This window comes from Mytilus galloprovincialis, chromosome 5 (assembly GCF_965363235.1).
Source record: "Mytilus galloprovincialis chromosome 5, xbMytGall1.hap1.1, whole genome shotgun sequence".
In the NCBI taxonomy this organism is placed as follows: Eukaryota; Metazoa; Mollusca; class Bivalvia; order Mytilida; family Mytilidae; genus Mytilus; species Mytilus galloprovincialis.
In genome coordinates, this window is record NC_134842.1 from 44,393,176 (window position 1) to 44,465,264 (window position 72,089).

Below are 72,089 nucleotides of genomic sequence, written 5' to 3' on the forward strand. Positions count from 1 at the left end.
AGAAACGACCAATCTAGTTCTGTGCCCAGTAGCATCGTATATTCTTAAAATATTTTCTCGCACAGTGATAGTCTAGACATCGGTGGACATGCAACATTGCAAAACCACACGTTTACAGATGAAAATCAACACTCAGACTATAAAGTCATAAAGTAGGACAATAAATGAACAAAAGACAAACCCGGGACACAGAAGTAAAAACAATAGACCATCAACTCTGAAAATTAAAAGTAAAATAGAAACATGGATCACGAAAAACATGCAGGGGCGACATCAGAGAGTGAAAAGAGCTTGATTCTTGCAAAACACTTTCCGTGAAAACAATTTGATATGAAGACCATCTTTTGTTTCAGTTTTTTTATTGAAATTTTCAACATGAGGCATTTGCCTCAATGTTGTTACGTTCCTGGAATACAATTACGTTAACCATTTCTTGTCAATTAGTAGATTTGTCCTTGGACAGACGTCTATGATGTCTCCAAAGTAATATCGTGAAATGACTTCACATGATAAATCATGCAAAGTATTTCTAAGTAAAAGAACTCACCGAAAGCACGTATAGAGAGGAATACTCTCGACTTAAAGCTTTCATTCAGGAGAATAATTAAGTCCGATACAGATGAAACTTCATCCAAACTAGAGGAGATATGAACACCCACTCTAACCAGCATGGGAGACCGAGAAGTACATGAACTACCTCCATTAGTGTGAGCTGTACAAGATCTACAAAAATATCCCGCCTGCCCTACAGGTGCATTGGGTCGAACACCATCCAGCACTAATGATACAAATTTGACGTGGTAGAAAGGAATTAAAGGCCACTGAAACCGTACAGCATTTAACAATGAGAAACCCTCATATCGTCGGCTATAAAATACCCCGACAATAAAAATGTGAATTTTTTTTAACAAAACTACAATGTATTTATAACAAATAATTTACGAAACAAACTTGACCGCCATGAAACGACAACAACAACTGTATTACATGTTCCTGGCTTGGGAATGGCACATAAAGAATGCGGCGGCCTTAAACTCAACCCTCCTCCAACCCAACCTGTGACAGCATAGCGCAAGAAAAAACTATAAAATATCAATTGCAATTGACTTCACTCAAATGTTAGTACGGTGCACAATTATCACTTACATAAAAACAAAAGACACAAAACACCGAAATAAAAGTAAAAAGTATTCGCCGTTTATAGGCTCTACGGAAAGGTATTTCAAAGCCAGTGAAATTGTAGTCCAGTCGGACTAGTGGACATAGACATAATGGTAAACATGTTAATAGACTGGTGAATATGTAGAAAGACTTGCGGACATATAGACAGACAGTTAAAATTGTAAAAAGACTAGGGGACACATAGAAAAACTGGTGAACAGAAAGACAGACTAGTTGACACATAGACAGACTGATAAATCTGTAGACAGACTTGTGTATATTTAAATGAACAACAAATTTGTATACAAATAAAAATAATTCTAACACTGTTCGGTTTCATTTACAGACTTGCATATAAATATAGTGAAATCTATATTATGGTGGGGGGGATTGGCATGGGGAAAAAGTTACTATATGTATACGTACAATGTATTGTCAACTTTCCGCAGGGGAAGAATGACAATGACCCAACATTTCCCCTGGGGAAACATTGGCTCATGCCAGTCTTTCCCCCCGGGGGGGGGGGGGACTTGCATGGGGAAGAATGGCTATATGACACCGGCCCTGTTAAAAGCGAGGGTTGGCGCCAGCACCAATATGCGCCTGTTCCGAGTCAGGAGCCTGTAATTCAGTGGTTGTCTGTCATATTTGTTTTGCTTAAATTGTTTTGTCATAAATTAGTCCTCTAGTTTTATTCAACTGAATTGGTTCATATTGGTCATGCCAGGGCCTTTTTATAGCCGAATATGTTCGTGTATGGTAAGGGTTTTCCCCACTGTTAAAGGCCGTACATCCACTTCATTTGAATTTTAATGGATAGTTTCACTGGCAATCAAGACACACCTTCTATATTGATATATATAGGTATTTTTCAAAGAAGAGGCACTGTTTGTTTGTTAGTTTATTTAAACCTGTTTAACAACAAGCGGACTATTTAGCACTAACATGACATGCTGCATACCTCGAATCTTAAAACGGTCCACATAAAGTCATTACGTATACAACACGAAATAATTTTCCAAATGATAACCAGAAGGCGAGACGCAGTCTTCAGTAAATGCAAAATGATAATGATTTTTTTTAAATACCACCCATGTATGAACTGTTTGTTATCAAAACATTGATTCAATTACAATTTTAAAATGTTGGATATCGGACAATTAAAAACTTCAAAAAATTCGTCCATGAAAATAGGATTTGTATTTTTTTGCTGTTCGCCTACACCTATGTCATGGGTTAGCGATATGTTTGTGCGCTCTCAAACAAGTTCAATCTTCAGATTTTGCATGTGCCTGTCCATGGTCAGGCTGCTGCAAATCAGTGGTTGTCGAATAAAAGTGTCATGACTTGTTACATGCACACTAAGAATGAGGCGGGGTTACATGTATCATGTGTGTGTGTACCAGTCAACCCATCCCTAATTTGGGAAATTTGTGAAAGAGTACAACATAAGGACACAGTATAAAATGCAGTTGAAAATGGATCGACACGAAGCAAAAAAAAAAATAAACCTCCCAAAAACCTAACAAATAACAATAAAAAAAAAAAGACACAAAAGACAATGTATGATTACTTGCAGTTACTGAAAGCTAGTTCAAGATCAATTATAGCTGATAAATATATCATGATGAATTATGTACACGAATTAACATATGTATGACGCGCAAGCTAGACGATTTCTAGGTTATCCTAGATCATTTCGGGGTTACATGTACCAAAGGAAACAATTCGATCCCCAAACATGCAATATGATTTTAGAAAAGAATTTCAGACCATTTGTTTCGAATATTAAACGAGGTTGCACATCGACGTTTACTTAATGTTCTGCTATTATCATCTTTTAAATGAACATTATTTGCTTACCGTCTTTTGTTTGTTGAAGAAAAAGAAAGATGACATCATACATTTATTGACGGGTTTTGAGAACTACGGCTATTGTGTCATTCACTCAAAACTTGAAGTGTTATCCGAAGTTAAAAAAATGAGGACAGCAGTTTAGTCGTATAGACAATAGCAGCTGTTGAACGAGTAACCAGTCTTCACAAAAATAAGAAGATGTAGTATGATTGCCAATGGGACCATGGAGCAGATAACAGCCGAAGACATCCAATGAGTCTTTATTGCATCGAGAAAATCCCGCAACCAGAGGTTGGCCTTAGCTGGCCCCTAAATGTATACTAGTTCAGTGAAAATTAAGTGGCTTCTAAACTTTAAAACATATGAATAAACTAAAATTAAAAAAAACCACCAAACATACAAGACTAACAAAGACGTAAAAATGCGGTGAGCTTTATAACCTTCAGCGTGTTATGATTGACACCAAGGCTGCATTTGGATACAGATCGTTTGATCATCGGATGTATTTATCATGAGGGAAGTTCGTCCTTCGTTATTCAAAAGTGAAGAAAAAAAAAACTTTCCGGCGTTCGCTGAATAGAATATTACTCAAGGAAACTTGAATCAAATTATATTAAAAAAAGAAATTGTGTTTTTAATTTGGGTTTAACAAGATTTGTAAATAAATAAAACATCAGACAAAAACACTAGTCGTGACTGACCAGTGAAATTCGATTTTATAATCTGCATAATATGAAAATAAGAAGAAATATGATGATTGCCAATGAGACATTTCTCTATCAGAGATTACACTTGGTTTATTCCCCTTTATGTCACTGAATAGCCAAAACAATGAACAAAGCTCGTACCGCATATATAGCAGGCTTTACAAAACCCTTACATGATAAGATATTTTTATTCCAATTAAAGGGCCCATGAAGAGCAAAGTAATTTATTACAATGATTTTTATAATTGTTACAATAATGATTTCAATTCTTAGATGTTAATCCACATTCAGATCAATGTAAAACACCAGAATCGAAAAGAAATCTAAATATTAATGTATGTAAAAACACAGGAAACGAAAATCAAATATGCCCATTTCCATTCTCAATTTTATGATACAAACTGAAAGCGACAACCAGGCTGTTGAATTTTGAAACAAACATAGTGAATGTGGCAAGGTAAAATATGTAAAAAGACGCGCAACCTCTGCCTAACCTTGACTAGTACTTCAACAGCAAAACAGAAAAGATAAGTATACAAAACAATAAAGGGAAACACATATATAATACAAAGCAACGAACGACAACCACCATGCTACAGGCTTCTCACAATGGGATATGTACATATATGATGCATAGAGTAGAGAAAATGTTATAATCAAATGTTCGATTTTGCACTTCTTCAGACATGTCAGATTAACACAAATAGGTAAAATATACAATAAGATGTATACTACTCAATTAAAAGATGTCACTGTATAAAATTTATTTGTTCACCAAAAGATCGTATAATTATAAATTGGTGTACATTGTAACTTAAGACATGTCTTGCTGTTTGACTGTTTTGTTTATTATTGCTATTTTATTTTGTAGTTTAACAACTTGTGTCTTAGAATGAGGGGTGTGCATATTACATTGGTATAGCACACCACGTTTTGTATCTTACATATCTGTACTTTGTGTCTTTTGATGTTGGGATGTACAAGTACCCGGCCACGTCCATTTATATTTGCAGAATTTGTAATTTTATCTGATGAGTAAAGCCTTTTTCAACTGATTTTTATAGTTCGTTCTTATGTTGTTCTCTTACACCACTGTCCCAGGTTAGGGGAGGGTTGGGATCCCGCTAACATGTTTAACACCGCCACATTCTATATGTGTGTGCCTGTAATTCAGTGGTTGTCGTTTGTTTATGTGTTACATATTCGTTTTTTCGTTTATTTTTTGTAAATTTATAAGGCCGTCTGTTTTTTCGTTTGAATTGTTTTACATTGTTATTTCGGGGTCTTTTATAGCTGACTGTGCGTTATGGGCTTTGTTCATTATTAAGACCGTACGGTGACATATACTTGTTAATTTCTGTGACATTTTGGTCTTTTTTGGAGAGTTGTCTCATTGGCAATCATACCACATCCTCATTTTTATATTATAGGCTATTTGCAGACATGCTTAATTTCAATATTACTATGACATGCATGGCAATTCCGAATTTCTTGCTGGATACCTTAAAAAGAAATGTCATTGCTTTTAAAATGTCTGTACCGTAATTTTTTAGACGTCGTTATCACAAAACTGTGTTTCTAGAGTATTTTTTCTCTTTGACAAAGAATCAAACTATAAAAAATACATTTGGCATTAAGAAATGCCCAATTATATGTACTACTATGATTTAAAAGTCACACGAAAATTCAACAGTTCATGATCAGTTACTGATCTTCAACACAAAACATGAGCCAACAGCGTTAAAGCATCACTCATGTTTTCTGACAGTATGTTCATTTCAATGTAGGTAATCCAATTATAAAGAGAATCGTGATCATCAGATTATAATAAGTTTTAAAAAAGGTGTAAAAATAAGAGTCATTTTACACTGATTCCGTTCCTCGCACAGCTAATTAACTTTATTAACTTTTGCTAAGACTAGTGGTCTTCTGTAACATGTGTAAATTTATGTTTTAATCTAATGAAATGATGTAGATTCGTTTGGTTTGAGATGCGAAAATAATTTCGACGGCTCTTGTATTGATTTTTTATTTTTGTCCAGAGTTTGAATTTTAAAAAAACAACCTTGCCATACCAGTTACAATTACTTCTATATACATGCCCTTACTGCATAGTATTACCTCTCCTACAGTTGCAGTCCCCATTTCAATCCATGAATTAAAGTGTTTTTTTTTTCTTTTTTTTTAATCAAATGTTTTTAATTGAGTGTTGTCTCGTCTTAAACATGGTGAACAACCGTGAACATCCGCAAATGAAAGTTGATCAGCCAATATGAATTTCCCATATTTTACTATATTGTGTGCTATTGTTTGTCTGTTCGTCTTTTTCATTTTTTGTCCATGGCATTGTCATTTTTTTTTACCTATGAATTTGAATGTCTTTCTGGTATCTTTCGCCTCTTTTTAATGTTGCTTTGCTTTCTCTGTCTGATTAACTAAAAACATGTATCTAACCATGCTCACATATGCATGCCACGTCAAAAAATGCTTTAAAACATTCAAAGTGACACTCTTCTACTTATGTTTTTAAATAATTTTCATCTTATGAACAAACAAAAAAATTCTCATGAATAATCATTTGTTAAAATTGTCAAGATCATGATAAAATCATTTAAGCGACCTTTGAGGGTAAAAAGAAAATTTTAAAATTTAGAGTTATTTAAAATAAGCTTCTTTTTATGAAAAAGAGTTTGTATTTCAATATGTATTCTTATATATTAAGGTCTACACAAAAACATAATTCAGTCGTACTAATTTGAACTATCATTTATATTATAAAAATGGAGTGGTACAGCAATGTTGTCTTGTTTATTTTAGGGGTGACTAACGGAACACTAAAATTCCCAGTCAATTAAAAAATAAATGTAGATGAGACAATATCTGAAAATGTCTAATGTTTGTCAATAGGAAAAACCAAAAAAAGAGAATGTCTTTAGAACCGGCGTTTAAATAGCTCAAATCGAAGAACTAACATTGAGGATTCAGGAACTGTTGTCTGTAATTCAAACAATTGTTAAATGTGGTAACAATGGCAATTATAAAATGCTACCACAAATTCCAGTTCTTTCCTGTTACCAAAGTGAACCAAATTGAACAAGTTTCAAATGGGAACAAAGAATAAGTTAAAGATACTATTATATGGTTTACTATTATATCCTACAATATTTTATCAAATGCCACTTATTTATTTTTAGCCATTTACTATACAAAAGGTTATGAAATATACTAAACTATTGTCCGATATGTCGGTAACATAGAAGAATCTTGAGTAACAAGTTGGTAACAGAAGGGAATTATTTTTTCAAAACAATTCCTTTATTTCATGGTTCATGAAAAATACATCATTACAAATTGGTCACATTTGAAAGATATCAACAAACAATGCCTTTTTTCTTTAAAAAGGTATTTGTGAGATGAAAAATCTGCCTAAGTAATGAAAATTCAAAAATATATTCCTTTCTGTTACCATCTACTATAATACAAGAATTGCACAATGTGCTTTGCTGTAATCAAAAGTCAAAAACCTGTCTTTTCATTTCAAATACTGTATACTGTATTGAGATTTATTTAATACGATAATAATAACTTATATTAAATGCAATGGTTGGCATATAATAGATTACCTTTGTGTTTCATCAGTGAAATTGTCCTTTAACATACTTCTTGTTACTGAGAATAGTTATGTTGTTACATGGGACAACTTGATTTTTGGGTGATTGAACATTCAAATTATAATATGTTCTTGGAAGAAATTTAAGAAGGAGTATTTAATCAGCTTCGAATTCGTTTGTTTAAATATGATAATGAGTAAGAACCATGTTATATATAGTACATAGTTGGTGCAATATATACTCTTGTTAATACTGAAACTTAAAAATTTTACAAAAATATGGTTGAATAAAAACATGATTGCCGTTGAAAGATGGAACCAGGAAATTATACTTTTTCAGATATTGTCTCAGATAGATCCTTGGCACCATGCTTCACAAGAAACAGTTAAAAACTCAAACTACATCATTGTCATTAAGAAGAAGTCATACAAGTTTCTTGTAATTCTGTCAAAACCTTCTTAACTTTTAAAAACAAATTTCAGTAAACTTTTGTAACAAATTTTAGATGCCTTAAATTTTTTGCGAAAATAGTTCAATTTAGAAAAAAAATAGCCGACACTTAATCGTTGTATTCATGCGCGTTAAATTTAGTAACAAAACTTAGTAACAAATTATTTTCTTAAAACATTCGCATTAAACGTAAATATGCGATCACCAGACAACCAGTATTTTAGAAACGCTGCATTGATATAGTTTAATAGCACAAAAGAGATGAAACAAAAAAAGAAGTGTGTTTAACAATTCCTTGTTTATCAAGTGTCAAATCAAATATCACCAGAAGACTTGAAACAGAATTAATGTTATTAATCATTACTGCTCTACATAAACGTGTGAATATATACTGACGCAAACACAGCCAACACGTTCCTAATTGATAGTGTATACATAAACATCAAGTAGTTAGAGTATAGCTTTTCATAGATAAGTTATCATCAGACTACCATCACATTAAAATATTGTGAAATTTTTTTCTCTTTTCCCTTTTCGAAACGTAGTGTAAAGAATTTATCTATTTCAATTGACTGAATACATGATAGTGAACAGATATATATATCATGTTAAGGAGGGCTATTTGCGAAAAATACCAGTCTAGAGAATGTTAAATATCGCGAGCCGTAAGGCGAGGGAAATTCATTCTCAAGACTGGTATTTTTCGCAAATACCCCTCAAGGACATGCTATATCTGTTTAAGAGGCTGTCCAAGTAAATATCAGGCAAATCCTATGATATGGGTGGCACAACATAATTTTTGTCCCACTGAATTTTTGGTTCCAATGCAATGTTCATATCATGCAAAGGATATATATGTCAAAAATATTTTTGAATCAACAGTGGATGGCTCAGAAAATGACTTTAAAGTTCACTAACAAAGCAACAAAATTTTGTACAAAATGAGGAGTTATCTCCCCTTTTCAATGAATTTTCAGTGCTTTCTATGTATTTTTTTTTCTCTTTATTTGTTGCAGTTAATAAAAAAACAAAATTTAACTTTGAGAAAGAATGAATTTATGATATGATATAGATGAAAAAAATTTGAAAACAAAATATGTCATGTGCCATCCACTGCCTGGTTTTTCCATGGACACCCTCTTAATTACACCGAATGTCTAAAACGCATTGAGGATCGTGACGTAACAAGCGTCCAGTCGGATAGAGTATTTTTTGGCATATACCCCGGCAACGTTAAAAATGAACGATATGCATTTGATAGCAGTAAATTGGTGAAAAATACACCTGCTATCAACCAATCAAAACCCAGGATTCTTACATAAGGTGTAATTATTCTGTTAATCACATACAAAATAAAAATCAATACAAGGAAACATATTGGTCCAACCGACAAACCCTATATATTTTATGTTTATAAAGTGTAGGAACAATTTGTTACGACTGATTTCACGTTTTATCAAAATCTGATTCAGAATATAAATGGCTAATTGTTTTTGGTTCGTTAAACTATGAAAAAGAAAAATCTAAACAATAATGATCTCCGAGGAAAGTCCCGAATCAAATGGTAAAATCAAACGAATGGATTATAACTGTCATAATCCTAAATGGTAAGTACAAAATGATGGATTTCACATTGTTTATAGCTAGCTAAATCTCTCACTTGTATGACAGTCGCATAACATTCAATTTTGGAGTTTAGTGTGGCGTTCATTATCACTGAACAATGCTGAACTAGTATAAATATTTGTTTAGGGGCCAGCTGAAGGACGCCTCCGGCTGCGGGAATTTCTCGCTGCATTGAAGACCTGTTGGTGACCTTCTGCTGTTGTCTGTTCTATGGTCGGGTTCTTGTCTCTGTGACACATTCCCCATTTCAATTCTCAATTTTAATTATATTGACTACGATGTTTGAACAAAACAAAAGACATAATATTATTTGTTTACCAATTTATTTTAGAAAAGTGAGTTGAAAGATACCAAAGGGATAATACAGTGTATAAATTGATGACAAACTGACAACGCCATTGTAACAATAAAAACCGGAAACAGCTGAAATACAAACAGTTTCTTATTGAGATTGGATGGATGCACGTGATTGCTTTAAACACTTGGAACGTTGTTGCTGAATGAATATTCATGAGCAATTTTAAATAATCAAATGAAATACAAAATAACCCACACCGTTTATTCTTCCGCACTATGAAGCATATCAATAGCGTCTTCATACATGTACATCGTGTTGTACTCCTATTTGAAAAATATGAACAGAATACATTCGTGCGTCCGAAGTTCTATTTTCAATTTTATCAATATAAGGTTTGGGCAATTTCTAATTGTAATGCTCTTAACTTTGTTAAAGAACTTAATTTCCGTGCGTCTGGCGTGAATATAATTTTTTTTATCCTGGTATATTGATTTGTTTTTAGCGCCACTAAAAAGTATTAAGTAGAAAAAATTCGTTACTTAAGTACAAAATGATTTATAGCTTGGTATCTTCGGTGAATTTTCTTTTTGAATATTCAAACAACAATTTATTTCAAAAAAGTATCTTGCAATCCAATTCATGAACAAAACAATTGCCACAGGATAAAAGAATAAAAGCCACAAAAAATCAACACCGATTAAAATAAGACAAACATAACAGTAGACAATCTAAACAATGGCCAAAAATAACATGATTTTTTCATAAAGTGATATTCTAGTGATGCTTTGTATTTTTACAGACGTTTTGTTTCAGCTTTTGAAGATTTATTGTACCATACGATCTGTGTGATTTTGGGGTTGTTTCAGGATCACTTGCTGTTGAGAATGATATTGGGATACGTTTTCTTTTTTGAAGGCTTTGCAAATTTAATTTACAATCAATTTATTGTTCTCGGTGTTATTTTGGTGTCCAACAAATATGCTTATCATTTTTGTCAAAAGAACGTGTCATTTAAACTACATTTAGTTCAATCATATGTATAAAGTTTTTGTCATTGGTAACGTGTTTAAATTAGAAACTAATCACATGTATCTCCTCGTGGTAAGTATCATATCATGTATGTAGCAGTTTTTACACATATCAATTTGACAGCTGTTTTGGATTCACGTGCAGTCACTATGCTATACGAGATACATTCCTGGGTACATTAAATGTTAAAATCTGTTCTGTTGATGACAAAGTGATAAGGCATTAGCTGATATTTCCGCCAATTAAAAATGTTAAAATTGTCGAAATCATAACGTGTTTAGTTTTCTTTTGACTATTGTAATGTACGTACAAATTTAGATTGCACATTGTAAACAACAAATAGAAAAACTTAGTTTAAAAAAAAGAAAATAATGTTACCTATAACAAAAAAAGTAAAATAAAAAGACAACTAAACTAAAAAAACATGTAAAAAGTAAAATCACAAAAATACGGAACTCCGAGGAAAATTCCAAACGAAAAGTCCCTCATAAAATGGCAAAATTAAATGATAAAACACATCAAACGAATGGACAAAAACTGTCATATTCCTGACTTGGTACAAGCATTTTCAAATGTGGAGAATGGTGGATTAAACCTGATTTTATAGCGCTAAACCTCTCTTTTGTACGACAGTCTTGCTAAATTCCATTATATTCACAATGATGCATGAACAAAATGTCACAAATAGGGGTACACGAAGAACACGAACCTCATCAAAAACTGGGGGTGATTTCTGGAGCTCCAGAAGGCTAAGCAGTTCATGCTTCACATGTAGCACCTGTCGTGTATCTTATTTTATTACAAAGCCACTAAATAGTCTAATTCGATAAATCACATTTTTGAAAAAAGGAATAGGATTATAGTTACGCCAAGAGAACATATCCGATACCATCTGTGTAACGGATATTCCATAACGATCAATCAACTCGTGATGGCGTCCGTAAAATTTTCGAAGCATTGCTTACACAAAACAACAACTATGATTTATTGAAATAAAAACAATTAACTAAGTATAAATAAAATAGACAGGGACCAACTACAACAACAACAATACAGGCTCCGATCTCCGATCCTGGGAAAGTCAATCTTCACCTTACATTAAACGATAGTGTATCAGTGCAATATAAAAATTATAAATACTAACATATAAAATACAAAAAAGATGATGATGCTTGACTCAACGAATTGTTTCCCGATACAAAAACCACAAGTAGACCAAAGACAAAGTAACGATGTAAAATAATCATAGCTACTGACAGCTTATTGAAAACCTATTGTAGGTATCACATGCATCATGTTTTATGGATATATAAATCCATACACATTTATAGACTTTAGTGTAAAGATCGGAGAAAACGTGACCTTGTAAAATATGTTAAAGATGAGAGCAATATTCCAACTGAATATGGTAGTAAGCAGTTTAATCAACTGACCGGTTAAAATGCTTGGAGTATTAGACTTTTAATGATAAAAAAAGTGAGATTAATTGATACACGCCTGCTAAACCTAAACATTAGCAGGATATCGTTTTCATTTACACTACCATATGTTCATGTAGGTAGGTATTAGAGTTAACACGTTTACAATACACATCAGTACCATATTATTCTTGCAATCTGATTGGTGAAATAAGCACACAGTGTACTATAAATATAACTGATAGTTATGGACAAACATTATAATCAACAGCCTTTGTTGAAGTTAACAGTATCAAAGTGGTTGCTTAAAATGAATCTTTCAGCTGGAATTGCAATGTTGTTTAAAAACCACGAAAGATTCTCCTGTGACAAACGTTTACAAAAAGATTGGATGGAAATTTTCAATTCAATTTTGAAAGCTGATTCCGTGAAAACGAAGCTTCTACTAGAGAAACAGTTGGATGTTGATATTAAAACCAATCTCAAAACTACGATATTAATGTTAATATGTAAAACATTTCCCGCCAAAAAAGAAGATGACGTATATTCGTTAGCTGTGTATTTGCTTAATAGAGGAGTTAATGTGGACGAAGTTGATGTCTTTGGAAAGACGGCTATACACTATGCAGAAAGCAATGGATTTTCAAAAACTACAAAATTACTTCTGTCGTGTGCATTGATTGACAAATTCAACCTCTGTTGAACACAATCAAATACCATATCATATACACATTTCAAGAGATGCCACAACATGCTGACACATATTCGTATGGCGATTTTCATTATTTCATTGCTTATAGGAAAACGGGTTGACCTTTTAGAGACTAGGATTCATATATTTCTCAATTATATAGATAGGTGATATATCAATTTTTTAACAGCATCTAGCGAAAGTTTTTTAAATCATTGTTCGAACCCATAAAAAGTCAATAATTGTATAATATTATATTCCTTTTTCATATCTTTATGTGCATATGTCTATTTGAACAATACATTGTATATTTATCATCATTTTCAAATCAAAGTATTTACATTGTATATCTAAATATTCAAATAAAAGTTTATATTGATTCTGGAGTGGTTTTGTTGAACATACAAAAAGAGATGCACACAAACTTCATGATATATCATGTTGACTGCTGAGAAAACAAGGAATTATACATTTTGCAATAATGAACGTCACCCACATTGCGCATGCATTTTAATGTCTATCTATGTTTTGATTAAGAAATAATTCATGGAAGCCATAGATTATTGGAAATTTACACATGGCCTGGGCCGTGATATTCGAGTTTTATCCTGAGCGTTAGCGAGGGATAAAATTAACGAATATCACGGCCCAGGCCATGTGTAAATTTCCAATAATCTATGACTTCCATGAATTATTACGATTCTAATAGGACAAATACGATCATTAAAAATATTGAAGCGAGGGTAGGTAAAGCTGTGTGTGTGGCTGTTCTTTTTTACTCCCTGTTAGATAAAGCTCAAACATTCTTATAGATCTGTAGCTTGCATGGATTATTTCGTGAACAACCGCTGAAAAAAAATCTGTTTCATTCTCAAAACCAACAATTGTCATTTTGATTTACATGTTTTTCTCGTGAGCTACCGTCAAATCCAAAGATGACATTTCGTCACTAAGGAGCCGATATGTTGACTTGCAGAAATCAGTAAATATGCGAATAATGCAATGGAATAGAAAATCAAACAAAACCTACCTTGATAATCAATTTTATACAATAGTAAACGACATTTCAATAGTTCACGTAACAGAAAACTTTCAACTCTAGCGTTTTGATTTGTATGACGTCATGTTTTGAAATGACTTAAATGCGCCAAAAACATTAATAGACTTTCGCGGAATTTTATTTTATTTTTATTTTGTTGGTTTCTCCGAGCTCTTGTGCATTACTTCTTTTTATTATGCATCCGAATAAGAATAAAAGTGATTTTGTCTTTTTTTAATTGCAATTTTTGAAACAATAAAATCGATAAAGGGTTTGCAAATAGGTTTCAATACATGTGGATTTACGTGGGAAGTATATTGTAACAGCTATTATTATGTACACCACGAAGTCTGCGCTAAGTATAGATATATCGAGAATTTTATCGCAATGTTGTTTACAAAGCAAAAGAAGCACGTCATATTAGAATGATATACTATTATTTCAGGTAAAGGTAAAGGTTGGTACCTATTAAAACATTTTAACCCACTGAATTTGTTCGTACCTGTTCTTATTTAGTAAGCTGATGTTCAGTGGTTGTCGTTTTTTGATGTGGTTTATAAGTGTTTCAAGTTTAAGCTCACATAGCCCTAAGGGCTTTTCTCATCACTTGGCGTCCGTCGTTCGTCGTCCGTTCGTCGTCATCGTTAACTTTTTCTTTTAAACTACTCGACCAAATTTTACCAAAATTGGCTACAATCATCAATGGGGTATTTAGTTTAAAAAATATGTCCGATGACCCGGCCAACCAACAAAGATGGCTGCCATGGCAGCCATGGCTAAAATAGAGATAGGGGTAAAATCTAGATTGTGGCTTTTATCTCTGAAACAAAAGCATTTAGAGCAAATCTCAAACTGGATGTAATTGTTAATTAGGTCAAGAAATTTTCAGACGAATCAGACAACCCGTTGTTGTTGTTTAGAAGGAAAAAAATAGCCGACACTTAATCGTTGTATAAACTTAGTAATAAACTTAGTAACAAATTATTTTCTTAAAATATTCTTATTAAATCTTAATAGATACTGACGCAAACACAACCAACACGTTTCTAATTGATAGTGTGTACATCGTGTAGTCAGAGTAACTTTTCATGGGTTAGTTATCATCAGACTACCATCACATTAAAACATTGTGAAATTTGTTTCTCTTTTCCCTCTGGTTTAACTCTATTTTTCTAAACGTAGTATGAAGAATTTATCTTAAAGTATTTCAATTGACGGAAAACTTGATAGTTCTGTTAATCACACACAAAATGAAAATCAATACAAGACAACATATTGTTCCAACCGACAAATCCTATTTTATGTTTGTTTAGTGTAGTACTTACTTGATACGACTGATTATATGTTTTATCAAGACCTGAATATAAATAGCTAATTACTTTTGGTTCGTTAAACTATGAAAAAATATAATCACAACATACGGAACTTCGGGGAAAGTCCCGAATCAAGTGGCAAAATCAAACGCTCAGAGGAATGGATAGCAACTGTCATAATCCTAAATGGTATTACTAAGTAATTTTCTGAAGTACAAAATGATGGATTAAACCTTGTTTATAGCTAGCTAAATCTCTCACTTGCAAGACAGTCGTATAAAATTCCCTTATATTGACTACGATATGTGAAAAAAAGACATAATATTATCTGTTTTTACAAAGGAGTAGGTCCCGTAAGACCCCTTTTTGGCCCCAAAATATAGCAGTTTTACAAAATTGTTTAAAAGTGAATTTGTAGTTTTTCATTGGACAGTAGGAATGCTTCTGCTACATAAATTTTGGCTGATTTTGACAATACAATGCACATATATCGGGTACTAGCACCATCAAGTCATGCTAAATTACTGAAATCTTCACAATGCTAGCATTTTAGTTAAATTTTAGACGGTTTTCGTGTAAAACGAAAGTGGCCGCATTCGTGTTCATCCTTAATATTGAAATGTGAGTTGTATTTTTTGATAATACATAACATATATAAAGGTTGAGGATGAACACGGATGCGGCCACTTTCATTTTTGACAAAAACCATCTGAAAAATGACATTTTTCGGCATATTTGGTAGATTTTTCATATTTCAGCTTGAATTGGTGCGTTTTTTATGACTAAATCAGTTAAAATCTTTCACATAAACTAATTGATTCAAATAAAACAGACACTTAAGTGTTTAAAAAATGTTCAAAATCTTTCGTCAGATGAACCTGAAATTTGAGGCCAAAATTGGCCCTTACCGGACCTATACTCCTTTATTTTAAAAAGGAGAGGTGAAAGACACCAAAGGGATAATAGAGTTTATAAAACGATGACAAACTGGCAACGCCATTGTATCAATAAAAACCTAAAACAGCTGAAATACAAACAGTTTCTTATTGCCATTTGATTGGTGCACGTGATTGCTTTTAATATTTGGAACGTTGTTGCTGAATGATTATTCATGAGCAATTTTGAATATTCAAATGAAAAACAAATAACCCATATCGTTTATTCTCCCGCACATCGTTTTGTACAACACATTCATGCGTCCGAAGCTTTATTTTCAATTTTATAAGGTTTAGGCATTTTCTAATTGTAATGCTTCTGAACTTTGTTTCAGAACTAACTTTCCAATTTGATTTGTTTTAGAGCCACAAAAAATATTAAGTAGAAAGGAGCCCTACTTAAGTACACAATGATGTATAGCTTGATATCTTCGGTGAATTTTCTTTTTAAATATTCAAACAACAATTTATTTCTAAATAGTATCATCCAATCCAATTCATGAATGAAACAAATGCAACAGATAATAGAATAAAAACCACAACAAATCAACACCGATTGAAAGAGGACAAACATCATGAACATAACAGTAGACAATCTAAACAATGGCCAAAAATTATTTGATTTGTCCATCACATGATATTCTAGTGGGTTTTTCTTTTTTACAGACGTTTTGTTTCTGCTTTCGAATATTTATTGTACCATACGATCTGTGTGATTTAGTGGTTGTTTCGGGAACGTTGTTCAGAATGATATTTAGATTACGTTTTCTATTTCTAATACTTCGCAAATTTAATTTTACAATCAGTGTATTGTTCTTGGTGTTATTTTGGTGTTAAACGAACATCCTACCATTTTTGTTAAAAGCATGTGTCATTTAAACTAGTTCAATTATATGCATACAGTTTCTGTCATTGGTGCACGTTCGTGTACATGTGTTTGATTTAGAAACTAATCACACATATTTCCCTCATGTCTGGTATCAATATCATGTATCAGGCAGTTTAAAACATATCAATTGGACAGGTGTTTTGGAAAAACGTGCAGTCACTATACTATACGAGATACATTACGGGGTTCGTCAAATGTTAAACTGATAACAGTGATCTGTTGGCGACATATGGATAAGGCACTAGCTGATATTACCGCCAATTATAAGTATTAAAATTGTCGTAATCATAAAATGTTCCTTCGACTGTTGTTACATGTGTAATGTACGTACAAATTAAGATTGCACATTGTAAACAACCAAAAGAAAAAAACTTAGTTTAGAAAAAAATTAAAATTATGCTGTCTATAACAAACCAAAACAAGCAAAATTAAAGGACAACTAAACTAAAACATGTAAAGCATTGTTAACGATATACGAAATACAAATGAAATAGACAGGGACCAACTACGACAACTACATTACAGGCTCCGGTCTTGGGAAAGGCAAACATCACCTAACGTTGAACGATAGTGTAACAGCTCAAAATAACTATCATTTATCCTAAAATATAATAAATAGATAAGATTATAATGCTTTACTCAACAAATAGTTACCCAATACAAAAACATATCCCATAAAACGATTTCAGACATACAGTGACGATGTAAAACACTCACAGCTACTGACAACTTACTGAAAATCAATCGTAGGTATTACATTCATCATGTTTCATGGATATAATGAATCAATACACCTCTATGGACTAGTACTTTAGTGTATAAATCGGAGGAAAAACGTGATCTTGAAACATATGTAAACGATGATAGAAATGGTCCAACTGTATATGAAGGTAAACCACACACAAGAAATTTAATCAACTTATCGTTAAATTGCTTAAAGCATTAGATTTGCAATCATAGTAAAAATCAGATTAATTGATTAACGCCTGCTTAACTTAAATATTAGCAGGGTATCGTTTTCATTTACACTACCATATGTTCATGTAGGTAGGTATTAAAGTTAACACGTTTACAAAAACACAACAGTACAAATTTATTCTCGCAATCTGATTGGTGTAATAAGCATAGAATGTACTATAAATTTAACTAATAGTTGAAGACAAACAGTATAAGTTGAAATTGTTAGGAGCATCAAAAGTTGCTTAAAAATGGATCTTTCAGCTGGAATTGCAATGATGTTTAAAAACTACGAAAGATTCTCCTGTGACAAACATTTACAAAAAGATTGGATGGAAATTTTCAATTCAATTGTGAAAGCTGATTCCGTGAAAACGAAGCTTCTACTAGAGAAACAGTTGGATGTTGATATTAAAACTAATCTCAAAACTACGATATTAATGTTAATATGTAAAACATTTCCCGCCAAAAAAGAAGATGACGTATATTCGTTAGCTGTGTATTTGCTTAATAGAGGAGTCAATGTGGACGAAGTTGATGTCTTTGGAAAGACGGCTGTACACTATGCAGAAAGCAATGGATTTTCAAAAACTACAAAATTACTTCTGTCGTGTACATTGATGGATCAATTCAACCTCTGTTGAACACAATCAAATACAATATCATATTACACATTTCTAGAGATGCCACAACATGCTGACACATATTCATATGGCGATTTTCATTATCTCATTGCTTATAGGAAACGGGTTGACGTTTTAGAGACTAGGATTCATAAATTTCTTAATTATATAGATAGGTGATATATCAATTTTTAACAACTTCTATCGAAAGTATTTTAAATATTGTTCGAACTCAATAATTGTATAATATTATATTCCTTTTTTATATCTTTATGCGCATAATACATTGTATATTTATCATCATTTTCAAATCAAAGTATTTGCATTGTATATCTAAATATTCAAATAAAAGTGTATATTGATTCTGGAGTGGTTTTGTTCAACATACAACAAGAGATGCACACAAACTTCATGATAAAGCATGTTGACTGCTGAGAAAAACAAGGAATTATACATTCTGCAATAATGAACGTCACCCACATTGCGCATGCTCATTTATTTTAATGTCTTGCGTTGTTTTGATGATATACTATTAATTCAGGTAAAGGTAAAAGTTGCTACCTATTAAAACGTTTTAACCCACTGAATTTGTTCGTATCTGTTCTTATTTAGTAAGCTGATGGTCGGTGGTTGTCGTTTGTTGATTTGGTTTATAAGTGTTTCAAGTTTTGGCTCACATAGCCCTAAGGGCTTTTCTTATCACTTGGCGTCCGTCGTTCGTCGTCGTCCGCCGTCGTCATTGTTATCTTTTACTCTGAAACTACTCGACCAAATTTTACCACAATTGGCTACAATCATAACAAAATGTTTCCGATGACCCGGCTAACCAACCACGATGGCTGCCATGGCAGCCATGACTAAAAAAATATGAGTAACATGTAGATCAGACAACCTGTTGTTGTTGTTTAAAAGAAAAAGATAGCCGGTACTGAATCGTTGTATTCATTGTAAAACATGTTAAACCAAGTAATAAACTTAGAAACAAATTATTTTCTTATTAACCGTAAATATGCGATCACCAGAAAACCAGGATTTTAGAAACGCTGCATTGATATAGTCTAATAGTACAAAAGAGATGAAACAAAAAAAAAGTGTGATTAAAAATTCCTTGTATATCAAGTGTCATATCAAATAGCACCAGAAGATTTGACACATAATAAATATTATTTACTGCTCTACATAAACGTGTGAACAGATACTGACGCAAACACAGCCATCACGTTTCTAATTGATAGTGTGTACATCTTGTAGTCAGAGTAACTTTTTCATGGGTTTGTTATCATCAGACTACCATCACATTAAAACATTGTGAAATTCGTTTCTCTTTTCCCTCTGGTTTATCTCTATTTTACTAAACGTAGTATGAAGAATTTATCTTTAAGTATTTAAATTGACGGATAGTTCTGTTAATCACATACGAAATCAAAATCAAAATTAAAATCAATACAAGACAATATATTGTTTTAACCGACAAATCCTATTGTATGTTTGTTTAGTGTAGTACTTACTTGTTACGACTGATTATGTGTTTTATCAAGACCTGAATATATATAGCTATTGACTATGCGGTATGGGTTTTACTCATTGTTGAAGGCCGTACGGTGACATATAGTTGTTAATGTCTGTGTCATTTTGGTCTTTTGTGGATAGTTGTCTCATTGGCAATCATACCACATCTTCTTTTTTAAATTTAATTTTGGTTAGTTAAACTGTGAAAAAGTAAAATCGAAACAATACTGAACTCTGAGGAAAGTCCCAAATCAAATGGCAAAATCAAACGCTCATACGAACGGATAACAACTGTCATAATCCTAAATGGTAAGTAATTTTGTTAAGTACAAAATGATGGATTAAACCTTGTTTATAGCTAGCTTAATTTCTCACTTGTATGACAGTCGCATAGAATTCAATTATATTGACTTCGATGTGTCAGCAAAACAAAAGACATAATATTATCTGTTTTTACAAAGGAGTAGGTCCGGTAAGGGCCGATTGTGGCCTCAAATTTCAGGTTCATCTAACGAAAGTTTTTTGACACTTTTTAAACACTTAAGTGTCTATTTCAATTGTATCGATTAGTTTATGTGAAAGATTTTAACTGATTTAGTCATTAAAAACGCTCTGAGTCAAGCTTAAATATGAAAAATCTATCAAATATGCCAAAAAACGTCACTTTTCAGATGGTTTTTGTCAAAAATGAAAGTGGCCGCATCCGTGTTCATCCTCAACCTTTATATAACAGACTCTATTTTAAAAGAGTAAAATCCATTTTATTCCTCTTTATAATCATTTTCAATGTTTACCATAAATTGAATGAAGATTTCATAAAGAAACACACATTTTTTACAACATTCCATGTTTTTATTCTTATAATTGATAAAATTTACATTTAGTGTTCGGGAAATTTCCCAAAATATATGAAAGTTTCAAAATATTTGTGGTAAAAATGTATATATGACAACTATTTATTCGGGAAATGTCCCGAAATCATTTTCAACATTAAATTTTATGACATATATATTGGCAAAGTGTTTGAACAAACAGATCTGAAACACATTTCGGGAAATATCCCGACAAAAATAAACTAATTACAAAATGTATAACACAGATGTCTTTAAATATTTTCGGGATTTATCCCGAAAAATCAAATGTATATGCTAGGTCTCATGACTAATAATTTCTTTCAACATTTCGGGAAAAATCCCGAAATCATTTTCAACATTAAATTTTATGACATATATGTTGGCAAAGCGTTTGAACAAACAGATCTGAAATACATTTCTGGAAATATCCTGACATAAATAAACTAATTACAAAATGCATAACACAGATGTCGTCAAATATTTTCGGGATTTACCCCGAAAAATCAAATGTATATGCTAGGTCTCATGACTAATAATTTCTTTTCACATTTCGGGAAAAATCCCGAAATATAAATCTAATGTCAGGCACACACTTGGTGCATAGATTTTTTTTACCCATTTCGGGAAAAATCCCGAAATAAAATCTACAAGCAAAAATTACGCATTTTGATTTATTAAACATATTGAGAAAAATCCCGAAAAAAAAAATCTTTTTACAACACAGAATTTTGATACATAAGAAATTTATTATGTAAACTTGTTTCTAACATTTATTGAAATATTCATAAAACATATGTCTCACTTAAAATTTTTTTTTTGGATATTATGTATAACCATACTTTTCATTACAGTTCAGAAAAAGCATTTTCTAAGAAATATAAAGGTTGCTCTCTATTGCATCACATTTGCAACATGCTAAATTTGACAAAGTGCATATAACAGGTTAAACATACAAAATAAAATTCCATTAGTCTGATTAGAATAACTTGTTTTAAAAATTATTTCTGAATTAAAAAGACTAAGATTGCATATATATGCAATTACTATGCTCTAGTTAACTAATAAGCTCACATATAGAACAACAATCATGACAATGTTTACTAAATAGTGGTTGCATTTAAGGAGCTAAAAGGCACCAACAAGATTTACAGGATGTATACCTATACAAATAAAATGATATTGCAATATTACATTTATACCATGTATACCAAAAGAACAGTTTGAAAGATATCAGGAAGTCTGCAGTCCTTTAAACTATGTTTGTCATTCTTTTTCTTTCATTTATCTTCAAATCTGTGCCTTTTAAGACTCGCACCAATTTGTCCTCCAAGATTTCTTTGTATCCTACAAAGAAAAGTCAATTCAAGTTCAATATTCTAAAGTCCTTCAGGCATATTAATATTCATGATCCCCCCCCCCTGACATATTTTGTTCTGTCTTATAATCATGATAATAGATGAATTTGTTATCACAGGTCCTTTCATAGCTTACTGTATGTCATTTGTTTTCTTCAATAATTGAAGCCTTAATACTCTGATGATGTTTAAATTTTGTTCTTATAATTATTATGGCAGTTGTTTCCTTAGCAATCATACTGCATCTTTTTTTTCTAATCTGGTGTTTTCATTTTTTGATATATATATGTGTGTGGGTTACTTTACCAATTCTTACCTACAAACAAATGGGGCATTAATCGGCTCTGACAACCAAAAAATTAAAAAATTGATGTTTAACAAAAAATTAAATGGGGAATGTATCAATGGATCACAGATGATGCCCACGCTTGCATATCATATAAAGTTATAAAAGGACATAACTGAAGAACAGTGAAAGTGACTCTACCGAAAACACTTGATCTGATTAAGTGGTAATAGGTATTGTGTATAAGTTTCATAAAATTTAGTTTATGCAAACTTAATTTAGAGAAAGGAAACACAAATCCAGCAATTTTTCCATTTTCAAAGGGACATAACTCTAAAAAATTTAGTGACAACCTCAAAAGTCAAACTTGATCTGTATTTTGTGGTAATAAATATTGTGTACAATTATTCATACATGTCATAGCATTTGGTTGAGGTAAGCTAATTAAAGTAAGTGAATGGAAATTAAAATTTCAGCAATCATTCAATTTGTGAAGGGGCATAATTCTAAAACGGTTAAAGTGACCCCTTTAAAATTCAAACTTGATCTGTATTTTGTGGTAACAAGCATTGTGTACAAGTTTAATTGCATTTAGTTGAGGCAAATCAAAGTAAGAGAACGGAAACTATAAATATAAGCATATTTTTCATTTGTAAAGGGGCATAACTACAGAACAGTTAATTGACACCACCCCCTTAATACATACTTGATCTGTATTCTGTGGTAATAAGCATTGCTGTGTATTGATTTCATAGCATTTGATTCAGAGGCAAACTTATAAAAGTAAGAAAATGGAAACAAAATTCAGCACTTTTGTTTGTTTGTAAAGGGGCATTACTCTAGAACAGTTAAAGTACATGGTGCCACCAAATCATCTTATTATTGCACAAATGTAGTTATTTGTGAACATGGATGCTTATAAACAATTGGCCAGCTAATGAGTGATTGCAATACGTATATAATATATATATATAAATGCAACATTCAAATGTCATATAAAAAAGATGTGGTATAATTCATTATTGCCAATGAGACATTTACCCTCCACAAGAGCCCAAATGACACATAAATTAACAACTAAGCCTGCTTTACTTATGATTGAAAATTTGTCGCTTTTTTTTTAATAATATCACATAAACTTGATCCATGAAAATGAAGGCATGGTCAGTTTAACCAGTCAAGCAAATACAGCTTACAATCATTTCATATTACCAATATAGTGGCCTTATTGCTACATAAGTGTCTAAGAGACAGAGGATTTTATTTGTGAAACAGCACATTTTGTTAAAAATAACATATTTTTGCACAATTACAAACTTTCAAACTTACCGTTCACATCTTCCCATTATAATTTAGACTAAAAAAGACCTTGAACTTCACAGAGAACTCAGAATCAAAGACCTTTCTCTTCCTATTTGTCTAGGCTAACTGCATGTCCTACAGATATGTCAATCTGAAATAAGAACAGAATGGCATAAACCTTCATGCTGAAAATGTTCAATGTGGATTCATTATTATTCATGGGATACCAATTTTCATAGTTTTCATTGAAACAGCTGAATCACAAATTTAAATGTTAAACGAATTATAAATTTGCCATCGGGTTGTAAACAGACTATGAAAAAACCAAACAAAACAAATACAAATTTTTTTTAATCCACGAAAATTGATACATGTGACCACAAAATTTAAATGAATCCACAGCATTATCCTTAGCATTTTTTTTTACACATGAACTACTTGAAGGCACATTTATTTAATTTAAAATTGTGATATGCACTAATGGATAGATAGATATTAGATTAATTTCTATAATTCTGTTTATGAAATCAGGACAGAGTTAGGATTTTCACCTAAATAGGTGGATATTGGATCAATTTCTATGAATTTATGTCTAGAAAAAGAACAAAGTTGAAAATAGATAAAATATATCATTCATTACCAATAATCAATCGAATTCTTAAGCAGAAAACTTCAAACAATATTCAGGAAATACTGGAATCTTATCAAAATAGATTCTACAATAGGTGACAAATTCAATAAAAACCTATCAATAGGATTCAAAAGAAATAGAAACATTGGTGAATTAGTTTTAAAACAGCTATAAAAGAATTTATGTGAACTAAAGAGTTCCTTCTAACATTTAACTGTGCAGAACTAATTAATGTAAACAACACATGTAAACTGTAATTCTGATGAAGACACTTCTTTACTATGAAAAACTTAAATTAGCAGGGGCCCAATCGCCAATGGCCCCTATAATTGGTGTAAGCTACTTAAATTTCTACTTTTCTATATTCGACCATTGGAAGAAAAATCAAATATAATACTTCCATAAAAAAAAAATAAAAAAAAAAAACCGAAGAAAAAAATATTTGGTAATATATTCTTTCATGGGTAATAACAGCTTTGAAGGATCAATTAGAAATTTATATAATACAAGTCCTATTCCCAGATCTTACTTTGCTGAACATATTTATCACTTAAAAAAAAATTAAAATTCCTTCTTTCTATTATTATCTGCAAAAAAACATAACTTTTGGTAAAATAATTTCTTAAGGACAAAAAATCCTATAAAGGATCAATTAACTATTTTGGTCATGATGTAAGCTTATTCGCAGATCTTTAACTTAGCTGAACATAAATATTTGTCTCTACATCTATCATACTTCCTGCATGAAACTTGAAATTCTGCTAAAACTTTGTCTTTCAAGGGCAATAACTCATATAAGGATCCACACTACTATTTTGCTGTTTTAAATTTATCTTTATGATATCTACAATTGTTTTCAATATGACAATCATTGTTAACAAGAACATATATATAACATGTATAAATTGTGGGAACTTGCTATTGCAGGAGCAATAACTTCAAATAGCCAAGGGTTTTCAAGATTGGTCTTAATTTTAAAGGCAGATTAATCTTGAAATGCTACGTTAAATATTAAAGTTATTGTTTTTTTTACCAAACTATGCAGTGTTTCTTAATTAAAGGACAAGATAACAAGAGGCTCTCAAGAGCCTGAATCGCTCATCTGTATTTCAGAGAAGATTTTTAAATGTTATATATAATTAGCAAACTTGATCAACAAATTGTGTAAAATTAACTTTAAAGGGCAATAACTCCTTAAGGGGCCAATTAACAAAACTGCATTTGACCAGTATGTTCTATCTTTAGCCATGGCATCCATGTTTGTCAATGGATCAAAACTTCGGATACAATTTATAAACTAGATACCCTTAGGAACATTTAGTTAAAGTTTGAAGGTACATGTATTTGGCCCAGTAGTTTCAGAGGAGAAGATTTTTTAAATAGTTTACGACGACAGACGACATAGGACGCCAAGTGATGGTGTAAGCTCACTGAGCTAAAAATTACAAAAATATATACTAGATACCCTAAGGATCATTTAGCCAAAGTTTGGTTAAAATTAATTAATTACAGTAGTTTCAGAAGAGAAGATCTATGAAAAAGTGTACACCAGACATTAATGGATGATTCAACAATTAATGCCAGCTCACATGGCCTCTTAGGTCAGGTGAGCTAAATAGAAAATAAAACTTTTGACAAACAAACAAAAAATCATATAAGTCAGGGGCATTATTTAAACAAGTAACATTTAAAACTGCCTATATAAGTTATGTTGAAAACCAGGCTATTTTCAATACTACTTATATATTAGGTAACTTTTCTAAATATTATTTTTATAGGTGTCCAAAAATGCAGATTTTACTAGCTTTAACAAATTTTCACAGTCATCTGGTTATTTTCCCCATGAAATATAAATTTCTTCTGAAACACTAATTAACTTGCTGATGCACTTAATTATCACTTATCTTTCATATGGATACTTCTGGGTAACTTTAGATTGGTCTCTTCAGGGACTATTAAATTATCATTTTCCTCCAAAATCTTGAAGGTAGCTAGACTGGTATAAATAGAAAGTTAATATACTTGTGAATTAATTAAGATTTCAAGTTATTTATAAAGTTCTGCTAACCCAAATCAACTACATGTGTTTCTTAAATAAGTGTTATTACTAAAAAAAATTAAAATGTATAAAATAACTTATTTAAGTAATGTTTTGTCATTATAAACCTTTATCTCCATACTCCTCTCCAATCTAATAAATTCTTTATTTTATCATATAAAATTATATAAAAACTCATTCAAACTACATTTAATCTATGCTTCTATTCAAAGGAGTAGGAGCAATAAGGCCCTTATTTGGCCCAAAAATTACTGCAAATTTAAAAGTTTTCATACATATTTTAAAATTACTGAAAAGTATCTCAGGTAGAAGGTATTCAGAAAAACAAAATAATTTTGGACATTAAACAAGTTACCATGGCAACAAATCATGCCTTAATTTGCATATTTTGTAAAATTTTGTGATTTTCCTTGTTTTTCATCAAATTGTTAAGTATATTAACATGATTAAGTAATCTTATTATTTTCAAAAACAAAAAATACTTATATATATATATATAAATAACGTGAAAAAAGTACTTGTTTAAGTAACGCCCCTGACTGTTTATAATTTTTCAATTTCAGGTTCTAAGTTTTGTATTTTATGTATGAATCATAGATATATAATGTCTTTCTCAGTTTTTCTCTTGATTATCTAAGTTTTTAATTTTGTAAATTATTTGGCCTTTCATTTTTTTTTTATTGGAGATCGAGTTACTTATGAGTCTTTCGCAGACAAACTCCTGTCTGACCTAATCACAATTATCAGAGTATTTGTCATTTATGTGTTTATATGGCTTGATTTATTAAGGTCGATATGGGTTCTGTATACATGTATCTTTATTCTTTAAGACATGTATATTAAATTGTTTTTCTTTAATCTCTATTTTTATATTTCATTTCAGCACCCTGTTAAATTTTCTAATATTTATTTAGTTTTAGTTTTCTTTATTTCCCTATTATTTTTGTTTTACCTTTATTCTGTACATTTTGCCTGAACATTATTCTCTAATTTGTAAACCCCATCTAAACTCTCATCGGATCATGTCAAATATACTTTCAAGTGGTACATACTTGTACAAAATTCTTGAATTTTAAATTGTAGGGAATTATCAACTGGTGAAATTCAGAAACTTATTCTTAATACTTTGCATTTAAATCAATAACAATAATGTGTCCATAGTGAACAGATGACCCACTAACACTATCATTTTTATATGTTTAGAGGACCATGAAATTGGGGGCAAAACTCTAATTGGATAATAAAATAAGAAAGATCGTATCATAGGGAACATGTACTATTAGTTTCAAGTTGATTGGACTTCAACTTCATCAAAAACTTGAAGCCGGACAGACAGATGGAGGAACAGACTCATACTCATGACTCATTAGAAAGCATAATGCCCAAAGGTGGGACATAACACATCTATAGGCAAATATCCTTAGGTGACACGATTATTAAATTTATCACTAATTGCATATATATATATATATTTTAATTGATATATATTAGAATTTCTTAAAATTATAAAACATCCTTAATTTCTGTATGCCTGTGGCAAATCCAGAATTTTTTTAAAGGGACCCGTACAAATCATGCTTCAGTGATTTGATCCCTAAATAGATTAATCAAACAAAATTTTATCAAAAAGGGAATGCCCGGGCCCATTTGCCCCATCCCTCTTAATCCTCCTCAAAATAAAACTTTAAGGAGACCATACACAAAACAAAAAAAATATACAATTATCATAATTATAATTCGCACAAAGTATGAAATTATTACTTACAATAAAATTTTCAAAATTCTATTCCTGTATGTCATCATGGTCATTGTGAAATACAATACTAACATCCTTCTAATTATTTCACTTTTATTTACACTAATAGACCTATTCCCATTATACTTAATTAAGTCCATTGAATCAATGACATTGAATGAGGTGAGAGTATATACATGATATATATGTATAACATTTACTGGTGTTTTTATATTTAAGTACAATACACACAACATGTACAAGTAAATGTGGCCTGTTTTTATCCAAAGATCTAGGTAGACATAAAATGAATTTCTCTTTTATTTCATTGGTTACTATATGGATTCATATTGATGTCATGACCTCATTACTTGGACATCATAAAATGTGTAGAGCAAAATAAAATGTAGTTTGAAATTCATCAAGAATACACATCTTATAACTATCTTCAATTTATTACAATATTGTTTTTGTGGTGATTTTGTGAAGAACCATGCAGTGAAAGAAAACAGTTCAAAGAAGAAAATGGCAAGTTATTTTAAAAATTACACTTTGAAGTTTAGATACAGTAATATAATATAAAAGGATAATGTCAACAATTCTCTATCATATATTTCTTTGAAAGTTCAACAACAGTGGGTTTGAAGTTTAACAGTAACACATCATTCCCTAATTAATGCATATTATGACTATATACAAATGTATTTAATGTCTTGAAATAACTGGCTCAGGATAGATTGAAGTGAACATTTTGACATATATGTACATATACAAATCTAAATTAAAAACTACGTTCAAACCTATGATTGCGTTGGATTAAAACAGCAATTTATACGTGTGCATGTAAAACAAATTTCGTTGAAGAAGGGTCTAAATACAGCACAAACAACGTTTTCCAAAAGACCAAAAAAGTGAAAAAGTATATTTTAACAAAACACATTTGACTAATAGGTCGTATATATATATATACATTCCATGTTCATGCCTTATATATCATGTACTGTATTACAACGTTAAATAAAAACTCAGGAGGAAAGGTAACAGGGAGACCCAGCCACCGAAAGCTTTATTTTTGTGAAGCCCAGGTGGTCAAGTGATGTAGCCCGTCCGATAAAGTGCAGGCGATTTGGTGTTACAATACAATGTATCTCAGTAGCATGAGTTTGAATTTCTCTGAGAGCTAAAAAAAAAAACAATTTGCGAAAGCAAATTAACAGATCTAACATTGTTGGGTTGATGTTTAGAAAAGTTTATATATATATACACGTGCTTGATTTATATATATATATATACATGTGCATGATTTAAATTATATTGTGTATGTTTTTTTAATACATCGTGTTCTTTACTAAAAAAAAAATTGTATCGTACGTAACTATATTGCTGATCAATGAAGTCTGTTTAGTTTCTCTCTATCGTTATGATCTTACTTAGCTCTTGCTTCAAGTTCACACACAAAAGAGTATTTTTCTGATCATTTTTGCATTTCAAAGTTTCTCTCTATCTTTTATTATAGTTTTCAAGATAATAAGCAAAATTGGACGAAAAAAAAAAACCTTTATTGCCCCTACTCCTTTGAATCTATTTCATATATATTCCATGTACATGTATTTGGACCAGTAGTTTCAGATTACAAAAATTTATGAAAAATTCTTTAAATAAAATATAACACCTTCAGGGGTCAATTGACCATTTTGGTCATGTTGCCCTACTTGTAGATCTTACTTTGCTGAACCTTATTGCTGTTTATAATTTATCTCTATCCATAATAATATTCAAGGTAATCAATGTTATTTTAGTAAATCAGCAGATTATGTGCTTACCAGCTGCACATGGTCAATCAATTAAAAGCAATAAATTTCTTCAGTTTAAGTGACCACAAATAATTGCTCCCAATCAAGCATTAAATTTCTCTGACCCTAAAATGTTGTGGAACAGTATCATTATATTAATCACAGCTTTATTTTGTTAAGCTTCTGTACATTTAGCATGTCAGTTAATACATCAGATTGAATTATGCTGGCTGAAATTGAAGTTATCAGAATAAACATAATGTTGGAAGATATATTTTAGAATATTTAGGAACTTTTCTTCAAAATCTCCACAGATCGATACATGACAAAAACTATAAAAAAAATCCCTTGAAAACACATAGAGAAAATATAATAAAAATGAGTACAAAACTAGTGCAAAGAAAAATAAGGTAGCTTTGTAACTCTAATAATAGTTGTTTCCAGATTATTAGGGTTGGTGATATGATGATACATTTCACTCCATTCATCTAATTTTCATAATATTAATTTTAAATGTTTGTATATATATTCAATAACAGATTTTGATACATGTTTGTCAAAAATTAACCCCTAGGGTCGAAATACATATAGGGGCCAGTTAGTCATAACTAGACTGTATTAGTATACTCATATATATTGGTCTGACCGTACACATATGGTCCCACCACACGAATATAGGTGTACGGTTCAAATACTCATATGGTCTGGAACATATATACAAGAAAGTTTGGATGGGGTTAAATGATTAAAGAATAATGCCCTTAAAAAATTAAGATTAGAGAATAAAGGGCAAAAAAAATGAAGATTAGAGAAAAAAGGGGTTAATTTTTTGAAGATTAGAGAAAAAGGGGGTGAAAATTAAATGTTTACAGAATAACAGCCCCCCCCCCCCTCAACCAGACCCTCATACAATATGAAGTTTTTGATATAGACTGAGGTTTTAGTAATAATAACATTATGCAACTACATGTAGACTATAATATGAAAAAAATCAGGTTTTGGAGAATTAACAAAAATGATTAAAATAGGGGATGAGACACTTTGCCAAAAAAAAGGCAGGATGACTATTAAGATCTATTTATATGTATGTACAAAAGGGCAGGATAAACTAATTAACTAGACAGTTCACTAGTACACTCTTCTGGTAGGGTTGCTGTCTTTTTTACACATTCCCCATTTCCATTCTCAATTTTAATACAAAAAAGGCAGAGTGAAAAATACATAACAACTAATAGAATGCAGGACAAAAATGTTCATCCTACCCCACCTTCCCCCCCCCTTAAAAACTAAATGGTAGGTCCGTTATCTATACCTTTCACCTTGCAACCTGTGTTATTATTTTACTTTCAACATGTTTTAACTTTTTAATTTGACGTTTAGCGGTGGCGAATCTAGAAATTTTCATAAGAGGGGGTCCACTGTCTGCCTAAGGGGGGTTGGGACCCCCCCCCCCCTAAATCCGCCTCTGTTCAGTCTTACAAGACTCAGGTGCCTCGTGCAATATATTCTGCTAATTTAAATTTATGTGCATCGTGATTTTCAAATGCCTGTTTTGCGTGCTCAGTATTTTTCAAATAAAATTCAAACACTGAAATTGGCAGGGATACTTTTTTAAAAGCTGTAAACCAATTATATCATAAATGTGTATACTAAATCGGGAATATCAAGTACACAATGTAAAACATAAAGTTAATATATACAAAAAGCAGGGGCGGATCCAGCCATTTTGAAAAGGGGGGGGGGGGGGTCCCAACCCAGGACATAGGTGAGAGGATGTTCCAACTATATGTCCCCATTAAAATGCATTGATCTTCAAAAAAAATGGGGGTTCCAACCCCTGGAATAGGATCCGCCAATGAGAAGACTGTGACTCAGTCAGAAAAAGGTTCACAACAAAGTATTTATTTTTTGTGCAACGTTCATGAAATAATGTCTTATTTCACGTTTTTTTACGTGCAAGCACCCCCCTTACCACCGGTATCGGGATCGTTCGCCCTGATTACATGTTCGCCCTAGGTTCGTTCGCACTGAGTTTGTTCGCCCTGATAGTCCGTTCGCCCTGGGTTCGTTCGCCCTATATTCATCTATGATATGTATATGTTACATCAATGAACGAAATATATATATATTAAAATTTATTAAAATTTATGTATATCTATTAAAAGTTAAATACAGAATATTTGCCAAATTTATATTAATTAAATAAAAGTCTTGGCTGCATTGTTACACTTTATTTTATAATTACTTTTAATATTACTGTTGATGGAATTTGATTGCTGAGTAGGTGTCATTTGAAACCATTGATATCACTGATTGTTATATAAATTGTCTTTGATGGATTAATAATGAGAATAACATTTTTCTCAAATAAAATAGTCAGCTTGGATGGGTAAAATTCAGTTTGAAATAAAAAAATAAATAAAAAAAAGGATGGGTAAAAACACTGATGACAAGTGATCAATGTACAGCAGTTTGACTGTGTTTTTGGTATTTGTTTCACTAATAGTAATTCTATATAGTGCTTTTAAATATTTGTTTAGGAAATAAATGTGTGCGACGTACAGTTCAGAATTGATCTTGTTATAACTGTTACTGAATATTTTTAAATTGTTAAAATGTATCAATAAAGTTAAATATATAAATAACTTAGTCATGTTAGTCTTTAGTTGTTTTATGTCAGGTATAAGTCAGAAACTTATCCTCGTAGAAGCAAGACAACAACTTAGTCTTCAGTTGTTTCACATTTAAAAATACAATGTAGTGCTGAAATTCCGAGAAACTTATTTCCTAATAGCAGTACCACAGAACACATCATAAATAAATATTCGGTGAATGTAAACTTCAACATATTCAATTACATACAAATAATTTAGTCTTCAGTTGTTTTACATTTAAAAATACAATGTGGTGCTGAAATTTACAGAAACTTATATTTCCTTGTAACGTAATTACATACAGATACAAACTTAGTCCTCAAAAACTTATAGTCATGAAATGTACTGAAACTTATAACCTAGTATAGCATGTCAAGCAGCTAGCTTTAGACAATTTAACATGATACATCGTCATCGTAAATATTCGGCGAAATTGTAGACCGACTTCAACACATTCAATTATATACACACAACGCAACACTATACTTAAAAATAAAATCAGGGCGAACGGACTCAGGGCAAACAGGTATTAGGGCGAACAGAAACTAGGGCGAACCAGAATCAGGGCGGACGGACCTGGATTCCTTACCACCCACTGCACACGGCTAAATAATTTTTTGTCTGCGTCAAAGAAAAAAATTATGATAGCCTTTCAGTCAGGCGTCAAAGAAAAAAAGTATAATAGCCTTTCACGACGTCATAATTATTTGGACTACCCTTATCTTATCCCATCCCATCCCATTCCCCCCCCCCCCCCCAAAAAAAAAAGAAGGACAAAACGAAACACCCAGTCCTTCTTTAAACGTAAATAATCCTCTCACACTTGTTTTAACTAAATGTTTACCATGTAGGACCATATATATTGAAATCACTTCAACAACAGGCTGCTGTCGTACCGACAAGCAAAGCTCTGCATCTTCAAGTTCAAGGTCTTACCTGAACTGGTTCCCAGATTGCATAGCTACATTGGATAACAGACGTTCTTCTGTCTGGACTGTTTCTCTGCGAAGAGCAAGCAGGCTTTAGAAAGCATTATGGTACTACTGATCACATTTTTAATATGAACTGTCTGATTGATCTTTACTTGCGATGTAACAAACCTTTATTTTGTGCTTTTGTTGACTACCGGAAAGCCTTTGACTCGGTGGATAGATGTGCATTATGGCACAAGTTACTACAACAATGTATTGATGGTAAAATGTTTAAAGTTATTCACAGTATGTATAAAAATGCCAAATCTTGTGTACGATTAGGTTGTAACACCTCAAGTTTCTTTTTTAGCAATGTTGGCGTACGCCAAGGAGAAAATTTGTCTCCTGTACTATTTTCATTGTTTTTAAATGATCTAGTTGAATTTTTGTCACATTCTTATGAAGGTTTGACAAATGTTTACAATGCTGCTCATATTTTTCTTGATAATGATGAAATTGCTGTATACTTTAGATTGTATCTATTACTTTATGCTGATGACACTGTTATTCTAGCAGAGTCTGAATCTGAATTGCAAGCTGCCTTGAATGCCATGTATTTGTATTGCAAATGTTGGAAATTAGAAGTAAATGTTGCTAAGACTAAGATAGTAATTTTTAGAAAACGTACTTTTGAACTGAATAATAACCTTGCTTTCACTTATGATGGTCAAAATATAGATATTGTTGATGATTTTACATATCTTGGAATAATTTTTGCTTCAAATGGTTCATTTTGTAAAAATAAAGAAAGATTAGTTTGTCAAGCTAGAAAGGCTATGTTTAGTATAATGAAAAAAAGTAGAAAACTAAATTTACCTATTGATATACAGCTTGAGATGTTTGATGTAATGGTTTTACCTATATTAATGTATGGTTGTGAGATTTGGGGTTCTACTAATAACAGTATACTAGAATCATTTTGTCTGCAATTTTATAAATATATACTAAGTCTGAAGAAATGTACACCAAATTGTATCATGTATGGTGAACTAGGAAGATTTCCTATTGATATTTTTATCAAAAGTAGAATGGTTGCATTCTGGAAAAGAATTATTTGTAATAAGCAAGATAAAATTGCTGCTACTTTGTACAAGTTATTATATAACATGCATATCAAGAATTTTTTCCATTCTAAATGGATTGTTTGTATTGAAAAAACCCTTAATAATTGTGGTCTCTCAGAGTACTGGCTGTCACAGAGTGTACCAAAAAATGTAGTCATATCAAATCTAGTCAAACAATGTCTCTGTGATCAGTTCAAACAAACATGGGTTACTACTGTTTATGATTCAGCTAAATGTTTAAATTATAGAATTTTCAAAACCATTCATAATTTTGAAAGATATATTGTTGATCTACCATATGATCTTCGAAAGGCATATTGTAATTTTAGATGTATGAACCATAAATTGCCAATAGAACAAGGTCGTTTTTGGGGTGTTGAACGTGATGATCGCATTTGTGATTTATGCAATTTATGTGAAATTGGTGATGAATTTCATTATCTATTTAAATGTACTTTTTTTTCAAATGAAAGAAAAAGGCTTTTGCCCTGTAATGTGTATAAAAAGCCAAATGCTATAAAATATTGTGAACTTTTTTGTTCTGATGACTACAATTTAATTGTCAAACTTGCCAAATTTTGTAAAATTGTTCTGTCTGTTATAAATTAGATTTGCCTTCCACTGCAAATTCCTTAAATCATGTACTTTATGTATACCATTGAATATGTAACCATGTCATTCTATGATCTCATTATTTTGTATATATGTTATTGTTTGTTATTATTGTTTATATTCACATACCCCTGATGGGGTCTTGAGAAATAAAAAGTTTCAAAGTTTCAAGTTTCAAAGTGTTGTAGAAGTCGAACTTTACCAGTTTGAAGGTGAGGATGTTTGTTCTATCCACAGACCTGTTACCCGTCACCTTTTCTGTAAATTCCACCTTTTTCAGACGAACCACTTCGGTTTTCGGAATCCTCAGGTTACCTGACAGTGACAGGTATGGGGAAAATCTGGATTCATCATTCAGAATATTTTTTTGTCATTTGTTTGACCACAATAATGTCAACTGGTCAATGCTTATTAGATAGAGCAATTATTTATCTTACACAGTTTAAAAGAAAACAATTTAAAATTCAGAAATAAAGTTATTCATTTATAAATCTATCTACCAAATACATGAAATATATAGACCCATTCAAGTGCACCTTTGGCTTTGGGTCCAGGGTGTTCAAATTAAAGTTGTGTAGGACTCTTTGTAAACAACAAATGATTATGCTGACATGAACATATCATACTTGTATTAGTGACTTAATCACAATGAAAATCTGTAATAGATCAAACTAAGTAAAAGTCTCTTTTTTTTTTTACATAAATCTAAGCTTTACTTGCATACAATCCCTATTTTCCATTCGTCCAGATCAGGCCATTCAAAAATGATTGTTGGTTTCCCCTATCCCTGCCTGGAATGAAGATGTAAAAAAAGGAAGAATTGTTATAGGACTAAATTTAAAGAAGACATTATCTGATTATTGTTTAATAAACTGAATGTGACTTTTTTTCCTTTGTAATACTGGTTATTTCAAGCATTTCTGTTAAGTTTTGTCATAACCAGAGGTCAATAGTTTGAGAAAAATCTAGCATAATGAAAGACGACATCTACAGCGATTCGAGCAAAATTTCTTCGACAAATCCAAACCAAGCCGCATCAAGATAAAATATAGTGTGGACCAATAAATGATCAAATATTTATCTTATCTGCCTACAAACAGTTGAATATGATACTTAAGATGATTTTAGGAAGATAAATACCACTTATGGACTGACATTGTCTCCTTTATAAGGTCTCTTTTGGTCAATTTATACCTCTAATTTCCTTAAAATTTTAACTTTTCAGGTCAATAAGTAAAAATAATGGGGTAACTTTCACTCATTTATGATAGAAATGTTATCAGAAATGAGTAACTGAAGTATTTAAGCAGAATGAACAAGCCATATATAAGTTAACTGTCTCCAAGGAGGTTTCAATAAGTCCTTACGTCAAAATTAAATTTACGCAGCATTCCAGAGAGGGACATAAAAGGCTTCTCTTTTAAAGATTAATTTGTCGTTACAGCATTAAAAATAATTTCATTAACTTATAAACATATATTTATTTTAAGTATTTCCTAGGAAAATGTTCTATCATAGCAGAATATAAGAAATAAGGAGAAAAAGCACCCCCCTCCAGCCCCCCCCCCCCCCCCCCAAAAAAAAAAACAAACAAAAAACAAAATCAATTTCAAGTAAAATAATTCTCATAAAATGTGTTTTGGAGACTCAATCCACTCAGATGTTTCATTTTTTGTTATGCTGATATCTATAATACTAAAATAATGAGGTCCAATTTGTCAGCCGGCATGGGATAAAAACGACAAATCAAAGAATTCAACTTTAATATAGCTAATATAGGACAATGGTGTTGATTAAAAGTTACACCACTCCAGACCCTTTTGTTTTCCACATAATTAATATTGTAAATAATTAACAAGTTCCAATACCAATACCAATACCAATTATAGTATATTCACCTTTTACCTATACCTTATCTGTACGTTCTGCATCTGACAGGCACACCACCAAACGGTGTATTTAGGATTTGCTATATATATATATACAAGGGTCATAATCACAAGGTTGACAATACTAAATTCTATCACATTGTTTCCTATTGTAGTATTTTAATCATTATGACTTTAAAAGATGATAATATGAATACTAAAAATCTAGACTTAAAATAAGGCGTATAGGTTCAGTTTACAATTTGTTAGCCGGCATGACGCAAAACAGCAAAACCAAGAATTTGACTTTATTTATAATTAATATTGGACAATGGTGTTGATAAAAAATTACTCCATTCCAGGCTCTTTTGTTTTTCAAATAGTTAATATTACCAATAATTGATAAGTTCCAGGTCGACGGTTTCTAACAGAAAGATTTTGAAAGTAGAGAAAACTGTGCATCTTATAATCAGCATGACTTTATCAGATAACTAAATATCCAGGCTAAAATAAGGCTTACACATAGTTATATACTTTATTTTAGTCAGGGACCAGCCATTTCACGGCCGGCACCGGGTGTGTTCTAGTCTTATGTAAAATTTAACACAAATGGACGCAAAAGATACTACACTATATTTGACCTTCGTTCTAATAAAAATAATCAAATATAAATTTTGATCTCGACTTTCTGCATTTTCGCCGATCTGCATATCATTTTTTTTATTATTTCACATGCGTATTTGTCTTGTATTTGTGCCAATCGGCATTTCTTTTTTTATTTTTCACTTGCGTAGATTTTGTCTTTCATTTTCTCCAATTGTGTACATGTAGGTGAAAGTTCTTTTTCAGCACCATTTATGAACATTATGTTTTCTGGTCTGTGTGTCCGTTCCTCCGTCTGTCCCGCTTTAGGTTGAAGTTTTTGGTCAAGGTAGTTTTTTATGAAATTGAAGTCCTATCAACTTATAACTTAATACACAATGTTCCTTATGATATGATCCTTCTAATTTTATGTCACAATTTTCAAAAATTGAGTATTCAGATCAACAATTATTCCTAGATGTTTTGACATACTGGCAACGTATGCATGGAACTAATGTCTGGATGATTCTCGTAAAATAATGTCCGATCTTGCATTGAAGTTAAAATTTATTTATACTGCTTATTTCACAAAATCTAATAGTAAAAATAAAATTATGACAAAGGGTCATTGTCGTTTGTCATTTGTTTCATTTCAAATTGTCTAAAGGAGAAATGACAAACATTTCCCCTGATCTCACTGAAGCTAATTACCTAATTTATGTATATCTGACAACACTTTGGTTAGCTTGCTTTCTTTGTTTGTATTTTTTGATAATGTCCAATTGAATTTAAATATCATATACAGGTTTACATACCTATATATACGAAGATGTCAATCTTAATTACAAAGTTTGAATAAACATTTAAACAAACAAAGCAAGGAGGCCAACCAAAGTTTTACCCTACATGCATTAGGAAATTAGCTGTAAGGCAAAACATAATAATAAAATTAATACTCAGCGAATGTGAAATAAAATCAAAATTGTCGGTGGTAAAAACTAAATAGTTATAAATTTAACTTAAGGCAAAAAGAATTGCTCCAAGAATAATATCCAACATTAAATCTCTCCCTTTCATTTAGCTTCAACTATGACCGGAAAGATTGAAAACAAATTTTGATTTTTATACCGGCAACAACCTTTGTTTAAATTTCCAAAATGAGCAATTTAGATTTATAATATTTTATCCTGTTGGAGAAATCTTACTTTGTAGTTTTCAACGGAAAATTATTTCTAAAATAATTTTTGAATTAAAAACTTTTTATACGACCGCAAAAATTTTAATTTTTTGGTCGTATATTGCTATCATGTTGGCGTCGTCGTCGTCGTCCGAATACTTTTAGTTTTCGCACTCTAACTTTAGTAAAAGTGAATAGAAATCAATGAAATTTTAACACAAGGTTTATGACCACAAAAGGAAGGTTGGGATTGATTTTGGAAGTTTTGGTCCCAACATTTGAGGAATTAGGGGCCAAAAAGGGCCCAAATAAGCTTTTTCTTGGTTTTCACACTATAACTTTAGTTTAAGTGAATAGAAATCTTTGAAATTTTGACACAAGGTTTATGACCACAAAAGGAAGGTTGGGATTGATTTTGGGAGTTTTGGTTCCAACAGCTTAGGAAATAAGGGCCAAAAAAGGGCCAAAATAAGCATTATTCTTGGTTTTCGCACAATAACTTTAGTATAAGTAAATAGAAATCAATGAAATTATAACACAAGGTTTATGACCACAAAAGGAAGGTTGGGATTGATTTTTGAAGTTGAGGTCACAACAGTTTATGAATTAGGGGCCAAAAAGGGGCCCAAATAAGCATTATTTTTGGTTTTTGCACCATAACTTTAGTATAAGTAAATAGAAATCTATGAAATTTAAACACAAGGTTTATGACCATAAAAGGAAGGTTGGGGTTGATTTTGGGAGTTTTGGTCCTAACAGTTTAGGAATAAGGGGCCCAAAGGGTCCAAAATTGAACTTTGTGTGATTTCATCAAAAATTGAATAATTGGGGTTCTTTGATATGCCGAATCTAACTATGTATGTAGATTCTTAATTTTTGGTCCCGTTTTCAAATTGGTCTACATTAAGGTCCAAAGGGTTCAAAATTAAACTTAGTTTGATTTTAACAAAAATTGAATCCTTGGGGTTCTTTGATATGCTGAATTTAAAAATGTACTTAGATTTTTAATTATTGGCCTAGTTTTCAAGTTGGTCCAAATGGGGGTCCAAAATTAAACTTTGTTTGATTTCATCAAAAATTGAATAAATGGGTTCTTTGATATATGCCAAATCTAACTGTGTATGTATTTTCTTAATTTTTGGTCCAGTTTTCAAATTGGTCTACATTAAGGTCCAAAGGGTCCAAAATTAAACTAAGTTTGATTTTAACAAAAATTAAATTCTTGGGCTTATTTGATATGCTTTATCTAAATATGTACTTTGATTTTTGATTATGGGCCCAGTTTTCAAGTTGGTCCAAATCAGGATTCCATATCAAGTATTGTGCAATAGCAAGAAATTTTCAATTGCACAGTATTGCACAATAGCAAGAAATATCTAATTGCACAATATTGTGCAATAGCAATTAATTTTCAGTTGGAGTTATCTTTCTTTGTATAGAATAGTAGTTGATAATATATGTTGGAAATTTGCCAGACATGACTATAATGTCATTTTCTATTTTTATTTGCCAATAACTTTATGTAAATAACTTCATTGGAAATTTGCCAATATAAAATGTTGCTGATGAAGCTTTTTTTCCTTGTCTTATCTAAAATGTTTTTAGATAATGTATGTTGGACATTTGCCAGACATGACTATGATGTCATTTTCTATTTTTATTTGCCAATAACTTTATGTAAATAACTTCATTGGAAATTTGCCAATATAAAATGTTGCTGATGAAGTTTTTTTTATTGTTTTATACAATAAACAATGTATATTCACTTTTACTACCAACCAATCTTTACCATTCAGTGATAACAAGCACTTTATTTTACATTTTAATATTTTATGATGTATTTAAAAGAGTAGTTATTGTTGCAAACTCCATTAGAAATTTGAATTGATATCAGTTTTGGAAAAAGGGAAACAGGGATTTGAAAAAAAAGGGGGGGGGGTAAATTTTTCTCATTTCAGATTTCATAAATAAAAAGAAAATTTCTTCAAACATTTTTTTGAGAGGATTAATATTCAACAGCATAGTGAATTGCTCAAAGGCAAAAAAAACCTTTTAAGTTCATTAGACCACATTCGTTCTGTGTCAGAAACCTATGCTGTGTCATGATCAACTATTTAATTTTAGATTTAAAAAGTTTGAAGAAGAAATCTTTAATTGATTTGTAAAATCTTGACATTTGGTTTGTGTAAAAAAAAACCATGTAATGTCAAAAATTTGATCACAATCCAAATTCAGAGCTCTGTATCACGCTTGAATGTTTTGTCCATACTTGCCCCAACTGTTCAGGGTTCGACCTCTGCGGTCGTATAAAGCTACGCCCTGCGGAGCACCTGGTTTGTATTTTATATTTACTGTCTCGTTTATTCAAAACAATTGAGATAGTAATAACAGGGATTGTATTTTATGATAGATTTATAACATTTTAGAATAAAAAACTTTAATTCATATATTATACTATAATTTGAATTTCCTTAAATATCTTAAACAGTCAGGGGACTAAATACTGAAATAAGCGATTTTTAAATCACTTATTTGAGTAGCAAATTTGAAGTTTTGTCACAAATTGTGATTTTGAAGTTTTACCAAAATTTTAAACTGTGACATAGGTTTAAATAATATCTTTTCATTAATAAACTTGGAAAAAATGAACTTTTGGCTTCTTTTATGTAGCAAGGTTTATGCCTTTGATGCTATCATTTATCTGCAAATTCTATTTTAGTTGAAAAAATGCTATAATAATGGCTTTACATAATGAACTGATACTTTCTTAACAGATTTTTTCCAGCAGTGGGAGTATTTTTCCTGTGAAGTTAGGGGACAGTTGAAATTAGTGGGGGTTATTAAAATAATGATACTTAAATAACTGATTTTTGGGAAGGAAATTGAGGTATGATACTTAAACAAGTGATCTTAATGTCATTATCCTAGATTCAGTACAAGGTCATCACCTGAAATGACCTGGTCATCCTAGACAAAACAGATGTTGGTTCTGATAATTTTAGAAACATAATTAGTCCCTGGATCATTAGTATTCTATATTTAAAGCCATAATGAAATTAAATCACTTCTTTTAGTGATTAATTTGTACTACTTAAATAGGTGATTATTAAAGAAAGACAACTCTTACTTCCAATCTTTATGGAAATAATGTTACTTTAATCAGTGATTTAGAAAATCACTCATTTAAGTAAGTCTCCTGACTGTTAAATATTCAAAAATAATGAATCACAAACTTGATGCAATAATTAAGTTTGTCTGAGTCAGGAAAAATAATGGTATAAAGACATTCGTTCATGATTTTGTGTGTCTGTCTGTCAACAGTAGCGAATAAGTTCATTATGGCAGACTTCTAAAATTGACACACAAAAAAAAAAACACACTTCTAGTCTGATATAGTCAAATACTCTGTAAGTTAGCCAGTGCCATCTTTCATTTTTTGTATTTTCAATAATTATGCTAATGAGGAACAGAGGACAAAAACAGATTTTCATAACAAAAGCGGCGTAAAAGGTTATTTCAAACAATTTTTCATTCCAACGGATGGTGTTTCTGAAGGTAAATATTATGCGGCAACAGCATCATAAGATCTGATACTGATACATGCATTTAATCTCTTGTATTACCGGATGATAAAGTAGGTGAATATATTTGCTATTCTTGGAAATTTAAATGTGAGTTTCAAAAGTCCAATTTGCGATTTTTTTCAAATAGTGGGCCAGCAAGAAAAGTTTGTACTATGACGTCAGATGCAATGTTCTAAAGAAAGACAACTCTTTTCTTCAAAACAAACGAGAAAAAAAAACATGAAAATTACTCATAACTTTTTTGAAAGGTCGGTGACACACACTTTTGTTTGCTTTATTTTGAAGATTACATACACATGGCACTTTCCTTCTTGAAATTTTGTATCCATGATAAATCACTGGCAGAAATTTTTTAATACTGGAAATGTTTTTCATTTTTCATTTTTATTTTTGGCGGGGATGAAATAAATCATATTTTTAAAGATCAAATCAATACGAGTTTTAAATTTTTGAACCTGTTTTGATAGATACAAATCTACTGTTAAACGTGAAACAAGAACTATGCTTGTAGGTTTGATATAAAGGATTTTTTTGAGAGTTTAGATAACAAGCAAATATTATGTTAATATTCAGGAAACGCGAAACTGAGGTTGCTATAGTGACAAAAATAAGTCGGTGACCCCCAATTTGTTTCATCACATTTTGTTCCTCAAATCATGAAATACCTTCACACAAAATTTTCAGGAAAAATCACTGGTAGAAATGAATGGGTTGTTTGGTCTTTAAGTAACAATACCTAATTTGTTTACTATCAACCACCTTGACACTTTTTTACAGAAAATGTAAATATTTTAATTTGTCAGATGCTGTGAAAAAGTGTCCTTCAATTGGACATTCTTTTATGATAAAGTACTATTAAATTCTGTCCTACAAGGTTGACATGCAATAAGAGGACTTTTTCACAGTGAAAGCTAAGTCTCCTTTAAAGGGAGATAATAAAAAAGTAACTGATCTTTAATTCTGCTAAGTTTTTTTTTACCTATTCTGCATCAAGCAAATGAAAGATCTAGTCGATGAATCATGACTTATTGGGAGCCGTCAACAAGCACCAAATCTAAAGAAACTTCTGACACGAGCAAAATTCATTACACAGAACAAAGGTGGCAGAAATACAAAAATGGGGGGATCCCAGATGTGGAACATGCTAAATGCTAGAAGTAAAACTCTGAAATCAGGCACAGCAATTAAACCGAAAAATATTATTTATTGTGCAACCTGTCCCACTTGTAATCAAAACTACATAGGTCAAACCATTTGATAGAGGAAGAGTTCACAAACAGCTGTCTGGACAAAGGTCCCTTCAATTAGAAACTCTCCATGTTCTGAACACTTTGACCAATGTGGAAAGGGAAAATTTAAACTATATCCCTTTCAGGTCAGGTGAGCTTTTCTTATCACTTGGCGTCCGTCGTCCATTGTCGTGCTGCCCCTGAATTGGAAATTTTTGCGAAATTTTGCCGTTTTTGGTTATTATCTTCAATATTATTATGGAAATAGATAAACTGTAAACAGCAATAATGTTCAGCAAAGTAGGATCTACAAAAAAGTCAACATGACCAAAATGGTCAGTTGACCCCTTAATGAGTTATTGCCCTTTATAGTCAATTTTTGTCAATTTTTTTTTTACAAAAATCTTCTCTGAAACTACTAAGACAAATTTAACCAAACTTGTCTTAATTATCATTAGGGTATCTAGTTTAAAAAATGTGTTAAATGATGCCATCCTGCGAACCAAGATGGCCAACATGGCAAAAAATTGTAACTAGGGTAAAATGCAGTTTTTTGCTAAAATCTCAGAAACCAAAGCATTTTAAGCAAATCTGACGCAGTTAAATTTGTTTCGTTAGGTCTAGGTCTATCTGCCCTGAAATTTCCATAACAAACATGCAAAATGTTGTTGGGTTGCTGCCCCTGAATTGGTAATTTTAAGGAAATGTTGCAGCTTTTGGTTATTATCTTGAATATTATTATAAATAGAGATAAACTGTAAACAGCAATAATGTAGAGCTAAGTTAGACCTACAAATAAGTCAACATGATGAAAATAGTCAATCGACCCCCTTAAGGAGTTATTGCCCTTTATAGTCAATTTTTAACAATTTTCATAAATTTTTTAAATCTTGTAAAATTTTACAAAATAGTTTAACTACTGGGATAGATTCATAGGTTCATTAGATAGAGATAATTGTAAGCACTAAGAATGTTCAGTAAAGTAAGATCTACAAACACATCACCAGCATCAAAACACAATTTTGTCATGAATCCATCACTCTGCTGTGTCCTTCGTTTATGATATGCACAAAATAATAGACCAAGGTGAGCAACACAGGCTCTTTAGAGCCTCTAGTTTCAGATATGGACCTAAGATAAAATTCCACTTGAAGCCAAGGAACGCTATTTTATTTAACTGTATAAGCCGACTTTTAATAGGAAGTGAAATTCAGTCTGTGAATAAGATTCCGTAATATATACAAACTACCACATGATGTTACTATTAGATAACATCACAAGTTGTTACTAGTAACGATAACAATTCTGTCTGATGAACTGTAAGGGATGCAGTGAAAGCGCTAACAGAAACAGTGTTCGATTTATAATGTGATTTTTTTTGTGTTTTTTATTTTTATGTTCTATGAAAATTTCTTCATACATTGTTGGTCATCAAAAATGTGTGTCATTAATATTTACATGTACTTGGGACCTTTTGAATGTTCAAAACTGTTCTATTTGCTTAAAAGTAATCTGAAGCAATTTCTAGACAAGCTTCGATCATCAGGGTAAAAAGCCTTGTGAACTAAATATTGATTAATCAGTTAAGCTAATTCTTTTTTAGCTCACCTGGCCGAAAGGCCAAGTGAGCTTTTCTCATCACTTGGCGTCCGTCGTCGTCGTCCATCGTCGTCCTGCGTTAACTTTTACAAAAATCTTCTCCTCTGAAACTACTGGGCCAAATTTAACCAAACTTGGCCACAATCATCATTGGGGTATCTAGTTTAAAAAATGTGTCCGGTGATCCGGCCAACCAACCAAGATGGCCGCCATGGCTAATAATAGAACATAGAGGTAAAATGCAGTTTTTGGCTTATAACTCAAAAACTAAAGCATTTAGAGCAAATCTGACCTGGGGTGGTAATGTTCATCAGGTCAAGATCTATCTGCCCTGAAATTTTCAGATGAATCGGACATTTCGTTGTTGGGTTGCTGCCCCTGAAATGGTAATTTTAAGGAAATTTAGCTGTTTTTGGTTATTATCTTGAATATTATTATAGATAGAGATAAACTGTAAACAGCAATAATGTTTAGCAAAGTAAGATCTACAAATAAGTCAACATGACCAAAATGGTCAGTTGACCACTTTAGGAGTTATTGCCCTTTATAGTCAATTTTTAACCATTTTTCGTAAATCTTAGTAATCTTATAGAAAAATCTTCTCCTCTGAAATTACTGGGCCAAATTAAACCAAACTTAGCCATAATCATCATTGGGGTATATAGTTAAAAAAATGTGTCCTGTAACTCGGCCAACAAACCAAGATGGCCACCATGGCTAAAAATAGAACATGGGGGTAAAATGCAGTTTTTGGCTTATAACTCAAAAACCAAAGCATTAAGAGCAAATCTGACAGAATGTAAAATTGTTGATCAGGTCACGATCTATCTGCCCTGGAATTTTCAGATGAATCGGTTAATCGGTTGTTAGGTTGCTGCCCCTGAATTGGTAATTTTGAGGAAATTTTGCTGTTTTTTTTGTCATTATCTTGAATATTATTATAGATAGAGATAAACTGTACACAGCAATAATGTACAGCAAAGTAAGAACTGAAAATAAGTCAGTAAGTTAGAATTTGTGTATATAAATGAAGAGATATGAAAATTTTATCCTCAGTACTGTATGTCCCAGTTACTTAATTAAAGACAATCAGTGATATTGTTTGCCTGAAATTACTGGAGAATGAAGGCTTTTTCCACTGGAGAAGAATCCCAATTTAAAAAAAAAATGGCTTAAATTTTTTCCCAAAAAGACAACTTATTTCCCAAACAGTGCAGTCTCAGTAGTAATTGTGCATGAATACAAACTGAGAAACACTCATTTAAACATTTTTCATTCCTAAAATGACTATATGAGCAGATTTGAGGGTATTTTTGTGTATCATCACTGACAATAAGATGTCTTATTTCAAATTAGGGGTTTACCTCTTGAATGGGGGTCTGCTAATTGAAGTCCCAGTCAAATTCATGGTTTATTTTAAATTTCCCAATTTGATAAAAATGACGCATATTTTCCCAATAAAAAAGGGTAGAGGTAGTTTTGAAAAAAGCCAACAATATCACTGACAATAGAAATATTAAATTAGGGTAATAAATATCCCCCCCCCCCCAAAAAAAAAATGAACATTGAGAAGTTCTCACTCTGATACATTTTTCAATGATCAATTTAATCATCTTTTATAAATTAGATGTGAGGACATGCATGGATAGTTTTAAAACTCTTTGTTAACTTGGAAAAAGCACCTGGTTCCCTTAAGAACACGACATTTCAGGGGGAGGATGCAGAGCCTCTATATATTTACTCTTCTCCTTATACTGATTTGTGAACATGTAAAAATAAGGCAGCTAATGCACTTATGTAACCTCAACAGCGAAAATGACAAATGTATAATTTTATTTACTTTTTTCAATTTCTCATTGATGTGTTGTAAATTTTCTGTTAGAAACTCACAAGACTCTCTATCTAAACTAGTGTGACAGTAACACAAGACTGTTTTATCTTAATTTTGCATATTTTTTTTCTAGGTGTACAACTGTGCAAGTATTGAACATCAGCTTGAAATGCAATGTGACCTAAAAGACAGTATAATAATGGACAGATGTAAGTAATGATAAAATAGTCAATGATATGGGAAATGTATGAAATTGTATGAAAAAGTTGACAGGCATATTGTTTTACACCTGTCCCTACATCGGTCAGTTAACTATGTATATAGGTCAAAGTACAGCCTTCAGCAATGATCATACTGCATAGTCATATATAAAAAAGGCCCTGAAATTACAATTGTAAAATAATTCCAAACTAATGACCTTAATATTAATATACAAATAAAATAACTAAAAACAAATATGCAACACAGCAACAAACAACAACCACTGATTGTCCAGGTTCCTGACTTGGGACAGGCACAAAAGATAGCAGGATTAAACATGTTAGTGGGATCCAAGCCCTAATAAAATCATATTTTAGTTATTCTCCTCAAGAAAATCTAATATAATGTAATTAACATCAACCATTGTCAACACTTTTAAATTTTGTACTTAACTTTATATATAAAGAAGATGTGGTATGATTGTCAATGAGACAACTTTCCACAAGAGACCAAATGACACAGAAATTAAAAACTAAAGGTCACTGTACCCTCTTCAACAATGAGCAAAGCCCATACTGCATAGCTATAAAAGGCCCCAAAATGACAAATGTAAAACAAGAAAACTAACGGCCTAATTTATGTACAAAAAAAAAAAAAAAAAAAGAATATGTAACACTTCAACAATTGACAACCACTGCATTACAGGCTCCTGACTTGGAACAGGCACATACATTACATTGTACCTTAATATTTTAATTCGTATATTGGTATACAATCTATTGTATGTTTTTTTCTTTTTTTCTTTAAAAAGTTATATGCAAGTGGGGGCATAATCAGTGTCCCATGGACCCAATCATGACATTTATTTATTCAGAGAATTTTGAAAGGAATAAATAATGAATAATTTTTCATAATTTTTTTTTCATCTTTTAGAAAAGTCGTCTCCTGAAACAACTGAGACAAATCTACCTAAATTTGGCCACACTCATCATTAGGGTATGTATATATAGTTTTAAATGTGTTTGATGACCCTGCCAACCTACATGGCAGACATGGCTAAAAATAGAAAATAGGAGGAAAATGCAGTGTTTACTTATATCTCTGAAACTAAAGCAAAAGTATAACAGTTGCATTATTTCATGCATCAATTGTAAATGAGAATATCAGGTGAGCGATAAAGGCCCATTGGAGCCTCAACTTTTTATAGCCATTATTGTTATAGCTGGTCAGTGGTCATAAACCTATGAAAATAAGTCAATTATTTAACCTCAGAGCACTACCAACAGATTCTTATCCAGTGTATTTGATCATGTTGATGAATAAATTTTATTACAACTCGTTAACAGGGCAAGATATGGAAATTTATTTTTCTTCTGGTTTTATAATATTAAGAAAAAACAAAGGAAAATGATATTTTGATAAACATTAAACATGTTGTTGTCGTGGTTTTGTGCTCTCTTGAACCATCAGATTATTACTGTACTGCAATAAAAAAAAAACATTAAAGAATATCCGGGATTTACGGGAATTTGAAGTTATTGAAAACTTGTTCAAATCCCAAACTGCACTTTAACTTTACTTTGCATCAACCATTAAGTGTTGTGAAATGTTTACACAATGCTTGTTAACATCAAACACTGATCAAGTCACTTTCGTCATTCTCATATTATCATGAATATGTTACTTTTTTAATAGGAAAAAGGATATATATTAGAGATATATTTACAAGCAGGGACATCTGTGTCCCATGGACATATTCTTGTTTTATTTATTACATATTTTAGTGTATTAAAGTAATTATACTGCTTCCACCTTTCAATATTCTAACAAAGCTCTATCTCATTAATGGATAAATAAATGATACTAGTCAAGACCTCAACAGATAATTTTTTTTTCAGGTTCTCTGGTCGTAAGAACCTGTTGGCCACACACATGAAGATTCATTGATCCTGCTTTCAGCTAAATATCAGAAAAATTAAGAACAAAAGAAAATATGCTGAAACTGTACAGTCACCTGTCAGGATTATTTCAGAAGTGAAATTATAATACAATTTATTTTACTGGTTAATTCCTTTGATTTGTAATTTTAAACAACACACAGAGGCTTTGCATTATTGTTTTACAAGAGAGACACCAAAAGATGCGGTCAACATTTATCATTTTTATCAAAATACGCCCAGGACAAACCATGGATACACTTAACTTGAAATATGGTGCTTTCATACCAAAATTGCCTGGAAGTAAAAGAAAAAAAGAACCATTCATGTCAGCAATCAGGGGATAAGATGAAAGAATGCAGAATAAGGTACTGTAATATTCAGTCTTAATAAGAGTCCTGCTTCTCTATATACATATGCTTTTTGTTATGCCCCGTTGTAGAGGAGGGGGCATTAAGTTTTATCCTTGTATGTTTGTACATAATATTAGTTTAAGGAAGATGTGGTATGACTTCCAATGAGACAAATCTCCATCCAAGTCACAATTTGTAAAAGAAAAACAATTATAGGTCAAAGTACAGTCTTCAACACAGAGCCTTGGATCACACCAAACAGTAAGCTATTATTAATTTAAGGACCCAAAAAATTACTATTGTGAAACCAGCTGTCAAACATGAAAACCAACGGTCTAATCTATATAAAAAAAAAGAGAAAAGACAAACACTTATAGTGCATGATTTTCTCACTGTGTTGAAGACCCATTGGTGGACTTCGGTTGTTGTCTGCACTTTGGTCAAGTTGTTGACATATTTCCCCCAATTCCATTCTCAATTTTATGAAGAAGTTATTGAACTTTATTCTTGAAAAAGAGAGGGAGGTATCATGTTCACATGGCGCATCTGTTTATTTGTTTTAGTTCACTATAAACTTAAGTTTGCTAAACCAAATGTACTGAAACTTAAACACAATGCTTATTACCACACAAATCAGATCAAGTACTCATCTGGGTACTGTGTGTCACTTTTACCATTCTTGATTTATGACCCTTTAAAATGTTATATGCAAACACTCTACGCTAAATAATTTTGAAAACTTATTGGCTATACTATCTTTATTTATAAAAATGTCAAAAACATTATGTACCTTATGATCATGTTGATTGTGTGAAACGTCACACAAGGCAATCAAAATGGTCAGGGGGGAAAAGAAGTTTTATTATAAATGTCAAAAGGTTATAGTCTCAACCTATCAACATGATCAAAATTGTTGATTTCACAGTTAATATTTACTTTTAGCATGTTCAGCAGAATAGAACGTTTTTGTTATATATTTTATTAAATGTTAATTTACTTTGCTCTTATAGGCAGGAGTGAAAGGAAGAGAAAGCTAGGCATCAGTAAAGAAACAGATCAATTTATAATATGTAATAATTCCATCTGAATATAACAAACATTGCACATGCTATGAAGATTTATTCACATGTATACTTTGTATGTATTTGTAATATTAAAAGTACATGTATTTTACTTTAGAACAGTATTTTAATTTTTATATTTTGCTGTGGAGAATATCAAAGAAATTTAGAAAAACATAATTAAAGATAGTTTCTTCCATGTTTTCTGTGACAAAAAAAATGTGCAAATTAGGAAAATGAAATGAGGCTACATTATTGAATATTTTTGAGTTTGAGTTTTTTTTTCATTCCTATTTTAAAATTTCATTGGCATTTGAAATAATGAGTTGAAACTAGTTTTTATCAATTATTTTGTTTTCAAGATGTACAACAGTAGAGAAGGTTAAGGTTTGTGTACAATAGTTTACTATGATGTAATGGTCAAATAAACTTGAAACTTTGTACTTTCAAGTGTTCATTTAAGTCAGTGTTTTTTAAACAATTACAAATAAGTTACTGAACATGGAAATCTGATTGTGGAAGCAGAGTATTATAGGGTTATTGCATGAATATTGGGGAATATTGTCCCGAGTAGAATTTTATATCGCACGAGCTTGCGAGTGCAATATATGTTCTACGAAGGACAATATTCCCCAATATTCATGCAATAACCCTTTTATTGTATAGCAATATAATATTTGACAGTAAAAGTTGGTTTAAACTAAGATTTAAACGCTGATGACGTCATGAATTTTGAAAATTTATTGCACTAGTGCAATATTAGAATTTATTGCACGCTAACTTTTGGTTAAGTTCTGTGGGAAATATTATATTGCTATACAATAAAATGTGTTATGGACACATATATATATATCTCAATCCCACAGAGCATCGCCCTCCTCACCAGCCTCTCAGTAATGGCATATTGACTTTGAAAATTTCCTTTGTTTACACTGAAATATTTGTGATAAGTCCAGTTTAAGGAGAACCACTAAAAGTAGGTCAGGGATAATTTATATGCAGTTGAATAAGCTTTTGGACAATGCACGTGCTTAGGGATTTTAATAATCCTGAACCCTAAATCATGGTTTTATAACTTACAATCTTTTGCAGTTTTCTGTTTATATGTTAAAGTTTATGCTTAGGCCAGTTTAATATCGACCACTTATAAATAGGATTTAGAGGATGCATAGGCCCCCCTTTTTGTCGGACAAATTTGGTTGATATTATATTTAGGGAATTACTGAAGCATGAAAAAAGGGATGCAGTATAGAGTAACCTTATTATTTCTAAAACAATTTTTTTTTTTTTTTAAAGAAATGAAAAGTATGGTTATAAACATATTTTTTATGAATTAAAATTTTAACAAATGTTGGAAACAAATTTATGTAAAAACTTTTTTTAATGTATCAAAATTATGTGTTGTAAAATCTGAATGATTTTTTTCCCTGGATTTTCCCCAATATGTTTAAAAAATCAAAATGCATAAATTTTTCTTGTAGATTTTATTTCGGGATTTTCCCCGAAATGGGTAAAAAAAATCTATGTAACAAGTGTGTGTCTGATATTAGATTTATATTTTCGGGATTTTTCCCGAAATGTGAAAAGAAATTATTAGTCATGAGGTCTAGCATATACATTTGAATTTTCGGGATAAATCCCGAAATATTTGAAGACATCTGTGTTATACATGTTGTACTTAGTTTATTTTTGTCGGGATATTTCCCGAAATGCGTTTCAGATCTGTTTGCAATTGTTAAAATGCTCTGCCAACATATATGTTATAAATAATAATGTTGAGAATGATTTCGGGACATTTCCCGAATAATTTGTTGTCACATACATCTTTACTACAAATATTTTGAAACTTTCATATATTTTGGGAAATTTCCCGAACAATAAATGTAAATTTTATCAATTATAAGAATAAAAACATGGAATGTTGCAAAAAATGTGTGTTTCTTTATGAAATCTTCATTCAATTTATGGTAAACATTGAAAAAGATTATAAAAAGGAATAAAATGGATTTTACTCTTTTAAAATAGAGTCTGTTTTATATGTTTTGTATTATCATCAAATACAACTAACATTTCAATATTATGAATGAACACGAATGCGGCCACTTTCATTTTAGACGGAAACCGTCTAAAAATTAACCAAAATGATAAAATTGTGAAGATTTCAGTAATTTATCATGACTTAATGATGCTAGAACGCGATATTTGTGCATTGTATGTGGCAAAAACAGCTCATATTTATGTAGCAGAAGCATTTTACTTTCCAAAATATAGCTTAAAGATTACATTTTCACAATTTTCTAAAACTGCTATATTTTGGGGCCAAAAAGGGGTCTTACTGAACCTACTCCTTTATTTTAGAAAAAAGAGGTGAAAAATACCAAAGGGATATTAGAGTTTATAAATCGATGCCAAACTGGCAACGCCATTGTAACAATAAAAACCGAAAACAGCTGAAACACAAACAGTTTCTTATTGACATCGGATGCACTAAAAAAAATAATTACTTGAATTTACTTAAAACAAGTATTTAATTTACTCAAATTAAGTAAAACAAACAAGTACAAATGTTTGTCAAAAAATGAGTAATTGCTAGTAATACCATGTAATTTTAAGTAATTATCTAGTAATTAATTTTAAGTAATTCTTTTAATGAATACTTAAGTAATTTCTTTCCTATATACTCAGTAATTCTTTTTATTATAGTAAGTAATTCATTTAATACACCTTAAGTATTTCTTTTAATAATAGTAAGTAATTCTTTTAATAAAAGTAAGTAATTCTTTTAATAAAAGTATTACTAAGTAATTCTTTAAATAAAAGTAAGTATTTCTTTTCATTTAAGTAAGTAATTCTTTTAATACACATTAAGTATTTCTTTTAATGATAGTAAGTAATTCTTTTAATACATATTGATTATTTGTATTAATAAAAGTAAGTACTTCTTTTAATATTTATTATTTAATTCTTTTACACATAAATTATATATAATTTTTTAATATATTTATAGATTAAAATAAAAATTCTACACTGTTTTATTATAAAGGCATATCATTTGAAAAAGTAACACACCTTTTTATAAAATGATCATATACTATATCCTTTGTTATAATCCATTTCTCTTGATTGTGATAATTTCATTATGACATAATTATTACATAATCAATTGTTATGTAATTTGAAGCTATATTGTGATGTACACACTTGAATGAATTTAGCGTCTTTGTTCTTCATAGCATCCCAAAATATCTGATAGATTCTTGTACAACACAGCTTGACCTCCAAAACTGTGTCTCAGATTTCCAAAATTATCAATAGAACAAATGTTATACCACATTGAATTTTAGTGATCTCTTATGAATTGATGTTGCAAACTTCATTGAAGATTTATGAGAGAATGAAATACAATAGGAAAAATTTTCTAATTGTAAAGCTTCTGAACTTTGTTTCAGATCTAACTTTCCAACTTGATTTGTTTTAGAGCCACTTAAAATATTAAGTAGAAAAAATGCGCTACTTAAGTACAAAGTGATGTATAGCTTGGTCATGTTGGTATCTACGGTGAATTTTCTTTTTGAATATTCAAACAACTATTTATTTCAAAATAGTATCTTGCAATCAAATTCATGAACAGAACAAACTCAACTAGATAATAGAATAAAAACCACAAAAAATCAACATCGATTGAAATAGGACAAACATAACAGTAGACAATCTAAACAATGGCCAAAAATAGTGTAATTTTTCCATGAAGTGATATTCTACTGAGTTTTATTACATCCTTTTTGTTTCGGCTTTTGCAGATATATTGTACCATACGATCTGTGTGATTTGGTGGTTGATTCAGGATCACTTGCTGTTGAGAATGCTATTGGGATACGTTTTCTTTTTTTAAGGCTTTGTAAATTTAGTTTTACAATCAGTTTATTGTTCTTGTGTTTTTATTGTTGTCCAACGAACATGCTTACCATTTTTGACAAAAGAACGTGTCATTTAAACTACATTTAGGTAAATCATATGTATAAAGTTTCTCTCATTGGTAAAGTGTTTGAATTATAAACTTATCACGTGTATCTCCTCGTGGTTTGTATCATATCATGTATGTAGCAGTTTCTAAACATATCAATTTGACAGGTGTTTTGGATTAACGTGCAGTCTTTATGCTATACGAGATACATGCCGGAATACATCGAATGTAAAACTGACAACAGTGTTCTGTTGGTGACAAAGTGATAAGGCATTAGCTTATATTACCGCCAATTAAAAATGTTAAAATTGTCGAATTCCTAACGTGACAAGTTTTCCTTTGACTATTGTGATGTACGTTCACATTTAGATTGCACACTGTAAACAACCAATAGAAAAACTTAGTTTAAAACAAGAAAATTATGTTAACTATAACAAACAAAAAAAAAAAAAAAAAAAAAAAAAAACAATTAACTAAAAAAATATGTAAAAAGTAAATTCACAAAAAAACTGAACTCCGAAGAAAATTCCAAACGAAAAGTCTCTAATCAAATGGTAAAATCAAATGATAAAGGTTGCATTTCTGTTAATATTGATAATGCAATTTCCCATGGGAACTCCTTTTACGACTTAAACTGTACCACTTTAACTATGAAGTTTTGAATAAAATCGTATCCTAGAATTGAATGCTCATATGCACTACAATTTTTTTTCAAAGGTCAAAATAAAGGTTACCACAGATTTCAATATAAACAAATTGCATGTGTATATTCACTGGGTCGATGCCACTGCTGGTGGAGATTTATTTCCCCGAGGGTATCATCAGCCCAGTATTCAGCACTTTTGTGCTGACATGAATTATCATTGATATGATTATATTTATGAATTAACTGTTTACAAAATTTTGAATTTTTGAAATACTAAGACTTTTCTACCTCAGGCATAGATTACCTTAGCTGTATTTGGCAAAACTGTTAGGAATTTTGGTCCTCAATGCTCTTCAACTTCGTACTTTATTTGGCCTTTTTAACTTTTTTGGAATCGAGCGTCACTGATGAGTCGTTTGTAAACGTATATACAAAATTTAGTCCTGGTATCTATGATGAGTTTATTTACTGGTAACATTCCCAAGTTATGTCTCTATGAGATAGAACACAGAGATCATAACTGGGAACCAGTATCTAAACAAAATTATTTTTCTATGAATATTCTAAATCTCCACAAAAGAGGCGTGGTTTGAGAAACAGCTGTATATACAAAGTGCTACCTAAAAAGTAAAATCACAAAAATATTGAACTTAGAGGAAAATCAATTCGGAAAGTCCATAATCACATGACAAAATCAAATAACAAAACACATCAAACGAATGGACAACAACTTTCATATTTCTGATTTGGTACAGACATATTCAAATGTAGAAAATGGTGGATTGAACCTGGTTTTATAGCGCTTAACCTCTCATTTGTACGACAGTCGCATCAAATCCATTATATTGACAATGATGAAAAAATGTCACAAATAGGGGCACAAGAACAACATGAACCCCATCAAAATCTGGGGTGATTTCAGGTGCTCTGGAGGGGTAAGCAGATCATGCCTCACATGTAGTACCTGTCGTATTGCCGATGTTATTTCAAAGCCCGTAAATAGTCGAATTCGGTAGGTCACATTCGTGAAAAGGAAAAAAGATTGTTGTTACGATAAAGAGAACATATCCGATACCATTTGTATAACAGATATTCCATAACGGTCAACCAACTCGTAATGGCGTCCGTAAAATTTAAGAAGCATTGCTTACGCAAAACCCCAACAATTATGATTTATTTAAATAAAAAACGAAATACAAATGGAATAGATAGGGACCAACTACAAAAACTACATTACAGGCTCCGATCTTAAGAGAGGCAATCTTCACCCAACATTTAACACAAAACCCCAATAATTATGATTCATTTAAATAATATAAAAAACGAAATACAAATACAATAGATAGAGACCAACTACAAAAACTACATTACAGGCTCCGGTCTTAAGAAAGGAAATCTTCACCTAACATTTAACAGTAGCTCAATATAGATATTATAAATACTACAATATAATATACAAATAAGATGATAATGCTAAATCCATACACATCTATGGACTTTAGTGTAAAGATCGGAGAAAATACGTGACATTGTTAAATATGTAAACAATGAGTGCAATGTTCATACGAATATGGTTGTAAATCACACGCGAGAAATTTAATCAACTAACCAGTCAAAATGCTTAAGGGGGATCGCGGGTATACATTTTTTTATATATAGGATTTCGTTATATTTTTTTTTATAAATGAACTTTATTATATACTTAATAGAAAAATAAAATAAAAAAATGGGGTCAACATTCATTTAAGCCCACAATCTGCCTCTGAAAGAGGCACACATTTTTGTTAATGTCCTTTTTTCTGTTGAACTAATATGAGAAATAGAGGTTATATCAAAATAAGAAAATAACCTTAATTACAGAAATCGCTTAAATTTAGTTTATGTACAGCTTATTTGAAAACAATGATAAAAAATATACTAGTTGGTCTCCGATGTCTCATAAAAGATATTTCAATTTCTAATGTAAAACAATGGGATTTTTGCACCAAAGGGAGATAATTTAGAGCTTTTTAAATGATATAAACATTTTTCAAGTCATCTTGGGCCAAACAGAATCGATTTTTGTGGTTGATTATTGTACCATATCATAAAGTAATAACTATTAGTGTGATAAATAAAATTTGTAATGAAAAAATAAATGTTTAATTTTTTGCCGAAACTTTTGTACCCGCAAGTCTCCTTAAAGTATTAGATTTTCAATCATATTAAAAAATGAGATTAATTAATACACTCCTGCTTAACTTAAACATTAGCAAGATATCGTTTTCATTTACACTACTATATGTACATGTAGGTAGGTATTAAAGTTAACACGTTTACAATAACACAACAGTACGAAATTATTCTTGCAATCTGATTGGTGAAATATGCATACAGTGTACTATAAATATAACTAAAAGTTGAGGGCAAACATTATAAGTAACCGCCTTTGTTCAAGTTGACAGTATCATAGTAATTGCTCAAAATAGATCTTTCAGCTGGAATTGCAATGATGTTTAAAAACTACGAAAGATTCTCCTGTGAAAAACATTTACAAAAAGATTGGATGGAAATTTTCAATTCAATTTTGAAAGCTGATTCCGTGAACACGAAGCTTCTACTAGAGAAACAATTGGATGTTGATATTAAAACCAATCTCAAAACTACGATATTAATGTTAATATGTAAAACATTTCCCGCCAAAAAAGAAGATGACGTATATTCTTTAGCTGTGTATTTGCTTAATAGAGGAGTTAATGTGGACGAAGTTGATGTCTTTGGAAAGACGGCTGTACACTATGCAGAAAGCAATGGATTTTCAAAAACTACAAAATTACTTCTGTCGTGTGCATTAATTGACAAATTTAACCTCTGTTGAACGCAAACAAGTATCATATCATATAAACATTCCGGGAGATGCCACAACATGCTGACAAATATTCATTATTTCATTGCTTATAGGAAAACGGGTTGACCTTTTAGAGACTAGGATTCATAAATTTATCAATTATAGAGATACATGATATATAGCATTTTTTTAACAGCTTCTAGCTCACCAAATGTCAATACTTGTATAATGATTATATTTCGTTTTACATATATTTATATGCATTTGTCTGCTCGAACAATGCATTATATATTTTATCATTATTTTCAAATCAAAGTATTTACATTGTATATCGAAATATTCAAATTAAAATTTATATTCATTCTGGAGTTGTTTTATTTAAAATACAAACAGAGATGCACTCGAGCTGCATAACACATCAGGTTGATTGCAGAGAAAACAGGGTTTTATACATTCCACTATAATGAACGTCAATCAAAATGCTCATTATTTTTCATGTCTTTCTTTTTTGTGGTGATAACTGTTGTTTCAGGTAAGGGTGAATGTTGGCACCTACGGAAGCTTATTAGCGCCTAACATTTTTTTCTTCCTTTGTTTGCGTTAAACGCAAACCTTTGCGTTATAACGCAAACATTTGTATAACGAAAACGTTTGTTTTATCTTATTTCTTATTTAAGATTGCAAGGAAACAGTAGTTATTAATGGAGGAGGCTGTATATATTAAAATTTATCACCTTTGTAGTATTTGCAAAGTAAAATGCTTGAATAATTATATCATTGACTAATAATGAGCAGAATAATATAAGAAGATGTGGTATGAGTGGCAATAATAAAACTCTCCATCTAAGTCACTATTCGTACAACTAAACCATCATAGGCCGAGGTATAGTCTTCAACACGGAGCATTGGTTCACACTGAACAACACACTATAAAGGCCCCCAAAAACGATCTCCATGTAGAAAGTCGAGTAAATTGAGGTTATACCCAAGAAAAAAAATCAACCCTGCTAATATAACGATAACCGAATATAAATATACTTCCAAAGTAAGCTCTCGTTTGAGAACTGTGTAAAGTAGGTTAGGTTCAAACAAGCTACCCTTTGGCAATAAATGTATAGAATGAAGATGTTTTATTAATAAAATTATGTTCTTTCTATTCAAATTGCTACCCAAGCATCTTAGAAATACTTCATTATTATATTGAAATGAAAATTCAATGACTTTTATCTTAGAATCTTGATCATATTCTGAGATTTAAAAACAAATGTTGCCTTATTATTAATTCATTCTAAAGTAGAAAGATCATTTTGTCTATTTGACTTGGAGGTTTCGCAATTGTATGACATTATTGTTGATCTTTCAATTTGAATATGATTATATACTAAACTATATCTATTTTCTTGTTAAATTATATACTTTTCTGATGCACAAATCACTTAATGTATGTATAATTGCACTTAAAGTATTCCATTATTCCTATGCATATTTATTACAATGATTTGGCCATGTATGTATGTTTTTTTATTATCTACTAGTAAATCACATACGAAATGAATGACATATATACAAAACTTAATGAATAATTGAAATCAAGATATTTGCGTTATATCGCAAAGGTTTGCGTTATAAGGTAAATATTTGCGTTCTAACGCAAAAGGTTTGCGTTATAACGCAGAGGTTTGCGTTGTAACGCAAAGGTTTGCGTTATAACTCAAAGATAGGGGAAAATGTGTGGCACTAATACGCTTCCGTAGGTACCTATAAGAACGTTTAAACCCGATGAATTGGTTTTTAACGGTCCCAATTTTAAGCTGATGTTCAGTTGTTGTCGTTTATTGATGTGTTTCATAAGTGTTTTCTCGTTTTTCGTTTTTTATATTATAGATTAATCGTTTGGTTTCCCGTTTGAATGAGTTTACACTAGTCATTTGTGGGGTCCTTTATAGCTTGCTGTTCGGTGTGATCCAAGGCTCTTGTCGAAGACCGTACTTTGACCTATACTGGTTTATTTATACAAACTGTGACTTGGACGGAGAGTTCTCATACCACATATCCTTGCATTTATTAATTGGAGTTGACCATACAATAATTCGAAAAGATGTCTTAGAAGTAATCATGTTGTGCTTGAATTACCAATGTGGTCACAGTTAGAGTCTGAATTGTGTCTAGCATCTGCATCGAGTTGACTCTCATACAATGACTAGATAACAATTTTACATGCATTTTCAATTAGTTTTCTAGTTAATCGGACCCTAATTATATATAAATGAATGTAAAACATTCCAAAAAATACCTGCTTTTGTCACTTTGGATTTCAAATATTAAAGAAAAATGCAAAAAATAAAAGCGTTTTCTTACCTAAAAATATGGAACATATAAATTAGATAACACCGATGTTGCTTTACAAAAAACACTTCAAATTGTCTATTCTGCAAAAAAAAAATTGATAAGAATAATTCAAACTCATTAAATTATTTATGATTTGATTTTTTTTTGTTTATCGAACTCGTATTTTAAAACACATTCCTATCAAGAATGTTTGCCTTCCACTCAGTAATCGCAAACAAGAAGTGTGTTATAGAAAAAAGAATGAGAATTATTACTATTTCCGCCAGTGTTACTATAAAAGGCGTTGCTACTGCGCCTTTCTCTGTTTGAATTACATTGTAAATATGTTATGTGTTTCTTGGAATTTATAAAGGGCTACTTTATATAATGTATCATACAACGAGTATCTTCACAAATCTCATCAAAAGTTTCTTTTGCGCGTTTCCCAGCGTCATGGTTTTCGCCTATATCAGCCGTTACTTGGTTACTTATGCGTACGTACTATACACGTTCGTGGAAATAGGAACATCTCCTTTGATCGCATACTGTTAAATTACAAATATGTATAGTTAGTTTTCCAGCACCATCATGAAGTTCATAGAGTTGTCTCCTAAAACCTTTAGTGTTCTTCGAAGTTCAGTATGTTCTTGTGAGTTTGTATACGGAATTTTTCTATAACGAATTTTATTTTCTTCAAGATAGTCAGCTATGTATTTTTTAGGCATTTGTACAGAGATTAAATTACGTTGGACTATATCGTTTTTCATAGTCCCTGCCATATGAGTTGTCCATAAGAAGGTCGTTTCAATCTTTCAGCGCTGAAGTATCGATGACAAAAAATTTATGTCTCATTGCGGTCAATTGATACTTTGTGTCTTCTTTGCCTTGTTGAGGGTTTTTTAAAGTGCGTTGTATCGATGTGACTAGTTGAGCCCTTTTTGAAACTGATTTTCATAATTTGGTAATATGTTATACTATAACACCACTGTCCCGAGTCTGGATCATGTTATTTAGTGCATGACACATATGTTTTAATTTATTATTTTCATTCATAACTAAGGCAGTTTATGCTTTCGTTTGATTTGCTATACATTCTTACTTTTATAGGTTTTGCTCGTTGTTAAAGACCGAACGGTATTCTGTATCTGCCATTTTTTCTCTTGTGGAGCGTGGTCTCATTGGCAAACATATATCCCGTTGTTTTTATTCCAGTTTAGTTCAGCACATGCAGGTTATGACCTAAGCTGAAATATCAAACGATGCCAAAAATATCGAAAGTGAAAATCATACATGTGTATCAGTTAAATTTGCATCTTGGTTCTTGTAGAATTCTAATACGGTTTGTGTTTAATTGCTAGACGAAAAACCTACGTTTTGTTTTAAAATTCTTTAAAGAGATTGTTGTCTGCTCTATAGTCGGGTTGTAGTCTCATTGGCACATTCCCTATTTCGAGTCTTAATTTTACGTTAAAGTTTCTTGATGAAAGAGATAGAAAAAATTTTAAAAAAAGCCAAATGCTTCAAATTTTGTTATCGATTTAAGTCCCAACATCAATATAAAGATTAATAAAATCAGAAATTTCGTTTGTTTTTCTGTTCAATTCGTTCGAAAACAGTACTGTCATACTGACTTCAAATAAAATGTCATACGTATTGTGGATGAGTGAATTATATGTCTACTGTTCACAAAAGTTAAAAAATATAGCGTACGATAAAAGTATTGCATTCTAATTCGACGCACAACGTTTGAAACATCATATGTTCACTCTAATAAAAACGATCCAATAGAACGAATGAGAAGCATGTGACTAATAGTCAATTAGCATTATATGATATCTGAAAAATATGCAGATTAACAAGGTGTCTGAAATTAAAAGCTGTCAAGTAACAAGAAACGTAGCATGAAGGTGGGATATCGATTCAATGTTCACATGTATTTCCTGACAACGAACACGTTTGAAGGCTACATTATCTGGAATCAAAGAATATAGGACAAAAGGAAAACTCAAACAAAAATATAATTCCACCTCTACATGTAATAAGTCTACCTCATTGGCCTAAGTGCTAATTTGCAAAAATGAAGACAACAATCTTTTGATAGTTAACCTGATAAGATAAAGATTTCAAAATACAAATTCGATTGAAAAGTAAAATCTAAATATGTTTCAGTTTCGTGAATTTGAAGTGTTCAAATATTCTATACACAACGACATTTGACTCAAAAATTTCCTTTTGAACCCAGTTTGTTTAAATCGTATAACATTCAAAATGACCAACAGCTTTGAATAAATACCACATACGTCACTGGAGTGAAGACGCACATTAAAAGTATTGTAGCTGTTTGGTATGATAAAAACCAGTAAGGTGACTTAAAAGATAACTTTTAAGATTGACACACTGATGTCATAATATATAAGAAAGTAAAATAGAAAGAATTTTTGCTTTGGGGATCTATTCTACATTAACAAAGTCAGCTATCCTTTAGGAAAATAAAAAACAGTGAAAAAACAAATAAAATACCGACTCCGAAAAAAGTTCAAAGCGAAAGTCCGCAGTCAAATGACATAATCAAAACCTCAAACACCACATACGAATAGGTAACAACTGTAATACTTCTGATTTAGTACAGGTATTTCTTTTGCAGAAAATGGTGAATAAACCCTGGTTTTTAGCCAGCTTCACTTGTTACTAGTATGACAGTCGAATACAATCCCATTATATTATCAACGTTGTGTGAACAAAACTAAGAGATATAATAGGAAAAAATGTAAAAGATTTGAGTATAGCAGTCCACATTGTAATATACTCTTAATCAATATAAAACCAAATAAATATGCAAAAAAGAAAGGTTAACAAACGTCAAATTTATAAACCTTGGAAGATCATATCAAAAACAAATAATCAAGATAACTTAAGTTAGGCATGTTTTGTGTGTTTCTGTCCAAAATTAAGTTTCATGTTACCATTTCGTTTGAAAACAAGAGTGTCCAAAATTGTTTTTAAACATGATACTGTTTGTGCCTGTTCCAACTTGATTTCGACTGTTCAGCAAAGTACTAAACCTACGATAACGTTATCACACTCTAATTATGTGCACGTTTCTAGATCTGAAACTTGACAGCTGCATTGCAAATGAAAATGATCCTACTGAAATCATTAGAAGCATGCGATTTATATTTACTTAGCAGATATGATATCTGACAAATATACAGATAAACAAAGTGTCTGAAATCAAAGGCTTTAGCGTATTAGATAAACGTTTCAACGACTCGATTTTTACAACAGGTGCGTCCCATACACGAGCACGTTTGATGCCTACAAATGGGGAATCAGATAATATTAGACACTGGAACCTCCGATGCCGAATGCAAAGATAGAAGTAGTACGTGCTTTATCAGGGAACTAAAATTTAACCCTTCATCTCTAAACAAAAAGAAATGATATAATAAAAAAAAAAACATACAGAGAGCACAATATTAATTCGAATCCATCTGTATATGGAAGTCTATCTCCTCATTGGTGAAAATACGCATTTGTAGACTGGCTTCCATCTTAAATAAATGTATAGTCAAGCTAATTTTTACAGGAAATATATTCTTTTAACGAACCTGAACTTAAATATATATATAGGAAGCCCCTGTTATAAATGACACCAATGTTTTTATGTGTGCTCTGAACCAAACATGGAATATTGAAAATCTATTAAATTAAGTTTTCAAAACATTTAGAAAAAAAGATGATCGAATTGATGTACTATTTGTATTACAAAAATGCTTTTCATCATGAGGATTTTGAGGTTCAGCTTTTTTATATCTATAACATTATTGAAGTCCCTCGTGATTCAAGTCAAATATAGTGTCACCATAGTAAAAATATTTATATGTATTCCCAAATAGATAACCATCTCGATTAGTCACTTCAACTTGATCATATGTGTATCGTTAATATTTCGAAATGCCAACACCTACAAATCGATAGATGGGGGCTGAATGTACAGCGGCAACTATTACATCAATATGCCGGATTTAAATACTGTTTTGTGGTTTACATTTATATGGTATGAATGTGTACAGCTTTTACAAGACCAGCACGATGAGTTGGATGTTAACATTATATACATTTTAACAGAATCCTGACTCAAATAGTTACAAATATTCAATCTTACTCTTTATTGCAGCGTGTATAGTGGGTAGCAGTGTAAACTAGATTTCAACTAGCTCCAACATTCGTGGCAAGAATAACGTTGATTGCGACACCATTAATTCAGTAATAGTACTGCATCAATCCTTTGAACAGAAAATAATGATAAAAGACAATATATGGTCGTCATGTAAACAATAAAAAATAAAAACGAACGTTAAAAAATTGCATGCGTCCGAAGCGCACTTCTCTGTGTCTCCCGTAATCAGGACCGTCCAAACGCCAGATATTTGAAGGCCAATATTCTAACAGTTTAGTTAAATAATATAAATGATATTCATTTTTCGAACTAGAATTTAATTTTTTGTTTTATGTACCCACAAAGCAACATCGGAGTCATCTAAAATGTAACTAAAGAGTTTACCTGATGAAATATGTTTTTTTTTTCAAAATACTTGTTTGATAAATAAAGTCAAATCATTTATTATTTTATTTGGTGTGTAGGTGATTGAGTAACTGTTATGCATCACCTTTTTCAGTGTCAACAATTTGAAGTGGTTTTTTTTAAAGTAACATCGGCGTCATATATCTATGATGATACATTTAATAATTTTAGATAAGAAAACGCTTTAATGTTTTGCCTTTTTGCTATTCTTTTTGAAAGCCGAAGTTGCAAAAATATATATTTTCTGGAATGAATTTCATTTAATTTAGATTAGATCTAATAAAGATTAATTAAAAATGCATGTAGATTTGCTATCAAGTCATTATATGAGAGTCAACGTGGTGCAGATGCTAGGCTCTAACAGTTTACCAAATGGGTAATTCAAACAAAATAGTTTTTTTTTGCATTATTGTATAATCAACTCCAATTCAGCATTAAAATGAATAATCATCGTTTACCCAGCAGTCATCATGAAGTTCGAGTACATCGTTTTTTGTATGTTAAATTAAACCACTGCAGAGTTTACAAAACTTTTATTTGAATATTTACATATGCAATGTACATACTTCAATTTGAAAATGATGATAAAATATATAATGCATTCTTCAAACAGACAAATTAATCTAATACATGCACATACATATTTGTACACAAAACAGAAAAAAAAATTAAATGGAATATGATGTACAATGACTGACTTACGATAAGTCTAAGCACTGATTTATAAACCTTAGATATATGATCATCTCTGAGGCCAATGAGGTAGAAATACTTCCACAATAGCTTGTTCAAAATTGACATATGTTTCTTTATAATAGACAAAATTATGAATCAGTCTCCAAAAGATCAACCCTTTTCCCTATAAGAAATGAAAATAATGAAATTCAGCATATGAATATTTGTCAGCATGTAGTGGCTTCTGTGGAAATGTTTATTGGTTTAGTTCAAACGAGGTTGAATTGGTGAATCAATGCACACGACAGAAGTAATTAAGTAGTTTTTGAAAATCCATTGCCTTCTGCATAGTGTATAGCCGTCTTTCCAAAGACATCAACTTCGTCCACATTAACTCCTCTGTTAAGCAAATACAGAGCTAAGGAATACACGTCATCTTCCTTATTGGCGGGAAAAGATTGACATATTAACATTAATATTGTTGTTTTGAGATTAGTTTTAACACTAACATCTGATTGTTTCTCAAGAAGATGTTGCGTTGTCACGGCATCAGCTTTTACAATTGAATTGAAAATTTCCATCCATTCTTTTTGTAAATGTTTTTCACAGGAGAATCTTTCGTAGTTTTTAAACATCATCGCAATTCCAACTGAAAGATCCATTTTAAACAACTACTGAATCAGATGGTTCTTATAACTTCAATAAAGGTTGTTGCTTATAATGTTTGCCCTCAACTATTAGTTTTATTTATAGTTCACTTTAGGATTAATTCACCAATCAGATTGCAAGAATAAATTCGTTTTGATTTGCTATTGTAAACGTGTTAACGTTAATACCTACCTACATGTTTAATTATATGATAGTGTAAATGAAAACGATAGCATGGCATTGATTGGGTTTCACAGGCGTGTATCAATTAATCTCGTCTTTTTGAGAAGATTGAAATTATAATCCTGTGTGCCTTTTAACTGGTTACTTGGTTAAACTTCTCTCGTGAAATTTACTTTTACATGTTTTATATTATGTTGGAACATTGCGCTCTTCATTTGAAGTTCACAAAAAGGTCACGTTTTTTTAACTATCTTTACATTAAAATCAAGAGATGTGTATATCTTTATCAGGTGCTGCGAAATACCTGTTTTCAATACCTGACAGTAGTTTTGAGTGTTCTTTCATCGGTATTGTATGTCTCTAGTCTTTTTATTCGTTTTTATTCGTTATGTTTTTGTATTGAGTAGTAATACGTTCAGTAAAGCATTTCTCATTTTGTATATTGTATTTAGATATTTAGAATAGTTATAAAGAGCCGTTATACTACTGTGCAAGGTGATGGGAAGGTTACGCGCCTGTTCTCATGTTTAACCCAACTGCAATGCACATGTAATTTTTAAAACGTCTGTTTCAAGACCAAACCCTGTAATGTAGTAGTTTTGGGTAGTTGTAGTCATTCGTTTTCTATTGTATCTGTTTCGTTCATTGGTTATGTTTGACATAAGTCAGACCGCTTTTAATGCTTTTTTTCTTCATATGAAATGCTTTATATTTTATCATTTCGAGGCCTTTTATGGCTAACAAAGCGCGATGCATTTTGTTCACTGCTGACATGCGGTGCAATAAACATGGTAAATGTTAACGTTTGATTTTTCTCTGGGTTATTTTTCCTTTTTTAATTTTAGTTTAGTTGTCTTTTTGTTTTAGTGTTGGTGGGTTTTTTTTTTTTTGGAGGGGGGATAGGTTGTCTCATTTTTCCTTTTTTTCTATTGGTTGTTTATACATCTTACAATGAACAATCTAAATTTATATATCACAATAATCACAGTGACAGTAAAATTTAAAGCGTATTATGATTCCGAAATTGTAACATTTTTTAACTGAGAATAATATAATATAATGTTGTATCCCTATGTTGCCAACGGACACATGTTGATGAACCCCAAGATGTATATCGTAAAGCATAGTGACTGCACGTTATTCCAATAGACCTGTCAAATTGATATATTTATAAACTGCCTGATACATGATACTATTGATACAAGCCATGAGGGAGATATATGTGATTAGGTTCGAACACTCTACCAATGACAGAAATTTTATACATATGATTGAACTACATTTAGTTAAAATGACACGTGCTTTTGACAAAAATGTAATCATGTTCGTTGAACACCAAACTAACACAAAGAAAAATAAACGGGTTTTAAAATTATATTTGCAAAGAATTAAAAACGATAACTTATCCAAATATCATTCTCAACAGCTGGTGGTCCTGAAACGACCACTTACATGTATCAATTACGCATATCGTATGGTTCAACAAATCTGCGAAAAGTGAAACAAAGCGTCTGTAAAGAAAGCAAATCCGAACTAGAATATCACTTCATGGAAAAATAACGTTATTTTTGGCCATTGTTTTTTTTTGGGGGGGGGGGGGGGGGAGGGGAGGTCTATTACCTTGTTGCATTCGTTCTACGCATAAATTGAATTGATAAATACTATATTTTGAAAACAATTGTTTGGAAAATTAAAAAAGAAAATTCACCGTAGAAACCAAGCTTAGCCTTCGCATTTTGTCTACTTAATACTTTGCAGTGTCGTAAAAAAAAAAATTGCTAAAAGGTTAGATTTTGAACAATGTTCAAGAGTATTAAAATAAGAAATTGCCTAAACCTTAAGATAAAGCGTCGGACACATGAATGTGTTGTTTTAATTTTTTTGTCAAAAGCAGTACAAAACGAAGTATGAAGACGTTCTTACTATGCTCCATCGTGCATCTGAAAAACGGTTTTATAATTTTGTATTTTATTTGAATATTTCAGATTGTTCATGAATAATCATTCAGCAACAACGTTCCAAGTATCATAAGCAATCACGTGGATCCACTCAGTTTCTCCATTCTTGTATGTTGTCATTTTTTTTATTTGTATTTTTTTCAATGGCGTTGGCAGTTTGTCATCTACCTACGAATTCCAATTTCCCTTTAGTATCTTTCACCTCTCTTTTCAAAACTAAATTAATGAAACAGAAAAGTTAGATAAAGAAACCACTATGTTGCCCTTTATTGATTTTTTGTGGGGCTTTATTTTGTGTGTGACTAACAGAACTCCTTATCGACAGCTAGGCATGGTTGATGATCCGCTCCGAGGAGGATAATGGATAGTAACCATTGGCTAACGAAAATGAACAGAAATATGGTGTCTTCTGTCAATTGAAAAAGACTGTGATGATAAACTGAAGATAACTAATACATAAAAAGCTACTTTGACTATACACTATCAAATAGAAAACGTGTTGGCTGTGTGTCAGTATCTAATCACATGTTTATGAAATCTTCTGGTGATATTTGATATGACAATTATTAAACAAGGAGTTAGTTGTAAATCACATCTCATCTGTACTATTTGGGTTTCTATCCAAAAGGAAGGTTAATGAACCATTCCGTTTTGAAAAAAAGAGTGTCCTAATGGTAATGTTTAAACATGATACTGTTTGTGCCTCTTACAATTTGGTGTCTTACGATAAAGGGATCACACTCTAATTCCGTGCACTTTCTATATCTGAAACTTGACGGCTGACATTCCTAATAAAATTGATCCTACAGAAATCATTAGAAGCATGTGATTTATATTTCATTAGCAGCTATGATATCTGACAAATCAAATATACAGATTAACAAACATTACATAGTATCTGCAATTAAAGGCTATTTACACGTATAGGAACAGAAAACGAATCAGGATATGTGAGAACGACTCGATTTGTCACGATAGGTGCTTCTGAAAACAAGCAGGCATGATACGTAAAAAAACGGTTAACAGAAAATCTAAGAGGAAATATAAACAAAAAACAAAACAGGACCCCTTTCTTGAAACAGCACGGAGAACAACGAAAAACACGCCCAGTAACGTCACTTACACCGTCGATGATCATAAACAATAGTTCTAATGAAAAATTAATTGTGTTATTTTCTGTTTAGGTTTTTTTTTTCTGTGAGAAGTACTGAGTTTGATGAACAATTTGTTTGATCACATGGCTGTCATGATGATTTGTTGCAAACATTTTACAAAGTTTGTGTCTGTTAGAATTTGAAGTCCACTGTAAAACATAAAACTTATTTTGAGTAAAGGATTACGTACTATAATTTAAAGCACATATTTATAAGCTATCATTCAAAATGAAAATGATCCAAAAGCAAAAAAAGCATGTGATTTTTTTCCATTATGAGATATCATGAACAAATTGTCCTACATTAAAGGTATATATCGAAACACATGATGTTAAACATGGATGATACCGATTGTTTAGGGTTTTCAAATTTTCCGTGGAAGGACATGATGATTTTATTCTGATTGTTTTTATTGTTTTATTTTTCGACACATTTTTCTTGTAGTGTACAGCGTTATCGCAAGATTTCGATTAAATTTTTTGCATGTGTAATCGTTATCATTTATTGCGCATTTTAAACTGACTCTGTGCAAATAAACTTGTCATAGATATCAGGATTGCAACTGACTCTTATGAGGGAAGGTATATTACAGGTTCTTCCAAGTGTTCCACTAAACCCCTTTCTAACGTTCTTACTGCCATACTCACTGCAGTTTAATACGGAGTTATATTTCGGAACTGCTTATTCAAGAAGTGCTGTTAATCAGATACTGAAAAATTCAAAAGTATTATTCTGCTTCATATTTAGACCTTTTTCTCGAAATGACGACTGGTGGTAGGTTAAATACCAAAATTTATTCTAAACGCGATGATTTTAATTTTCCTATATTCACCATTCCATTTCTGTATAGCAAAATCCCAGCGGCACCAGCACATGAAGTATGTGTGTCTCAATTGATAGGTTACTCTAGTACGTTGATTTTGTTGAACGAGGAATACTGCTTTTTCACAAGTTGCTAAGACAGATCTATGAATCAATCAAATTAATGTCATTACTCAAGAATGTTTATGGTCGCCATCATGAGCTGGTTGGCCATTATGACAAAAGTGTGTAAGAAATCATATCTGTAATTCTTCCTCAATCATCATAACCTTCCATCATTACCGAACTGAACAAAGAAATAACACGACGGATGCCGTATACGGTGCAGGAAATGCTTACCCTTCCGGAGCACTTGATTTCACTCCCGGTTTTTAGTGGAGTTCGTGTTGTTTCTTATTACTTATTTAAAACTGTTGATTTAAATGTTTTTTGGTTTTTAGAGTCCTTGTTTACTCCTTGGTTTTGATTGTTATTGTCTTTCATATTTGCGCCAGATGTGCGTTTTGTCTATAAAAGACTCGTATGCTTATTTTGATCGAAGTGATACAGTGACATTTTATATGAGTCATCAAACTTTACCAATTAAACGTCGTGTTATTTTGTTATTGTAATTCACAAACCGTAAACTGTATAAAACTAGAGTTTTTTTATTTAAGGTTCTTAAGTTTAAAATAAGAAATGTAGAACACGGTCAAAGGTCAAGGACAGGTTTTGTTATTGTACTTTTTCTATGATAATTTTCAATGTAAATATTAAAGACGTATTACAATATGTTTGGTTATTTTAGTCTCGCGAATTTGAATTATTTTTTTACGCAAAACAACATCAGAGTCATCTTCATAGTATCTAATTAGTTTGTCTAAAGAAAAGAAATCATAAATTAAAACGATTAAGTAAACATTGCAAAATACGAGTTCGATAAAAAAATCAAATCATAAATAATTTAATTAGTTTGAATTAATTTTATCAATTACTGTTTTTCAGTGTCGCAATTGGATGAACATATGGTAGTGAAAATGAAAAAGATATCCTGCTAATGTTTAGGTTAAGCAGGCGTGTATAAGTTAATCTCATTTTTTTATATGATTGAAAATCTAATACTTTATGCATTTTAACCGGTTAGTAGATTAAAGTTCTCGCGTGTGATTTGCTACCATATTCATTTGCTCTCATCCTTAACATATTTTACAAGGTCACGTTTGTTTCCTTTCTTCACATTAAATTCATAGACGTGTATAGCTTTATCAGGTAAAACGAAATACATACAGTTGGTTTTAAACACCTGTCATTTGTTTTGAGTGTTCTATAACCGGGAGTTTTCCGTGTTATAGTGATGCAAAGACGGAATACCAATACTTTAAACTTTATTAGCAAGGTCCGGACAGTACCAGACCTAAGACCTAAACTGACTACAAAATAACATACAAAAGCATATATAAAAAACAGTT

General features: G+C 31.2%; 2 long non-coding RNA genes across 5 annotated transcripts; one reads left to right on the forward strand and one right to left on the reverse strand.

The window, feature by feature from the left end:
• Window positions 1-20,943: 20,943 nt before the first annotated feature.
• Window positions 20,944-33,780, reverse strand: LOC143075888 (uncharacterized). Of its 3 annotated transcripts, none has more exons than XR_012978450.1 (3): window positions 33,719-33,780; window positions 23,938-24,061; window positions 20,944-22,311 (listed from the first exon to the last, which is right to left on the reverse strand). It is a non-coding gene; the product is annotated as an uncharacterized LOC143075888 (long non-coding RNA). The 3 variants fall into 3 exon arrangements; XR_012978448.1 differs by having other exon boundaries at window positions 33,627-33,724; XR_012978449.1 differs by lacking the exon at window positions 33,719-33,780 and adding an exon at window positions 28,366-28,619.
• A 1,829-nt stretch (window positions 33,781-35,609) lies between these two features.
• LOC143075887 (uncharacterized) lies at window positions 35,610-52,584 on the forward strand. 2 transcript variants are annotated; one of them, XR_012978446.1, is made up of 5 exons: window positions 35,610-35,641; window positions 47,433-47,508; window positions 48,434-48,496; window positions 49,399-49,805; window positions 50,801-52,584. It is a non-coding gene; the product is annotated as an uncharacterized LOC143075887 (long non-coding RNA). The 2 variants fall into 2 exon arrangements; XR_012978447.1 differs by having other exon boundaries at window positions 35,620-35,757.
• Window positions 52,585-72,089: the final 19,505 nt, after the last annotated feature.